Source organism: Eriocheir sinensis, chromosome 60 (assembly GCF_024679095.1).
Source record: "Eriocheir sinensis breed Jianghai 21 chromosome 60, ASM2467909v1, whole genome shotgun sequence".
Lineage (NCBI taxonomy): Eukaryota > Metazoa > Arthropoda > Malacostraca > Decapoda > Varunidae > Eriocheir > Eriocheir sinensis.
The window spans coordinates 8,518,035-8,589,214 of NC_066568.1; the positions used below are offsets into that span (position 1 = coordinate 8,518,035).

The window sequence follows — 71,180 nt, forward strand, 5'->3', positions numbered from 1 at the left end:
CTCTATCAATGCAGTCTGCTTCCAACATTGCCCTGAGAAGTGCAATCCTCTCTCTCTTTTTTATCTAAAGATGGCAAGCCCAACATTTTCAGCCTTTCTTTGTTGAGTGTCGATCAGGCTGGGAACTATCTTGGTTGCTAATCTTTGTGTTCACCTGATTTTGTTTATTTCTCTCTTTTCAGGCAAGGACCACACCACTGCCACATATTCCAGCTTGGGGGAGATCAGAATCACTATCAATTTGTACTTGCTTTTCTTTATGCACTGAATTTAATTTCCCACACCTGACTCCATTCATAAATCATGTCAAGATCTGGCACCACTTTGCAATCCCCCTCCACTTAACCTTCATGATCTTTGCATCACCTACCAACAGGCTTGCATATAATTGGTCCTTCTGTCCACCATATTGTTAACATAAATTAAGACATTAAAAACTCCAGCACAAATACCTACCTACAGGACTTCACCTCTTACTCCCAAGCTGCTTCGGATACTTTCACCATCTGAGAATTTGCCAGAGTTGGGCAAAGAGTAGTTTTCTATCTATGCATTGTAGTATTCAGTAAGTTTTGAGGAGACTTTACATTTAGGAAATCTGGAGATATAATTCTTTATGAAAAGCTGAAGCGGTCATTTGTGCCTTAATTTCTGTGTGTATTTCTCCAATACATCTTATACTAGAATGCAGATCTTGTTGAAGCACTATTAACAGCTGGTCAGTTTGATGCCTTATCATTTGCACAACACAAGCTGTCACTGCCACTGCCACATTTTTTAATGCAGTCACCAAAAAGCTTGTTTTACACAGCGAGATTTCACCCTCGTCTGCCACATTCTACAAATGCATGATGCACCTTATGAAATCCTTAAAATCTTACCATCTGTGGGTTCCCACAGAAGCTGACAGCCTTAAAGTGTATTGATATAATTGATCGATGTTGCCTCTAAATTGTTACACACACAAAGGACGGTAACTTCCAGGTGTCCTTTGCAAAATGATGCCAAGTTCTTTAAGAAACTGAAAGGTCATAAGGACAATGATTTCTCACTCTACTTGATTTGAATGAAGAGAGCGGCAAACAAATATACGTAGCAACTTTATATGAGTTGGTGATGATACTACTACTACTACTACCACTATTATTCATGTATATGTATATTAATTGTTTCTAGATGTAGTACTCACTGTAAAAAGTCTCCCCTGGTGGGCTTGATGACGAGGCAGCAGGGTGCTTGTGAGGCCCTGACGAAAGGGTACGGCACCCTGCAAAGAGGCAAGGGGGGGGGGGGGGGGTTATGGCCCTGGAAGTAGTCACAGGCTCGGACTATGTATAATTATGCATTTTGCTTAGAGTCTAATGTAAAATGAAAAGCTGGGACTTTCTAAATGCTCACTACTCCCTTAACAGCCCGCCAAGAAAGTAAGCATTACACATTTACTGTTACCATCATGTCTTCGCAGTACTTCCCGGTGTTCAGTTCTCAGTTCAATGGGGTCATTTCTAACGAAGAATACATTATTGCATTACTTATTACATATTTCTCATTAGAACTGAAAACATACATTGGGTTAACATAAATGACCCTGACTTCCACTGAGAAGCTTATCATAACATCTTACCTAGCACTGTAGTTATAGAAGCTCATCCATTCAATACCTAACACGAGTGGCATGGATCGTCCAGCACCACACCAGCCACACTCACCTGAAGGGCGGCGCGGGGAGGGGCTGCGTGGTGAGGTCCCCGCCGCAGAGGCCACAGGAGGGCCCAAGCGTGAAGGCAGGCGCCCCCCTACCAGTGCGAAGCCGGGGTCCAGGTGAGAGATGAGATGATGATGAGGGCTGAATGACACGCCTTAAGGCTGGAAAGAAAAATACCAGCTGACTAACAGAGTAGACATATAAGCACAATGTAGAGAGGACAAGAAGTAGTGGAGGGCTGTGGAGTGGGAGAAGGAAAAGGCAGGTTGGAAGGAGAGAGGAAGACAAGGATAGCTGGGTGCAGGCAGGAAGCTAACGAGGGGTATTTCAGGAGGGGGGAAAAGGGAAAGGCAGGTTGGAAGGAGAGAGGAAGACAAGGATAGCTGGGTGCAGGCAGGAAGCTAACGAGGGGTATTTCAGGAGGGGGGAAAAGGGAAAGGCAGGTTGGAAGGAGAGAGGAAGACAAGGATAGCTGGGTGCAGGCAGGAAGCTAACGAGGGGTATTTCAGGAGGGGGGAAAAGGGAAAGGCAGGTTGGAAGGAGAGAGGAAGACAAGGATAGCTGGGTGCAGGCAGGAAGCTAACGAGGGGTATTTCAGGAGGGGGGAAAAGGGAAAGGCAGGTTTGCAGATTCAAAGCTAAACACGTTGTAACCACTTCACCACCAAGCCATTAAACGGTTTATAGAAAGCTCGTTTAGGGAATGGGGCTTGGCATAGTAATGAAGACAAGGATAGCTGGGTGCAGGCAGGAAGCTAACGAGGGGTATTTCAGGAGGGGGGAAAAGGGAAAGGCAGGTTTGCAGAAGGAATGGGGCTTGGCATAGTAATGGTGTTCAAGCTGACAGGGGAATTAAAAGGGAGTAGGGAGCAGACAGGGGAGGAAAAGAGAGGAGCCTGAAGAGATAATGATGACAAGGAAGAAGAGGATGCGGAAAAGGAAGAGGAGGCTGGGAAAGAGAGGAGTGAAAGATGTTCTATATTTCAAAGCAGTTTTTATTTCTATCTGAAAAACTTTTATGTGCTTCCTGTGTGTGTGTGTGTGTGTGTGTGTGTGTGTTAACCTATTTGTGTTTAGCTGGAATAAATAAGATCGTAAAATGTCCAGTCTCGTGTGTGTGTGTGTGTGTGTGTGTGTATGTGTGTGGTGTGCCCCAGACAGTCGGGCAGGTGAGTCTGGTGTTAATAGGGCAGGTAGCGGGCAGCGGCGGGCAGGTAGCGGGCCAGACACAGGAAGGGTGAAATCTGGCCAGACATACCCCCCCCCCCCCACTGCTACCCACCTCTCTCTCTCTCTCTCTCTCTCTCTCTCTCTCTCTCTCTCTCTCTCTCTCTCTTCTATCCATTCATTCTCTTTTTCTATTTTTCATTTCTTTTTCCTTTTCTACGCGCGTGATTCTCTCTTTCCAATTTCAATCCTCTCTTTTCCCCTTCCCTTCAATCTATTTTCTTTCTCTTTAAGTTTACTACCCTTTCTTTCATTTTCGTCTCCCTCCTTTCTTCTCTACTTCCACTTCCAATTCTTTCATTCCCATTATTCTCCAATTGTCATTAAATTTACCGCCATTTTAGTCGTTTTCACTTCTCTTCCTCCTTCCTTCGTCCCTAAATCCACTTCCCTCCTTTTCTTTTCTCCCTTCCTTTCTTCCTTCACTTCCTACCTTTCTTATTTTCCCTCGTGTAACCTGCTATTCTCCCTTTTTTTCTATATCCAATCCCTTTCCTCCTCCTCTTCACAGTCTTATATTCCTCTTCTCCCTTCCTCTCTGTCTATTCATCTATCTCCCTCTTACAACTTTCTATTCCTCCCTTTGTTTCTGTAACCACTCCCTTTCCTCCCTCTCATAACCATCCTCTTCTCCCTTTCCTACCTATATTTATCTCCCTCATAATTTTTACTCCTTTTTGTATTTGTTTTGTGCTTCTATTCACTCACCTCCTTTCATCTCCCTCAATCTTATATTCCTTTTCTTCCTTCTTATTCTCTCCATCTATTCTCCTTTTTCCTCCTTTCTTTCGGTTTTCTACTTTCTTTGTTCCTCCCACAACCCTTCACTCGTTTTCTTCTTACATTATATTTCTTCTCCAATCATCCCTTTCACTTCTCCTATTCTTACATTCCTCTTCTTCCTTCTCTCCATCTCCTCCTTTTCCTCCCTCCTTCCAATCGTTTGCTCCCTTTCCTTCTTCCTCCGACAACTTTTCAATCGTTTTCTTCTTCCTTCTTCGCCTCCTAACATCCTTTTCACTTCCTCTTCCTAATCCTATATTGCTCCTTCATCTGTCCTTCTACCCTCACTATTTCCTTTCTTCACCTATTTTTTTCCTTCTCTTGCCTCCTAACATCCTTTTCACTTCCTCTTCCTAATCCTATATTGCTCCTTCATCTGTCCTTCTACCCTCCTTTCTCTGTTTTTCTTTTACATTCATTCGCCGCTGCTTTCCTTCCAACTGCTCTCTCCTTTTTACACACTCCTTTGTTTTTCTTGACCCACAATTTCTCTCCTTTCTTTTGCTTGCCTCCCTCTCCTCCCCCTCCCTTCCCTTTCCCGTACTCTTAATCTGTTGAAGTCATCGGAAGGATTGCCAAACACTGACCGCACGTAACTCTCATAAACTGACCTTTAATATAATTTCTGAGCAAGATGAAACGTTAATGATCTTCCACGAAATAAAGAGCAGCAGAGAAAACCTATGAATGCTAATAAAATAATACAACGAAAATGAAAATAAGTTGAATAAAAGGTTGATATACAATTGCACAAACACCAGACACAAGAATCAAATAAACAAAGAAAGTAGTAAGTAAACAATTCAATAAACAACCTGATGAATACCATAAATAAACAAGCTTAAGTATCGAAAAACAAACCGAAACAACGAACGAAACAATAAGACTCGAACCACTTATACGAACCACAAAACGAGACAGCGATCGAATTCCTGCAAGTATGAACAACACAACAACGTCCTTATTAACAAATATTAGTATGGGGGTATCGTATTGAGAGGGGAGGGAGAGGAGACGAGTGACGGTGGGAGTAAATAAGTGAAGGAGGGAAAGAACGTATTTGGGATGGGTCGACAAGGAGGAGGAAAGGGGGCGAGGGAAATAAATGGAGGTAAGAAAGGGCGGGTAGATAGGAAGGGAGAAGAGGAGAGTAGTGAGGAGGGAGGAAAGGGAGTGGATAAACAAAGGTAGTAGTAGAGAGTTGTGAGGAGGGAGGAGAGGGAGTGGATAGAGAAACAAAAGTAGTAGTAGAGAGTTGTAAGAGGGAGATAGATGCATAGACGAAGGCGCGGCAACTCCACCCGCGTCTTCTCATCTCCTTCCTAACCGGCTTCCTAATTGTGTGTACCAGTCGATGCACGGATGAACAAATTGACCTCTCTTTTTGGACACTCCTTTGACTTCTATTCAGGAGCAGTAAGTAGCGGGGTTTTCTTTTAATATTTTTCTTTACGCCCTTTAACTGTCTCCTTTGCTGGAAAAAAAAAAAAAAAACATTGCAGAGGGACGTGAGTAGACGCGTGGAGAGTCACCTTAGGAGGAAAAAGAGGACAAAAAAAAAGGAGGTGAAGTATGGATGTGTAAGGGCTGGAAAAAGTAGACACTGTGGGCCATATTCTTAAAACATTTCGGTGCCCCAAGAATAGTAAAAAAGCCAAATTCGGCTCATAGTCGTTAATAAATACTAATGTGACCTTTAAACAATCTGGCGCTATCAATTCTCGTATACTGTGGTTCATGTCTTCCTTTCACTGATCTTCTATATAACAGGAGCAGCGAGTAGCGGGCTATTTTTTTTATTATTGTTTTCTTTTTTTGTTGCCCTTGAGCTGCCTCCTTTGTTGTAAAAAAAAAAAAAAAAAAAAAAAAAAACTATCTATCCCCCGTGCGGCTTCCATCTCCTCTTTTTTCTTGCATCCTTTTTCCCTAGCCTTCCTTTCCCTTCGTAGAAACACGGTGCAACCTCCCTCCTCCTCCTCCTTCCTTTATTCTCTTCCTTAAAGGGCTATTATACTGGGCAAATTTTCCGTGGTTTTCTGATGAGTTCACCGAAGGACGACGGTATTACTCACCATCATCATCAGCAGCAATAACAAGAAACAAATGAGAACCACGCCAACGGAAATCGTGGTTTGACTGAAGATCCACGGAAACTTTGCCCAGTGTAATAACCCCTTAATTACTTCCCTCCTTTTCCACCAGTACCATCATCTACACTTCTTCCTTCTTCCCATTCCATCTTGTTTTATTTTTCCTTTCCCATCCTGCTCCTGCTGCTCCTCCTCCTCCTCCTCCTAGACCACTCCATCATCCATCTTCATCTTCTCGTGCTTTCCCCCTCCTCATTATCTACAGGCTTTCCTTTTCGTTCCTCTTGAAAGCATCCACTTGCTCTATTATGTTCTTCCATCCTTTTTTTTCCTCTTTTCCTCCACTTTGCTGCCTTTCTCCTCCTCCTCTCGTTCTCGTTTCCTTTCTTACTTTCTCCAAATCATACTCGCTTGCTTTCTCCCTCTGTGCCCTCCTGTCCCTCTTCCCATTCTCTTCTCCATCTGATTATCTTCTACGTTTTCTTACTTTTCTACACCGGTCTTTTATTTTTTCTCCTTCTCTTCCTGGTCTTCTTTCATTTACTCCTCCTCCTCTTCCTTTTCTTCTACCTTCTCGGCGGTCACTCCTCCTCCTCCTCCTCCTCCTCTTGGTCCTCTACCTATTTCACATTGTCTATTTTCCTCCTTGTCCTCTACTCCCTCCTTCATCTGTCCTCCTTTCACAAAAATATATTCCTTCGTTTCCTCCTCCTCATCCTTCTACCCTCCTCCTCCTCCTCTTCCTTTCCCCTCCATCCTTCCTCCTGCTTTCCTCCTTATATGTCCTCACACGAAAATATCTTCCTTCGTTTCCTCCTCCTCATTCTTATTATCCTTCTTCCCTCCTCCTCCTTTCCTCCGCTACGTTGTGTTTCCTCCTAAAGAGCTTCTGGAGGAAAGAGGAACACCGGTTAAATATGTTCCTTTTCTCTCCAATACTTCTACATTCTTTCTGTTTTCTTCTACTCCCTCTTCGTCTTCCTTTACTCCTCCCCCTCCTCCTCCTCCCTCCGCTTCCTCTCCCTTCCTGCCTTGTCCTTGTTCCTTCTTTTCTACCTCTTCTTTCGTCATCTTCCTGCTGCTCCTCTTCTCATCTCATTGATATTTATTCTCTTCCGCTGAATCTTCCTCCTTCCTCGCACCTACTTCTCCCCCCTCCTGCCTCTCCTCTCCTGATGGTCCTTCTTGTGGTTCCTCCTCCTCCTCTGTTTTGTATACCTCCTTCCCTCCTTCACCTCCTTCATGTGACCTAATTTAAAAGAAATCTTATTAATTACGCGTAAATTACCGATAAATTACAGTTATTATACTCATTATTATTTGTAGGATTAATGATAGTGGGAGTCGTATTAGTATTGCTGTTTCTCCTCCTCCTCCTCTTTCTCTTCCTCCTCTTCTTCCTCCTCCGACTACTATTACTACTACTACTACTATTACTTACTACTGTTCCACTACGCCCACCATAATCTGAAAGAGAAAAGGGAAAAAAAAGAGGAAAAATCAAAATAAAAGGAAACCAAAGACAGCAAGGAAGAAAGGGAAAGAAGACAGTATGAAGGATGGAACGAAGAGATAAATATGAACAGGAGAGAAAGAAAGAAGAAAGAAAAAGAAAGAAAAACCTACTCGACTAGTTAGGGTCAGTTTCACTTTTATACCTAAGGAGCAAAAATTCTCTCTCTCTCTCTCTCTCTCTCTCTCTCTCTCTCTCTCTCTCTCTCTCTCTCTCTCTCTCTCTCTCTCTCTCTCTCTCTCTCTCTCTCTCTCATAATAATAATAATGACAATAATGTTTCCTGTTGTTATGAATTATCTTTTTTTTTCATATTCAGAGAGAGAGAGAGAGAGAGAGAGAGAGAGAGAGAGAGAGAGAGAGAGAGAGAGAGTAACTGGTTGGCGTTGAAAACAATATAAAGAAAATATACTCGTGAAGAAAATAAAGGTGAAAGCAAGACAAAAAAAAAAAAGAGGAAGAACATATTGACGGTGAAATTAAAACTAAAAAAAAAATGTAAGAGAAAGAGAAAGAAAAAAAAAATGCAGTAATGAAAAGAAAGAGGAAGAAAACAGATAGCGTAGTCAGTGAGGCGTCCAGGGAGAGAGAGAGAGAGCGAGTGAAAGTTGTGTGTGTGTGTGTGTGTGTGTGTGTGTGTGTGTGTGAGAGAGAACAAATTAAGCAAGAATGGGTTACTGTTTTCCCTGCGATATGTTAACATTTCAGCGGAGGTGGGTTACTCCTGAACGAATAGGTTACTACTTGTTAGGCATCGTTAACAACGTAACTATAGCCTCAAATCATTGGTTTATTCACTGGGTTGCAGCTCGGTAAATAGCCTCACCCTTTTCTAACAATTCTGCCCCGGCTGATGTGAAACGGTGACAAATTAAATACGGAAGGTTACGGTGAAAATTATACAATAGAAGGTTTAATTAGATTTCTGTTAGATTTTTGTACAGCTAAGGAAGTTATCATAGTCAGTGGTTTCAATTTGCCACTACTAGAATGGAAAAATGATGGATATTTACAACATGACCTCCCTTCCTTGCATCACCATTTTTGGACAGGTTTGTTGGTCTTGGCTTAACTAAGTGGGTTCTATTAAGATTGGTTTCACTAACGCGTTGATGTCTCGTCTCCTACAAGACCAGTTGCTCTTCTGTTGTTATATATGTATTTTACTGGCCTTCTAACCTCTTTACCGAGGATGCAACGAAGAGTTCGGCATTCTCAGATGCTTCAGCCTCTAACATCAGCTATTTTCAAAGTCCAAAAAGGAACGAATCGGGTTCTGATGAGCGTTTTCTCACCTTCATGATACCGATGGGCTACCTACCACTATATAGGGTCATAAGACTAGCCCTGGAAATGCCCAAAACTGCTAAGAAAGCCTTGTCAAATGTGTGGGCCTGGGTGACGAAATGTTTAATAAGAATACGGGCTCTGGACCAGCAAGGCAATTAAACAACCATGAAACCGTAAACGAGAATTAAGGTGGAGGTTCTTATACTCGACTGCTGCTCTCAGTTTTCCGGTCCTACTAACCCAAGTTTTTATAATAGGCCAATAATTTTTTTACCTCAAGTGCGTGGCTGCATAGTGCTTGTCCACCGTCAAAAGGATCAAATTCAATACAGTTGTAATGCCACACATTTTTAGAATGGTAAAATGAAAAAAAAAAATAGAGTACGGCAATACCTTTTCAACCACAAATAATATACATACTAAAGTATATTAAAGTGCATTCCTAAAAACCTCGATGAAAAGACTGATTTATGGTAAACTATAGAAAATTGATATTTTTTAGTTCGCTGAAAAATTCATGACAAAAATCGGTCATAGGCAACGCACTTTTTTGTAGATACCGAAGGCAGAAACATTTTGCAAATTTTTCTTTCAAAATCTCAAAAAAAACAACGCATAAGTATGTGATGTAGGCCTACACTACAATGCAGCATACAGATCAAACAGTAAAGCATAATTGGGCTCAGGAGGCAGTGGTCCCACAGCCTAACGAGCCCCATAAAACAAAACACCCCAGTAAAGCATAATTTACAAATATGCACTCACATGAACCTTTGGCTAGTCCAGGGAGGTCAGTATTGCGAAGGTCAAGTTCAGGCCAACGCTGCCGCTGCCTCTTGTTATCGTACAAAAATATTAGAACCTAATATACACAAAAACAAAACAGCCAAAATAACGATCAAAATACAAGGAATGCAAGGTATATCGTGCCGAGAGTGGGCGTGGAAGGGGGAACGGGCATTTAAGTGCGGTCATTTAAATGGCAAATGATGCCTCTTACGCTTGGCAGTTGTCAGAATGTGTGGATCAGAAGACAACGAATCACCTCAAATATTTTCTAGTAATTCTTTTTTTTATTTTTATTTTACCCAAACCGAGAACCATCACCTTAAGGTTGACTCGTTATTAAGCAAAGGGAATTATCACTCAATTAAAAACTATAACTAACGTATTATCATTATTTTTCCTGCCACGTCATTTAATTCCCGCACTAAAAATACCCTCAGCCCATCAGTTAAAAGACAGCACTTGGCGCGACCAACAAACAAGAACAAGAAAAATAAGAAAAGAATAAACAAGAAAAGTGAGAAAAAATATACCGAGAAAAGAAAAAAATATACCAAAAACTGAGAAGAAAAGGATAAGAAAAGAAAATAAGAAAATAAGAAAAAATGTAGGAATAAAAAGAAAATAAGAAAATAAGAAAAAATGTAGGAATAAAAAGAAAGAAAAGAAGATAAATAAGGAAAACAAGAATAAGAAAAAAAAGACTAACAAGACAAAAATAAGTACAAGAAGAAACACTTAGGAGAACACGAATAGGCACAAACTAACGAGCTAATCTTACCTTGACCTTGCCGCGGTGTGTGAAGGCTGTGTTCTGTGCTCCCCTTCCCCTTTATCCCCGCCTCTACCTTCTCTTCGCCGTGTAATAACTTCAAACTCAACACTGGCAGGAAAACACTTGACGGGGGAAGTTTCTGTTGGGAGCGAGGAGCCGCGGAGCACTACACCTTCCCTCTCTGTGGTTGGTGGTCCTCTGAGGCTGCCAGAGTTTGCCACACCGACAATGACACCGTGAGCCAGAAAACGTACCAAATCGAATCGAATAGCGTACCAGGTGAGGGTAAACTGTACCAGAATGAACCAGAAAATGTACCAACCGCCGGTATGCTCTCTTGAGGGGTCCAGTCCGTTATTGGCGCAGGCGAATCTTGTTTATAGTGGCTGCCGTAGTGATGTATGACAAATTTATAGCTTTTGTTAGGCCCATGCTGCCCCACGGTGCTCCTCTTGAACGAAGTCGCTGAAGTTAGGGTTGATTGAAGTCTGGGCAGCATGTGGGTAATCTTCCGCCACCCAGCGATGGTTGAAAATCGTCACTTGCATCGGTGGGACTCGAACCTAGGTCCTCGGGCTCGCCACGTCCGCACTCTGGCCGCTCGGACACCGCCTCCCTAAGAAGAGAACAATCTGTACCAGAACGATCCAGAAAACATACCAGATGAGAACAAACTATATCAGGACGAATCAGAAAACGTGGCAGATGAGAACAATTAAACTGTATATACCAGTGAGAATTTCCAATCTTTTTTTGTGATCAGTCCTGTTTTCCTGGTCAGCTTCAATACATCCTTGAAATGAAACTAATGAGTGTCTTCCCTTCTTCATACGTTTCCTCTTAAACTGTAGAAAGCCTTAATACCTAGCTACCTATCTACACGTTTCTTCAGACAGTGTTTCAGATTACTCAGAGTAAACCTACATATTTTTATTCATTTATCCACTTATTTCCTTGTCAGTCAGGGTAGGCTTCAAATAGTAGTATATGTAAACCTCGTAATCCATAAGGTTATGTAGTCTAATTCTGTGGGTAAACATTTTTTTGGTATTTCGTTGGATATTCAAAAGGAAAATGTAAAGCAGAATAGTTCACACACTCCATCGATATGCAGTTATTTGATCCATTGTTTACATATATGCCCAATGATTCAATGTCACGCACCCTACACATGCATGATAATTTTATGGCTGGCAGAACATTTTTTTTTTCTTGAGTGATTTGTTCATTGACCTGTGTAGCGATAGGGTAAAGAAAAGAGAAATGAAGTAGTATCCATAAGTTTATTTTGTTCATAAAACTACTATTTTAAAACTTACTTAAAATATGCTATGAAACAAAATGAAAACACAAGATTTTCACACACACACACACACACACACACACACACACACAATAGTTTGATAGCGTGTAAGAGATTTATGTACCTGCAATAAGACTATATCAGAGATTCATGAGTAAATCTGGTCTGACTGCAGCAATCATTCTAAGACCTGAGCAATATAAAGTAACACTAACGGTAGTGATGTTCAAGCAAGTCAGGAACCACAGGTTAGTATTCTACACCTCAGAGCCACTCAAAAGACAAGTTAGTTCAGAGATTTGAGAGAAGATTATTTTACACTCATTCATACTCTAAGTTAAAAAAATAGCATCTAAGAAACATGGGAAGAGACTGGTTTTCTTCTTACTTCATTGCCATAATTTAAAGGAAGATATTTGAAGTGGATTGAATCGGTTCTAATTCTCCAATATAATGATAAAAGAAAAGTGAGGCATAAAAAAATTCCTTATTCTACAAAGAAGAAAGTAAGTGAAGTACAAGAATGAGGAAAAGAAAACTACATAAAAATATCCAATGAGGAAAAGAATCAGTTTCTGGAATGGCTACTATCTTTTAAAATATGCTATAAAACAAAATTAAAACACTTCCCTAAAGATTTTCTACTACTTTTCACAAGGAGGCCAGAAAGGAGCTTCATCAGTAGGAACAGCAGGAGTGAGGATAGTAACATTGATAGCATTAAGAAGAGAAGCAGGAAGAGTATATACAAAAAATAACAGTAGTAGTGGCAGTGGTAGGAGTAGTGGTAGATGTGGTATTTCTAGTGTTTATTGTAATGATGGTGGTTAAAATAGTGATGAGGGTAATGGTAGTGGTCAAGGTGGTAGTACAGAAAAACATAAGTAGTGGTAGCAGCAGTGGTAGTGGTAGTGAGTGTAGTAGTAGTAGTAGTAGTAGTGGTAGTAGTAGTAATATCAGTAGCTGTAGGTGTCTCCTCATTGGGTCTTGCAGTTCTCATCAATCTTCCTCCTCTCCTCTGGTGGGAGTTTGTACTTGGAGACGTCCTTGTTCTCCTTGAGCGTCTGCCACAGGGGAGCCGCTCCTGCATCCACCTCCCCACCCTTCACCCAGGGGAGCCTCTCGGTGCGTGTGAGTGTGGGTAGCGGTGCATTGTGGAGCCCCAGCAGTTTACTTTGGAGCCTCTCCTGCTGCTGTTGCTCTTTGTCTTTGTCTTCCTTCTCTACTGTTTCCTCCTTAGCCCCAATTCCTGTTGTTGTTATTCCTCTTCCTCCTGCTCTTGTGGTGACTGGTGCGGGTGTTTTGAATTCTCCTCCTCCTCCTTCAGCTACTGAGAGTGATGTTGTTGTCCTCCCTCTCCCTATTCCTGCTGTTGACACTCCTCCTACTCTTCCTGCTAATCCTCTGCTTCCTCCTGCTAGTGTGACTGCTGATTCCTGAGAAGCTGGAATATCTGTCCCTGGCTTCACCTGAGGATAAAAAGGTCGGTGATTTTCATGATTCATCTTACAAATGTACAAAGGAATAAAATTAATGCAACAAGAACCTTTCATTTGCCTGATACTTTACTCATTTATATGGTGGCCATGGACCATTCTTAAAGAAATACAAAGAGCAGCAGCCAAGTTGGTCCTTAGCCTGGGAGACCTAATGTACCAAGAAAGATTGGAAAGGTTAGGCTGCTACCCTTAAAGGTAAAAAGAGGTAACAGGATTGGAGTGTTCTGGGTGATGAAGGGAGTAGACAAAATTGAGAGGGAAGTTCTGTTTGAATGGGACAAGGAAGCAACTGGATAGAAAAAGATGGAGTGGACAAGATGTTTGAAAGATAACAAGAAATAGATTTACCAGAGTTCATGGATTTTTTCTTTTTATAAATATAAAGTAAAGGAAGCAACTTAAGGAAAAACAGAAGATACAAAGAAAGCCAACTAAATGCTATTCCTGTAAATAAAAGGCAGCTGGAGTGGCCAGAAGGGGTCAAATTTGGTTGGAGAGGTGTCTGATACTCCCCTCTTGAAAAAAGTCTAAGTTGTAGGCAGGAGGAAATACAGAGGAAGGCTATTCTAGAATTTACCAGCAAAAAGGATGAAAGAATGAAGATGCTTGTTAACTCTTGCAAGGGGTTTAGACGGCGTATGGATGAGCTAAAGGAGTCTTTTGCAGCAGGGTAGCAGGAGGGGTGGGAAAGGAAAGATTGATGTTGAAAAGCAGAGATGGAAGAGTTTTTAATGACGAGGAGGCACTCAATCGGGTCCATGAGCCTTCTGAGGATTTAGAGGGCATAGAATACAGCAGTTAAGAATTTCAATAATAGGCAAAGTGAAGCCAGAGGGAGATGAGTATAAGGAATATGCCCTGAATTATCCAGATTAGTGGAAAACCCTGGATAAAGAGGTTATCTAAGCCAAAGCTCAATGAGTTTTTAAAAATATTCACAAGATTTTTCTTGAAATAGTATTTTTGCAGTGCTAACTGTACATTGAAGCATTCAATCAGTCTATCTTGAGGCAGTGTTTCTCAATAGGACACATGTTAGGACATGATCTTTCTTTGTAAGGTTTGTTTTGCAAAGAGATCATCTTGTACAATAATGTACAGCTTCTAAAAGAGGCAGAGAGAAAAAAGGGTTCATTCTGTCCATCTCACCTCAGGAGGGAAAGGGACTGCAGGGGTGGCAGAGGAAGACGTGATAGCGGCAGCAGAGGCAGAGGAAGGGGTACAGTGCACTCCCTCCTTCCTCTCTTTCTCTAGCCTCACGATGGTCTCCCTCTGGTGGCCAAGCTCAAACTGTTGCCTCTCTATCTGGGTGTTGAGTTCGTCTGTCTTGGCCCTTTGCTGCCTCAACTCAGCTTTCAATTGGTTCAGCTCTTCCTTCACCCGGTGGCCTGCCTTCTCCCCCCTGATGGCCTTCTCCTTCCACTCTTGGGCCTTGCCACGGTAGTGCTCCATGTGCTGCTCCATCAACTTCAGCTGTTCGTCCACCTTCTTCTTGCTCTTCTCCAGGTGGTACATCTTGCCCTGCATCTCTACCACCTGCAGTTGCTGTGGGAGAGAACAAGTGGTCATGGTGATGAAGATTTGTTTGAATAAATGCATGGACAATGAGAGTATAAATGACAGCAGTGATGGTGTTCTGTAGGGATATGCTAAAACTAAAGAGGTGGTAATGGTGGTGATGATATATACCGATGTGTTTGACAGTCACACCACATCACCACACCAGACTGCAAAAACACTTCACATCATAAACACTGCAATAGCTCACATTACACCATAACCCCCAAACTCCCACCACCAATAAGTTGACAATTTTCAGAAGTTGCCAAACAGCCTAAGACTACCCACATGCTGTTCCAGACTTCTGTGAAACTCCATAAAAGAGGCTCAAGTGTAGCTTTAGGGGGCAGTATGAGCCAAGTGGGATGGCACTACAATAAAACACTTGCTTGCACCACTAATGGACTGGGGCTAACAAAAAGGCCCATCCTACCTACCAGCACTAATATTAAAGGTAATGTCAGGTGCATACAATATAGCTGTGCGTGGCTGTGGTGCTCATCTCCATCTGATTGGCCCTTTGAGCCTGTGGCGGGAAGATCCCATTACCCCAGGACACAGGCCAGAGTGATGTCCAGGTTACCACAGCTTACCTTCCCCAGGTTTCGCCAGCTACGCATTTACTAACCATCCCGAAAGGGAGAATGAACAGCTGGGTAAGTTCCACACCGACTGCCCAGACTGGGATTCAAACCCAGGCCCACGGATTCATAGCTAGGCAAGCTAACCACTGCTCCGGAGAAGTGATAAAGGCTGAATGTAAAAAAACACTCACTGCGACCACCCCGGAGCCTGTGGAGTAGTTGTATTCCTCCTTGGCATCTTGCTGGGAGGAAGAGGTGGCAGCAGAAGATTGTCCAGTCAACTCACAAATGGTTGCGTCTGGGTGGCCACTGTTCTGTAGACGACGCAGTTCATCCTTTAGATGGGTGACCTGCAGGAGAGCAACATGCCTATGGTAAGGAATGAGCAGGAAGGCGTTTGTGATAGGAGAAATTAATACATTATGCTAGGGGGCACAGTGGTCCAGCATAAGGCTTCTTAAACTGGAGGTATCTGTAGCCTTTGGGGGCATGAGTACCGATGGAGGGAGGTACAAGACATAGCTTGACACTAACCCACTAGACCACTGTGCCCTGCCCACCACTATCTATACAACCACAAAACAACAACTGACCTTTACATTGGCAATCCTCAGTTCCTCCCTCAGCGAGTCTGCTATTTTTTGGGATGGTGCATCAAGGGCACGCAGGCGGAACTTGAGCTCATTGTTCTCCCTTAGTGATGCCGCCAGTTGTTCCTTGAGGTCCTCCACCACCCCCTCCTGCACCCCAGCCATGCCCAGTGGAGTCACCATCACGCCTGCTGCAGGGGTTATGTTGACAGATGCATTATCTCTCTCCATTCTGCTGGTGCTGCTGTTCTGCTCCTCCAGCTCCTTGGCAGTCAGGCTTGTGTTGTAGAGTTCTGTGAGGTTGTTGTATTTTTCCCTTAGAGCATTGAATCTGTCCCGTGCATAGCTGTATTTCTCCTCCAGTGTTTTGTGAGTTTCCTGCAGCACTGTGTGTGTCTCTTCCAGTGAGGCATAGTTGTTCTTCAGTGCACTGTGGGTCTCCAGCAGAGTGTGGTGTGTCTCCTGAAGTGTGCTATACCTTTCCTGCAGTGAGCCAAGGTCCCTCTGCAATGTGCTCTGCTCCTCTGTTAGGGACCTGCAACTCTCTTTCAGTGTTCTGTGTTCTGCCTCCAACACATCATAGTCCTCTTGCAGCTTGTTGTGGTCCCTCTGCAGAACATCATGCTGTTCCTGAGAGATGCCACTACCCACTGTCAACTTAGCCTTGCCCTGTAGGTCACTGTGTTGCTCCTGCAGGCTGCTGTACTTACTTTCCAAAGCTCTGTATCTTTCCTGCAGTGCCTTCAGCTCAGCCTTCACCTGCAGCACAATGGTACCACCTGCCTGTGTCTTATCCTCGGTCTGCTGGTCCACCAACTCCTTTAATTCTTCATTCTCGCGCTCAAGTAGGTCATAGTTTTTGTTGAGGATCTCCAGTTTCCTCTCTGCATCCTCCATTTTTTCCCACATCCACCTGAGCTCCCTGCGCATCTCTGGGTCCTGAGAGATGACTCCATTGGTTCTGCGCAAGGTTTCCAGGGCTGCCTCCAAGTCCCTAACCTTCCTAAAGTTCCTCATCATTTTCATCTGCAGGCCCTCCTTCTCCTCCTCTAGCTTAGCCACCCTGCTCCTCCTGCTGTCCCGCATAGAGACATTGGCAAGGGAGTCATTGGCATTCAGGGTCATGTTGAGACGTGTCATCAGCTCATCTTCCTTCCTCTCATACTCCCTCTCCTTCTCTCTCACCAGATCGTTCAGTTTCCCCACCATTGCCTTGTAGTTGGTGCAGTCCCCACATGCAGGACGTGCAGCACTGTTGGAGTTGTCTGCAGTGGTGGTGGTGGTGGTGTGTTTTTGTTTGTAGACCTTCAACTCATTCTCCAGTTCATTAATTCTGTGTTGGAGATCTACCATATTGGCGGTCTCTGTTTTCTGGTTTCCTGTTTGTTGCTGTTCTTCTAATGTCTTTCTGAGAGTCTTGTTCTCTCTCTCAACCTGCTGGAGTTTGTTGACAAGTGTGTTAATGTCCCCATAACCTTCATGCTCCTCTGTATTCACTCCATATTTTCTGGAATCATGTGCCTCCTCCAGTGCAACACATCTCTCCTTCAAAAAGGAAATCTTATCCTCAGCAGCCGACAACTGCACCATTAGTTCCTCAGCCCTCCTTGCCTCTGCCTTCAAGTTCTCCACTTCCTTCATTTCTTGTTGTAGCACTTCACATGTTCTCTCTGCCATCTCCCGTTGCCTGCATTTTTCCTCCAGGCTGTCAGTGGCACTCTGCAGGATTTCCGTAAGCTTCTCCATCTCGGCCAGCCTGTTTGTTGTGCTCTCCAGTTCCTCAGTCAAGGCCAGCACCTGCTGCTCCTTCTTGGTCATCTCGCACTCATATTTCTCAATCTCCTCGATGAGTTTCTCCATCTCCTGGGACACAGTCACCTGCTGGTCCAGCAGCTCTACCTCTTTGGCCTTCTGAGCCAGATGTTCCTCTTCAAGTCTTTCCTTGTCAGCCTGAAGGTTCATGATCACTTCTTTTAGTTGTGCAATTTCATTCTGTTGCATCTCCAGCTCGTCTTTCAGCTGCAGTATGTCCTCCTCCATGATGTCCAGCTGGGCACACTGGCTGGTGAACTTGTGGCTCAGGGTCTCCTTGTCCTCCTTCAGGGCCTCATGTGTCTTATTCATGTTCCTCCTGTCAGCACACACCTCCTCATAGTCCTTCTGAAGCCTAGCCATGGCCTCCTCAAGCTCCTCGACTCTCTTGGAAGACTCTATTTGTGTAGAGGAAAAATTCTGGAGCTCCACCTCCTTGTCCTTCAGTTTTTCCAGGGCTTCATTCTTGGAAGCACACACCTCCATGTACTCTTTTTTGAGGGTGTCCAGATTCTCCTGAACTCTCATGGAAGCCTCTTTCTGTGTTGAGTATAACTTCTGAAGCTCCACCTCCTTGCCTTTCAACTCCTCCAGGGCTTGACTCACACTCCTCCTATCAGCACACACCTCATGGTACTCCTTCCTCAGGGAGGCAAAGTCCTCCTGAAGCTCCTCAACTTTCTTGGAGTCCTCCATCTGTGTATGGTACACCTTTTGAAGCTCCACCTCTTTATCCTTGAGCTTCTCCAGAGCTTCACTCATACTCTCCCTCTCTGCACACACCTCTGCATAGTCCTGCTGAAGCTTGTCCATGCTCTCTTGAAGCTCCTCAACCCTCTTTGAAGTCTCAGTTTGAGTGTGGGATAACTTTTGAAGCTCCATATTTTTGTCCTTGAGCTTCTCCAGGGTTTCGTTTATGCTCTTTCTGTCTGCACACACCTCTTCATAGTCCTGCTGAAGCCTGTCCATGCTCTCCTGTAGCTCCTCAACCCTCTGGGAAGTGTTAGTTTGAGTGTGGTGCAGGTTTTGAAGCTCCATATTTTTGTCCTTGAGTTTCTCCAGAGCTTCACTTATGCTCTCCCTCTCTGCACACACTTTTGCATAGTCCTCCTGAAGCCTGTCCATGCTCTCCTGCAGCTCCTCAACCCTCTGGGAAGTCTCAGTTTGAGTGTGGGATAACTTTTGAAGCTCCACATTTTTGTCCTTGAGCTTCTCCAGGGCTTCATTCATTCTCCTCTTGTCAGCACACACTTCCTCATAGTCCTTCCTGAGGGAGTCCAGATCCTCCTGTAGATCCTGGACTTTCTTGGAAGTCTCAGAATATGTGGCGAATAAAGCCTCGAGCTCAGCCTCCTTGTCCTTAAGGTTTTGCTCTGTGACGAGTAGGTTTTTCTCTAGTCTCTGGAGGTGCTGGTCCTTGGCACTCAGGGTGGACGTCAGACTGGCCACCTCGTCACTCCTCCTCTGCACCTCATTCTCCAGGTTCTTTAGGTTCTTGTCCTTCTCCTTCAGGCTGTCCATGTAGAAGGTCAATTCCTCCTGGTGTTCCTCTGAGACTCTTTGTGCCTCCTCCTGCCTCCTGGCCAGCACTGTCTTCAAGTTATCAACAGTATCCTTCAGCTGTGCACATTCTTTCACTCTCTCCTCTAGCTGGTCCTTCAGTGCCTCTATTTCATCAAGCCTCTGCCCCACCATGGCACCCCCAACATACAGGTCCAGTGCTTCCTTTGGCTCTGGCTCTCGAGGGGCAGAACCTTGTCTCAGCTCACATTCACACTTTTGCTTCAAGTCGTCCTTCTCCTTGTATTTCTGTATCGCATTCTCATTCTGTAGCTTCAGGCTTTCCTTCTCTTCCTCTGATTTTTGAAGATCATCTTCATATTTCAGTATAAGCTTCTCCATCTCATCCTCAGCTTTCTGCACCTCCTCCTTGTATTTAAGATTCAGGACATTCTTCTCTTCCAAATGCTTCAGCCTCAGCTCTTCCTTCTCCTCCTCAGACTTCTGGAACATGTGCCTGTTTTCCTCACACACCCTTGAGGCAGCAGCATAGTCCTGGAAACAACCTTCATACTTCTCCTCAAAGTCCTTGGCCTTTTTCTGTGCCTCCAGCACCTTGTTCTCACTCTGCACTTCAAGTTCAGCATACTCCTGCTGAAGATTCTGCAATTTCTCCTCAAGAGTTGCTAAAGCCTCGTGATTCACCAGCTGATCCATCTCTTCTTGTAGACTCGGGTGCTTATCTCTGAGTGCCTGTAGCTCTAGGTTTTTGTTGGCTAGGGTTGCTTTCATCTCCTCCAGCTCCAAGTCCTTGTTGGATAATGTTTCCTTCACCTCTTCAAGTTCAACAGTAGCTCTATGAAGCTCTTCCTGTTGTTTATCAAGACTTTGTACATCCAGGTCTTTGTTGGTTAAAGCTTCCTCCATCTCCTGAAGCTTTAAAGTAACTTTCTCAAGTTCTGAAGATTTGTTTGCCAGAGTTTCCTTCATCTCTTCCAGCTGTGCGGTGGCTCTGTCAAGCTCTTCATGCTGTTGATCCCTAAATCTTCCCAGTTCTTGGTCTTTAGTGGCTAGAGTTTCCTTTAGCTCCTCTATCTCTGTGGTGACTCTTCTCAGCTCCCTTTCTGTTTGCTCGAAGGCCTCTTCCTTGTCTGTGAAGTTAGCAATGATCATCTCTAGGTCTGTGTCCTTCTCAACCACCATGTTTGTAAGCTCCTCTTGAGTCTTCTCCATCTCCAGCTCAAGGAGTTTGATCTTCTCCATTGCCTCCTCCAACTCCTTTGTTTTCTGTTGCAGTTCCCTATTTTCATGGTTGCCTTGGTCTGCTGGAGGAGCCCTTTGGATCTTCTTAATTTCCAGCTCAAGGAATTCAATTTTCTCCTTTGCCTCCTCCAACTCCATTGTTTTCTGTTGCAGTTCCCTATTTTCATGGTTGCCTTGGTCTGCTGGAGGAGCCCTTTGGATCTTCTTAATTTCCAGCTCAAGGAATTCAATTTTCTCCTTTGCCTCCTCCAACTCCTTTGTTTTCTGTTGCAGTTCCCTGTTTTCATGGTTGCCTTGGTCTGCTGGAGGAGCCCCTTGGATCTTCTTAATTTCCAGCTCAAGGAATTCAATTTTCTCCTTTGCCTCCTCCAACTCCTTTGTTTTCTGATGTAGTTCCCCCTTGTCATCACTTCTTTCCTTATCAGAGTTGCCTGAGTCTGATGGAGAAGCCTCTCTAATCTTCTCAATTTCCAGCAATAGAAGTTCAATCTTCTTATTTGCTTCTTGTAGGTCACTTGCCCTTTGTTGTAATTCATCCTCATCTCTGCTGCTCTTATTCTCAGGGTCAGCTGAATAGGTTGTGAAGCTCTCACCTTGTTTCATGTCTGTGCAATCCATCAACTCCACCTGACCTTTGACAGGGCTCTCCATGGATGTCTTTTCTTTCTGTGTCAGTTTTTCGACTTCATCCTGCAGGAAGCGGACTTCTTCCTCCATGCTTGACTTCTCCTCCTTCAGTGTGTCCACCTGCCACCGGTAGCAATGCATTTCCTCCTCTGTGATGTTCCTGCGACTCAGTTCCTCACTGAGACGCAACACCTCTGTTTCCAAGTCTGATTTCTCCAGATTTTCAATGTTGGGGGAAATGACACTGAAGAAAGATGCCTCTTGTGTGGCATCCCGGGACCCCTCCCCAGGCCCTGCATTCATTGAGATGTCGTTGCGAGTGAAGGACAAGAACAAGGTGTCTGTCGCTGCGCTGCTGTGGCGCTTGTGAGCTCTAACTGCGACTACCTCCTTTAACTTTGCCTCATACTCATTCACAAGACGTTTGCGCTCCTCCTCCACAGCCCTCTGAACAGCCTCTTCCATGGTGGTCTGTGTGGTGGGGAGGCGGAGGAAGCTGCCAGGCGAGGATGAAGGAATGGAGAGCTGAGTGCTGGAGTGTGAGTCTGTTGATGAAGGGGGAGACTGGTGCTGCTGGGAGGGACTGGAAGGCTGAGTGCTGGTGTGTGTCTCTGGTGAAGGGGGAGAATGGTGCTGCTGGGAGAGACTGCTGTTAGAGAATAGATGATGGTCCTGGTGATTCTGTTGCTGCAGGGGGTGGTGATGGTGCTCCATTTTCCAAGGGTGAGCAGAGTGAAGGATGTAGTCTCCTATGAAGGACTCCTGAGCCCTCCATGTGCCCATCTCCTCCTCTGCCTTAGCAATGGCCTGAAACATTATCCAGAGTAGTGTGTGCTCAACAATTTGTACTCACTTCAGAAAATATCTCTACATGAATACTGAGCTGATGTATGAAAATTAACTACATTACCTACATGATTTATTTTGACAAGGGTGTGTCATGTCACCATGGTTATTCAATATTTATATGGATGGTGTCATTAGAGAAATGAAGGGCAAAGTTGGAGAAGTTGGAGTAAGACTGTTCAATGAGGGAAGGAAGTGGGTACTGAATTCGATACTGTTTGCTGATGACACGGTGCTCATTGCAGAAAATGAAAGTGACCTACAAAATTTGGTCAGTGTTTTTGATAGTGTCTGTAATAGGAGAAAGCTGAAAGTAAATGTCAACAAAAGTAAAGTGATGGTTTGTGAGCGAAGTAGAAGTGAGGTTGTAGATTTTGTATGCCCATATAGAGTGGGAATTGAATGTGAAAAAGAATGCAAAATAATTTTGAATGGTGAAGAAATGGAGGAGGTCAATGAGTTTAAGTACCTTGGATCAGTTATGTGTAAGCATGGTGGTATGGAGGGAGAGATAAGAGAAAGGGCATTGCAAGGAAGAAGGGTGGTAGGGTCTTTGGGACGAATCATGAATGGCAGAAGTGTGAGCATGGAAGCAAAGAGGGATTTGAGAAATACAGTAATAGTACCAACCCTCACATATGCAAGTGAAACATGGGTCTGGAATGAAAGTCAGAGGTCTAGAGTGCAGGCAGTGGAAATGAGTTATGTGAGGAGTGCTTGTGGTGTGAGTAGAATGGATGGAATGAGTAATGAAAGTGTGTAAGAGCATTTTGGAATGTGTCACAGGGGTGAGGGGAAGAAGTGTGGAGTGGTGGAAAAAGTGAAGCGACAGACCTTAAAGTGGTTTGGCCACATGGAGCGAATGGAGGAGAGTAAGATGACCAGAAGGGTGTATGTGAGTGAGATAGAGGGAGGGAATGCTAGAGGACGACCTCCAGTAAAATGGAGGGATAGGGTGCAAGAATACGTTGCGGAGAGGGGGGAAAGATCTTTGAGAAACTTTAAACAGGCAAGGAGGGAGTGTCTGGATAGAGAAAGTTGGAAGCTCTTCTGCCATGGCCATCCCCTGGTGGGAGCTCCTAGGAGCAGGCGTCGATGAAATGGTGATGATTTATTTTGAGAGCAGTTCATTTTAACCAGTTTTTTAGACCATAGTTTATTTTGACCAGAGTTAATTCTGACCACAGTTTATTCATATGTCTCAGCTCAGAATTTCAGGGCACCCTCTTCTTCTGATAGCACTAACTGGAAGGGTAAGAATGACATGCTACTGTAACCTTAACTAATATAAAAGTTGCTTTTCAACTTTTCACCAACACTTCAGGAATATCTTATGAATATAAATTGGTGTTGTCATGCTTGCAGTGTTGCTAATGGTGGTTTTATGATTACAATATTGGTGGTGACAGTGGTGGTGGTGGCAGTGATGGTGCGGTATTGGTATTGGTAGTGTTGGTGGTGGTGGTGATGGTTGTGGTGGGAGTATTAGTGTTGCTTACATTATTAGTGCTGGGGATGGTGGTGGCAGTAAATAGTGGTAGTGTTAGTGTTGGTAGTGGCAATGTGAGTGTTCATATGAGTAATGTTGGTAGAGTTAGTGTTGGTAGTGGTAATGTCAGTAGTAGCAGTGTTGGTAGTGGTAGTGCTGGTATTAATAATGTTGGCAGTAGTAGTGTTGGTAGTGGTAGTGTTTGAAGTAGTAGTGTTGGCAATAGTAATATTGGTAGTGGGAGTGTTGGTAGCAGCAGTGCTGGCGTGGCTGTACCTGCAGGTGGTAGTGTGTGGTCTGGGCTGCCTCCTGCTGCTGCTGCTCCATCACCTGTATGTACTCCTGCAGCGCCATCAGGCCAGACTTCAGCGTCTCCACCATCGGCTGTGTGGGTGAAAAAATAGTAAATAAACTGATAAGATAAATTTACATAAAGAAATACACAAATATGGGGATGAAATATGAAATATCATCACCCTTAACACCTAAAATCAATCAATCAATCAATCAATCAATCAATCAATATATATATATATATATATATATATATATATATATATATATATATATATATATATATATATATATATATATATATATATATATATATAAGTATATATATATATATATATATATATATATATATATATATATATATATATATATATATATATTTAACCACTATACAATTATTTCATCATGGCCTTTAACATGGCTTATCCAGTGTATTATGGCTAGGAATGGTATTAGATTAGGTAACCAAAGATTATTTTGATGTTTAGCAAATAAAACTTTGGTAACATTAAAAAAATACCATGCATCTTATATATGTGTATTGCAAATCAGGACTAGTGTCCAGAGCATGAGGTGCTTAGCTAAGGGGATGAACAAGCAGCAGTGGTACACTAAGCACACAAATTGCTACAAGCCATCCTCAGAAAATAAGGCCAATGTCATGTTGGTATTTGCCCCAAGTAGCTCAGCAAATGTCATTGTTGTGTATTTATTTACCAAGCAAATCACCTAAAATGGAAAAAATAGTAACTTAATGTTCTTCAATTAGTTATAAATATTTTTAAAGTAACATAACCCTACTTAAACCTTATGGATAGTAAGCTATATCATTTCATAAAATAATGAAGGAAGGACTAACACCAAGATCAAGCACTGCTCAGTAAATAGTAACTCCATCGTTGAACCTTGGAAACACAGCGCCAGTGCACCACAGGCTCGAGGGGTCTTGCAGCTGACATTACTTGACTTTCATTGTAACATCTTACCTTTACCAGTCAAAAGTGGAGTACGCATAGTAGACCCCACTGTGTATGGGACATTTACAATTAAACTGGAGGCAACAGACAGAAATGAATGGAAATATTTGGGAGAGGCCTATCTCCTGCAACGAATCAATAGAGGCTGATCATGATCATGTTTTCGGGTACTAGGAATGAGTTTCAAGGCATTTTTTTGGTCACATGCATTCCTAGCCACTGGGGGTAACAGGCACTGGTTACTGGTAGATTCCACTAATTTGCAGGGATCTCCTTTTTTTTTTTTTTTTTTTTTTTACAGCAAAGGAGACAGCTCAAGGGCACAAAAAAGTAAACATTAATAAAAAAAAAAAGCCCGCTACTCGCTGCTCCTTAGCCTCCACAATGTTTGGGGACAACTGTATCCAACAAACCAAAAATGAAACTTTAAACATACATTCCAAAGCCCTACACACGATCCCTCACCTTGGCCATCTCAAGGTCCTGGAAGCTGAGAGCATCGATGGATGAGGTGATGGACCGCCTGCCAGGGGTAGGAGGAATGCACACAGACTCCTCCAGGGCCTGAAGTGTCTCCGATAACACTCGTGAGAAATCCTGGGAGGTGAGGGCGTTTGTCTCCCCACTTTCTCCACTACTTTTCCTTGAGCTGGCCACATGCATAAATGAGGCTGGTAAGGTTTGTGTGTCCATTTCAATCCCTTGCACTCCATCTTCTTCCTTCTCCACCTCCTGTCTCTGTTCTGCCTCCTCCAGCCTTGCCTCCAGTTCCACAATCTATAGAAGTAGGTGACAGGTTATGCTATTTGTTATCTCGTAAAGTTGAAGTCTAATATCAATGTGGTTAATGAGAAGCAAGTCAATTTAATAAAATTACCATATTTACCACTTGTATTGTAAAGTGACCAAATAAATGTTTTAAAAGTTTGTAGCTGATGTTTACCTTAAACAGTATTATGGTGACATGGTTTTCTTTCTCATTTCTAAATCCAGAATAAAGTTTAGGAACATAAATTACAATAAATTTTAAAATGCACATAGAAAAAAAAGGAGTGCAAAAACTGGCAGACAGATGAACACAACAAAACATTTATCATGGCAGCCACTATAAATAAAATTCACCTGTGCCACTAACGGGCTCAGGTCATTTAGGAGATCCCTCAAGAAAGCCAACTGGTGCTACAGGTAGGAAAAAATGAATGAATAAATAAATAAATAAATAAATAAATAAATAAATAAATAATCATAAAAAAAAAAAATAAAAAAAATACTTCACCTCCTCTTTCAGCATCTTTATCCTGTCTTCCCCAGACTCCGACAGAACTTGGCTCAAGTGCTCCTGTAGATCTTTCACCTCCTGCTTAAGCTGCTCTTTCTCCTGGGATGCCTGTAAGATAGTGAGATCATATAAATACACAACACAACACAAAATTCACACACAATTAAACAAAATAGATGACATACGTGACCAATTGTAACTTCATTATTTTCCAATCTGTAATTCGTCACTCCTTCGAGAGAGCTCACCCGACACACACCTATCGTCTCGTCTCTCTCACCAATGCTACGCTGTATCTTAGGTTAGGAATATATTTCTTCTAAGGCAGCAAGTGTTTTCCCTTCACGCCCACAAGTCCCCGCAACCAAGCGTATCACCATTACAGTGGGAGGGTCATGATTTAAACTTGTCACCTTCAAGAGGTGGGATGGTCGACTCACTGACAGGTGGTGGTAGTGAGCAGCGCACATTGCCTATATATACAGAAGAATTAATCTGGTTTGCTCTCACTGTCCTGGGTTGTGTATATGGTTACAGGCTCTTTCTGGATTGGGTTGCAGAGAACGGTGTGGGGGCTTGGATCGCAGCCGTGGCGAGGCTAGCCAAGTGTGTGTTGCTCCAGGCACGGAGCAGCATTGAGCTCGTGTTAGGAGCAGAGAATAGGCTTTATGGTGTTTTCCCTGTCCAGTGTTGTGTATCTTCGTGGAGGTGGATGTCACGCCTTAGGCCAGAGTGAGAGGGTTTGTGTTGAGTTCCCCAAAGTGGAATGTACATGTGTGGCATTTAAAACTAACCTGCTTGCTTTGTTTACTAAATGCCTGCAACTGTTATCATCTTGTTTCCACTCACTTTATGTTGTACAAAAAGATCAGCAAAACCCAGAAGGATTAAACTTAGTTAAAGGTGTTGCAAGTGAAGTACACAGGATTTAATCAGAATGAAATAAAACAAATAAATACAAACAGCATATGACTTGGGAAGACCAAAATAAACATTCACAATTTTGCAAACACATTGGATAAATATGGATGTGAAGACAGGACAATACAAGCATGACTATAATCTTGTTTACTGAAACTAGGTAAATGCACAACACAATAAAACACACACCCTCACACACATGCACAAACAAAAAATATACTTCACCTCTTCTAGAATCTTAATCTTGTCGTCTCCGTACTCAGATTGGACATGGCTGAAGTGATCCTGTAGATCCTTCACCTCCTGGTCCAGCTGATGCTTCTCATGGGTGGCCTGTTAGGTTGTTAGGTTACGTCAAACAAGGGAAGGAGAAGTCATGACAATAATGTTTATACTCGAGACATTTTCAAATAAACCTGTCCCCCGCATTCACATGTTCACTATCGACAGATTTCTCCCCGATTGTACAAATTCTGCATAAACAGGATGAATAGCCAGGTCGATTGCAAGTCAACCACCCAGGCCAAGATGGAACCAGGACCCACAAATTTGTAGCTAGACATGATAAATACTATGCGCACTTAGAGTGTAATGAATTTAATAGTTTTTAAATTTTATGTTCTTTTGACCCGTCCGCTGCGATTGGGACGGATTTGGCTTTCACTGGTAGCCTGATAACATATAGTCCCAGGTCTTTCTCTGCCTCTGTGGTGGATAGTGGAGTGTTTCCCATGTGGTATTGGTATGCTGGATATCCCCTCCCAAGGTGCATGACTTTACATTTTTCTACAATAATTTGTAGCAGCCACTTTTTGCTCCATTAAATCAATAAATATGAAAAGTGAATCAAAGTTTGTCATTTCCTGGACCAAAGCACTCTGGTAGGCACAACTATCTTTTATTCTTCATAGTATTACCCTTATATTTATTCTTAAATAAATTTTCTAAACTTGCCCTCCTCTTCTCCCTCTCTCCACTTACTGTCACCTCAATCCCTATCAACCCATAATTTTCCCCTTTCCTTTCCTTTCCCTTTCCTTTCTTCCCCCTCTGTCTAACTCTTCACACCCATCTCACCTCCTCTTTACCAACCAGGACACCTGCCTCCCTCCTTACCTGTAGCAGCTCCTCCCTCAGTCTGCTTGCCTCCTGCTGCATCTCCTCCAGACTCTCCTGAAGGGCTGCTATTTTTTCTTCATTGTTGCTGCAACAAATAAATGGAGGAATATATTGACACTGGTTACCTCTTGCCATGTAAAGGTAAAGGTAAGGTTGGGAGTATACGCTACAGCTGTGGCGCAGTGCTTATCTCCAGACCAAGTATTTGCCTTTCCGGCTGACTTACCCTTCCTCTGCTTTGGTGGAGGTCTGCTTTGCCATCTCCTCCAGCTCAAACAAGCGCTGGCTCCTCTTCCTCACCTCCTCCACGTCCCCCTTCTCAAGTGCTGCTATTTCCTTCCAGGCATCCTACCCCAACACACACACGAGAATGAATAAGTATACTAATAAAAATGATATGTATAAACTGAGTAAAATGAAATAAAACAATAAAGATGAATAAAATAAGTAAATAAAAAAGATATGTATAAACTGAGTAAAATTACATTAAGCAATAAAAATGAATAAATCAATAAAGTAAAAATATGAATGAATAAAATGTTACCTATACAGCTCTTGCCTTACTTTTGTATAACTATCTCAATGAGTATATATACTATAGTCAGTTTCATTCCATCTGTCCACTCGTGAACATCAATGTGGCACCTGCGCACTGTTAGTTCGTGATTGCGTGAAGATCAATTTTATATTTTCAGTGATATACTTGAATGTTTGTGTATACAAAATACCCTCAAGTCCTTTTTATATGAACCACAAACGTGCCGATTTGCATCGATAATCTACCATATAAGTACATGAAAGAACAATTTGTATATCAAACGGTACACCCTGATCACACTCAAATGATTCATAGTGATATCTGGCTCTGCAAGTGTCTACACTAAAGGAATTTTGATGTGTTGCATGTAAATAACATGGGTGGCTTAATATGGGGAATAACCTAGCATCACATTCAACAATTATTAATTATTATTTCATGTTATTTTGATTATTAATCATTGTTTACATGAAATAAATTATTAAGATATCCTTTATATGCACTTGCAGAGCCAGATGTCTTTTAATATACCTGAAATGAGCTATCAATCCATTAATTTGAAAAACCATAGATCATTTGAGCATGATGTGACTATGTTATTTGATACCAGCTTGCCTTTTCGTGTGCTTGTATGTTAGATTATATTTTATCGATGCAAACGACTGAATTGTTTTTTTGTATACATAAACATTCAAACATGTTATTGAAAACTAAGATTAAATGTCTATCACAACAGTTGATTTTCACATATTCATGAACTAGAAATGCGCAGGTGCCACATCTATCAAAATTCCCGCTTTGTTGGTGGACAGATGAAACGAAACAGACAATAGTATTTTTTTTGGAATGCACAACCTCTTTGTCTTGCTTTTATTGAGAAAGGTGTATTTCTTGATATCCTTAACACGGTAGCTGCGGGGATCATGTTGCTTAAAGGCCCCTCTAAGCGAGAAAAATGATAAAAAATCATCACTCACACAAACCATTTCATAATATATATAAACGCATTTGTGATCAGTTTATGCATCATCTATTTTGGGGGGTTTATATCATGGCAAAAATTTGGTCTGTCGCCAGTACACTGTAAAGCCACAAATTTGGCCCGGCGCTGCTACCGGGTTAAAGAATTTTGTATTTTTTAACTTTCTTTCATGTGCTCTGTTTGCTGCAGAATATCACTGAAATAAAATCAAGTCAAAACTCCATCCGTCACACTTTTCCACGAGGAAACTGTATCTTTCATAACAATTCTCATTTCTCATCCTTCCAAATATTTTATTAGAACTTTGCATTTCTTAATGTTCAATTCCATTTCCAACTCTTGACTCAAACAATAAAATTTATCAATGTTTTCTTGATAGTATACAGTCCTCTTCCTCCACCACTCCTCTCATTACCTCTGCATCATCAGCAATAGACTATTTAATTATTTACCCCCTTCCACCTTGTCATTTATGTAAGTCAAAAGCATTAATGGGGCCAACACTGATTTGTGGTACTCCACCTGTTTAGCCACAACACTAGGCAATGACAATGGTTTGAAGTTCATTGGTTCTTCTTTGTTCCCACCCTTACATATTGGCACTATGTTAGCACACCTACAATAGCATAACACATTACCTTCTTTCAGTGAGCTTCCTACCAATCTCTATATCTCATCTGCTAGTGTGTCTGTATGTGTGTGCATGTGGTTTGGGTATGTGTAGTTTCCTCTAGTTGAGTTACCCACTTTTTAACTTTCAAACATGAGAGGCAAGCATAATCACTCCCCAGTTTTTGCCTCACTTGCTCCTCCTCCTATAGCTAACACACAACCCAAGGAACCCAAGGAATGCTCACATCAAGGATCCGCCGCAGGTCTTCCTCCCTCTGCTTCTGCTTCTTGAGTGCCAGCTCCATCATCATGTCAAAGTCTTGCCTTTCATACTCCAGCTCCTTGAGGCGGCACTCCCGGGCCTCCTGCAAAGTGAATGGCACACGTCAAGTCCCACTGTGTTAACTGTTAAGTGACAGCCAGCTATTAAGTGTTTGGAGATAAATGGATAAAAAGTGACAATATATAAATAATAAAGACATTATAAGAAGTATTTTTCAGAAGTACTGTCCCTTGTGTTTGGTGATGGTTTTAGACCTAGTGGCTGGAGAAACTAACTAACATAAGCCATAATAAATATATAAATAATAAAAACATACTAAAGGAAGAAAGTTAGAGGAAAATTAAATTGTCTCCCTTTTTTTGTAACTGCTAAAGGTTGAATGATAAGAGATGAATAAGTAAATAATATAATATATATTAAGTAGTAGTATATGGTAATAAATAAGTGAGAAATGCAACAAGGAATACATGTTACTACGAATTATGCCATGATAAACGGTTTATATCAATGAAATTTGGATGCCACAAAAAGCTACAATGAAGGCGAAGGAGTCTCAGCCATGGGAGCCTTGACCCTGTGACGTGTTGGCATCATGTTGTCAAAAGCTGTCAGATTCAGCAATGGCTTCACACCTGCATATTTTCACCATTAGAAGTGAAAAGATATATTTTCTTGCAATCATTGTGCAATACAACTTTAGCCATATGCTATCACAAGAATTAGCTTCACTTGTTTGCTTAAGGTTTTTAATCAAATGGAATCCTACCATATGTGTTAAAAGATGCATTGTTTCTTTGTGCTAAGTGAAATGCAGCGACTGAGTGTTGAGATAAATGATTAGACTCAATAAACAATAATTTGAGCCTTACAAAATAAATAATGTCATAATGGGATGTACACTATGAAAGAGATGCAATTAAGCAAACTTATGTTTACATGCTAACACCCAATCTGGATCTGGATCTGAAAGCACAAGTGTTTAGCTTGGACAAGAGGAGAAGTACTGGAAGACTGTACATGAGCTGCAATAGTCTCAATCACAGAGGAAAAGAAGATAACGGTTAAGGGTGTAAGGGTGGTGATTGTAATAATTTGCTAGGAAGGTGATGATGGTAATTGTTACTCCAATATATAAATTAGTACTTGAGTATAGATGGCAAAGTTTATGGTAGAATGTCAATAGGAAGGGTGCAGGAAGTTACACAGTATAAAATTAGTGAAGAGCAAGGTGGGCTTTGAAGAGGGAGGGGATGTGTGGACCAAATCTTAAATCAGAGGGTATATGAAAAGGAAAATGTTACCTTTAATAAAAGTAAATGATGCCTTCATGGATCAGGAAAAAAAAATGACAGGACTGATTGGGAGGCATTGTGGAGAATATTAAGTGACATGAGAAGAGGGCAGTAAGTTGCTAGCTGCAGTGATAGCATTTTATAGATATTCCAATGCTTGTGTGAATGAGAATATAAAATTGTGGGAAAGCTTTCAACTACATGCAGGAATTAGACAAGGACACATTACTTCATGTGGCTCATACAATTTATTCACAGATAGAGTTTAACCCGGTAGCAGCGGGGATCATGTTTCTTAGTGGTCCCTCTAAGCGAGAAAAATTAGTAAAAATCATCACTCACACAAACCATTTCATAATACATATCAAAGCATTTGTGATCAGTATATGTATCATCTATTTTGGGGGGTTTATATCATGGCACAAATTTGGCCCGTCACTGCTACCGGGTTAAAAAGACTAAAGCAAGAATTGAAATTGTTGGAGTGATGGAGAAGATGGTGATAAGGGGAAGATGAGTGCATTGGATCTATGAGTTTAATAAAGTATGTATGAGAGAAAACCTTAGGGTGAGTGCAGGCAACAGTAACATAATGGTCTACGAGGTAATGAGAGTGAGATAAATGATCTTGCAAACTATTAGCAAGTAAGAGTGTTATAAGCAGCGAGTGATCAAGTTGAAAATAAAATAAATGGAAGAAGTGAGAGAATCTAAGTATCTAAGTTTAGTCCTGAAGCATGGAGGAGTGGAAGGAGAGGTATGAGAAAGCTTTGCATGGAAGGAGAGCACTGGGATTCCTGAGACAAATGAGGCATCCGGACGAGAAGGGGCATTAGGAACAAAGCCATTTTTTTCTAGTTTGCACTGGGAAAGGCAGACTACACATCCCAGGAAGAACAAGAAACAAGATGCAGGGGTAAAGTGACCTTGTATTTGGTGTTACGAAGGTCATTTTTCCCTCACAACCTATATCTCATTTTTCCTGGGATCCAGTCTGCCTCAGGCTCTGTATCTTACTTCCACCTTACTTCCCTTCTCCTCCAGATGCCTATTATGAGAAAATAAGAAAGTCAGTATGAAGATAAGATGACATAACATGAATAGGTAAGATCAATGGGTAAGGTAGGGACAGAGACAGATGACTAAACAACCAAGAAGCTCACCGCATCCTTCCTGAGTGTGTTGTTCTCCTCCCTTTGCCTCACAATCTCCTCCTGCAGTGCTGAGAGCTGGATGTTCTCCTCGCTGAGAGCCTCCACACGCATCTGAAGTTCTGCTGAGTTCTGCACATTGTGGGACAGCTCACGGTTGGCATCCATAAGCAGTTGTTCGTAATCCCTCAGTGATCTCTTCAGGGATTCATTCTCTTCAGCGTGTGTTGTCTCCTGGTGATGATGGAGGGGTGATGGTTAAGTTTGCAAGCAATGTGATGGTGGTGATGCTAACAGTTCTCAGATATTGTAAAGGTGGTGATTGTCATAATTGCTATGAAGGTGATGATGGTAATTGTTACTCCAGTGTTGCATGGGAGGTACCTCAGTGATGGTGAGGCAACAGACTTAATTAATTTTGTAAGAAGGGTGATTGTGGTGATGCTAGCAGTCCTTGCCTGCAGGGGAGAAGATTATGATGATGGCAATAGGTCTACTTTGCAATGAATGGTGGTGGTGATAGCAATGAATTAAGTGAGGGTAAGTAATCAATGATTTGACAGTCATTCCAGCAATATCCATTGATACTACAAAGACATTATTACTAAAGATCTCAATTCACCTCTTCAAGTCACTATTTGGTCTCCATGTCTCACAACCAGAGTGAGACAGAAGATACAAGCAACATGATCTGAATCTTTGTCCTCATATCAACATCATATAATTCTGCTGAGCATGTCTGTAGCGCCATGGGCCAGGCCAATTCACCAGAAGAATTCTTGACATGACTGCTATTGTTATGCACAATGGGTACCTCAGTGATGGTGATGACAACAGACGTGATTAATTTTGTAAGGATGATTATGGTGATACCAAGGTATATGAAACTTTCCAAGATCTCAAATGCCCTTGCCTCTTTCATAAATATACTGTGCTCCTTCACCTAGCAAGCCTCCAAACACCATTATGTACCTTGGTCTCATCCCAGGAAAACTGCAGCCCCAATGGCTTTGTCTATTTTTGCAGTGCCTCAAGAGCCATTACTAGAGCCTCCAGCCATTCAGCACTAATTACTAAATCAGCAAAAAAAGCAAGTCAGTGACCCTGGTATTTCCAACACTTGCTCCACAACTCTGCCTAATACTTAGTCCACAAAAGATTTGAGAAATACTGGGGCAATGATGCATCCCTGCTTCACTTTTGTGTTCAAGAGAAAACCAAGCTGGATATAACCAAAACTCTAGCCTCAGCTCTCTCGGCTAAACACCAAGTCCTCTCGACAAGAAACCAAGCAGCTCTAACATAACTGGCAGCTCGCTAGGGTAATCGGAGTACACCACACAGCACACACACACACACATACACTACCAAGTTCCCAGTTGTGATTACAGTGAATAACATATCTTTCTCTGAGATTGTCAACTCCCTTTTTCACTACCACCCTTCCACCATCATCACCTGATACCATTCTACTCACAGAACTTCTCTTTCACTACCATTGCCCACAGAACTCCCCTCTCACCACCGCCAACATCGCACTACATCCATCATCACCTCACCACCATTCTGCCCACACAACTTACCTTTTCATCACCATCACCACCACCACTTCCAGTAGCAGCAGCAGTAGCGGCAGCGTTGGCCAGCCTCCCCTCAAAACTCTCCTCCAGGGCCCGAATCTCCTGACGTTGGAACTCTTTTTGGCTCTCCAGTTCCTGCCGCCAATTATTCAGCCACTCCTCCTTCTCCCTCAGCTTCTCCTTCATGTCCAGGTTCCTGGCCCTCAACACAGAGGCCGGGGTGCCGGGCGTGCCAGATGGACGGGTGGGAGTGGCCGTGGGGGTGCCTTGAGGTGTATCTGGGAGTACCGAGGGTGGCAGTCTGGAAAGATAAAGTTACATGTAAAGGTGTTTGCTGTGTATAGACAAGAGAGAAAACAAGAAATATAAAACAGGAATAGGAAAATACAGAAGGAAAAAGATAAAGAAAATATGAAGCAGCAAAGAAGAGGAGAAAAACAAGGATGAATAAGAAAAAAAAAAAAATTACATGAATGAAGAAAACTACAGTATCCAGTGACAATTTGCCAATAACATATTAGTAGCACACATAACACAACATCACACTTTCAAACACCCTCATACACACACATAAATGGGCAAGCGACTTCCCTAGTACACTGCACATCGTAATGCTACGGCACACAAGGATATCAGGAGGCTACAAGAAGCCAACTGTCCTTCACATGGCAGCTCCTCAGTGGGTTATTAACACCTTCAATCTGGGGCTCCATTTAAAGGCACAGTACTGGACCCAGGAGAGATAAGCCTCACTCTTTTTCTTTCTTTCTGTCTGTCTTGCATATTTCCCTCTAAACTGGAATGATTCAATTTATACTTGTTGCTGCATGTTCTTAAATCTGTTTTTAATATAGGGATTTCACCTAAATTGCCACTATTAATCCCTAACCCACTTAAATTCAGTAATTCACAACACATCCAACTTTTATAACATATATAAATTAACCTTCTTTAGTCTTTACTGAATGTGCATAAAAGTAAAAAAGAACATTATTGAATAAGGTGTCAGTAAAAGTTAAGAGGGGCTTCTTGTGCAGCTGCTCAAAGTCCTCATCCCAATGTGCCTCCTGCCCATCCATGTCTGACACATGGCAGCCAACTGATGTACAGCTAACACTCACCTGAGAGGGAAGCTTGGACCAGATCATTGGCACTAAAATGACCTCAACATCCTTTGTGACTCCTGACATACTTCCCCTTGTCTCTCTTCAGGAGAGCTCTAATCATATCTGACAGAGCCCTATACTGTTCCCCCGTCCCAGAAAGCCTGGCACTACAAATCAATATTCTCCAGTGTCTCCCCCAAGGCAAAACCACTCCTTAACTTTGAGCACTCAAATCCACTCCTTTGCAAGTTGGGAGTGTTTCAGGTTTGAAGGTATTTCTCAGTTCTGCGGGGTCCTCACCGCCCTGCTGCTCCCTTATTTCACCAATGACCATCATCACCAAACTACACCACTATCTAGCCAACACAGTGCACCATTTCATCACCTCACCCTCACCCTGTGTTAACTGTGGAAAAGACTGAAAAATGAGATTATCCATTGCAAATACTTGAATTAGTTAAAAGACAACCCTGATTGAGACTACAGGACCCCATGAACACAGCCCATTTCCAGTATATCACAATTAGTTAAAATACACACCCACCCACCTCATCTGTGGTGCTAGGCTTTCACTAGTCTGACAGCTGGCCTCCTTGGTGAGGGAGGTAGGTGATGCAATGTCAAACTTCACCCTCTTCCTTTGCCTCACGTTCAAGAAGGCAGGGGAGATCTGTAGTGAGTCTCCTTCCTTCACCTTGGTCTTCTCTGCCTGGTTCAAAATGAAACTGATGTCGTCTGTGCCAAACTCTGCCAGAGAAAAGGAGAGGTTGTCTAAGTGAGTGGATGAGGAGACTATGTATGCCTCTTTGAAGATGAAGTTAATACAGTAGACCCTTAACTTACCAAACCCAAAATTTCTATTTTGGAAAACTGAAATCTTAGCATAACTATTTGAATGTAATTATTATTATTATTTATTTATTTATTTACTTATTTATTTTTATTTATTAACTTTTTTTTTTTTTTTTACTGATCACCAACAGTATTTCACAGGACATTACTGGATACCATACAGGTGCAGCAGTAATTTTGTTGTGCCTGGCCACGAGCAAGTTTCAAGAAAACATTTACTGAATTGCCAACTTTGCAGAAAGTAACAGACAAGTCTTGAACACAATTTTCAAGAAAAGAAGGAACAGAAAATGGCCTTGGAAAAGCCCTTATGGAAAGACAGTGAATGAAACGGACTTAATTCTTTTAGGAAATCTGGACACAGAGAAGGATGTAACTACTTCTTTATTGTTTAACATCCTTATTTTCTACATCCCACTGTTCAGTGATCAAGAAGGGCATGAGGATGGTAATTTTATGCAGATGCTCTAGTGAACTTGCTAACTACATGCCTCCACCCCTTCTTACCTTCCATACTGAGCGTGGTTTCCATGTTGATGGCGGAGGTATTCAAGGACGCATTAGCGCTAGGGCTTTCCTCAGCCCAAGGAGGAAGCATGGGTTTGATAAACTGGTGGTCCTGGATGATTGTGGGCAGAAGGCCCAGGCCAATGCTGGGGCGGCGACTGCGCATGGCTGGAGCACACCAGGTCTCCCGCCTTGCCTTGCGCTTCTTGTCCTGAGTGAGAGATGGAGAAACAGAGGAATGATAGGGAGAGGGAGGCATGACAACTTACAACTCAACTACCACTACTATGACTGCTCCTGTTACTGCTAGAACTGTGATTAATTTTACCTGGAGTAAGAGGAAGGAATGGAATAGTTAGTGATATGATATAATTCACTATTCTACTACCAATACTGCTGCAAACATTACTTTTTTAGCCCAATGCCTGTGCCTGTACATGCATGTGCCAAGGTTCAAACACACAAACACAAAGGAAATAAATGCCACATGAAACAACAAGGAAGAAAATGCAACATACGGAGAGGATATAGAGGAAGTAAAAAATAATAATAATTAAAAAATTAAACAAGTCAGAGGAAGGTGGAAATACAGACAAAGGAAGACTTCCAATTTATCATCAAGAGGTAAGAAAGAGATAAGGTCATTAAAAATAAGATTCAGGATGCAGACACTCACCAAGGAGCGCCTGGGTGAGCGGCAGGGCAGGCTGGACACCACAAGCTTGGTCTTCAGCTCGTGGATCTTTGCCTCCAGCTCCTCGTTCCTGCGGGCCTGCTCTCCCAGCATCTCTCGTACCTTTAGGAGACAAAGAAATCACCGTGAGAAGATGAAAATACATGGAAATTCACCTAAAGAAATAAATACCTGCAGAAAATACACCTTTAAAATTCTCATCCACTTATAGGAGATAAAAGTACAGGTACACTTTTGTTAAAATAGTTGAACATTCAAATTACTGACATTACTGAGATGAAACTATCTGTAGTATTACCAACTACAGAAAAATAAATAAATCCATAACACCAAAGAAAAGAAATAAGAAACCAGATAAAAACACAGAAGAAACCAACTAATAACTAGAAACCTGTGAATCATTTCTACCAATGAGCACATCAACGTTACATGTAAAACAGTCCCCTTTCAACCCACTGAGCCATGTCCAAGCTGTTAATTCTTTTCATCCAGCATTTCCTTCACAATACAGCTACAGTAACTTCTCTCACGCAGTGCCCCATTCTATCTCAGTCGGTCAATCAGTTCTATTAACCCTTAGATGGCGGGGGAATTTTATATATAGTCAAAAATTCAGCCAGTCAGTTTTTTATGGTAGAAATATAACAACACTTCCAGATTGCGGTGGAATCTGTATGTAGACGATAGTTAAAACATCTGTTATGCGCCGTAACTACATTTATGCTATGGTTCTAAGGTCGGCAGTGACTATATATAGACGATTCACTTTGGGGGGGAGCTACTCTTCAAATACTGCCGCCATCTAAGCGCTAATCAATCAACAATACAAGCAGAGCAGCGTCCCCTTCATGTCACCATTTCTGCCATGTCAACCAGGCAATGCAACCAAAGTACAGATATGCCAGCACTCTAAAATCATCTGTTGTATCTCAAGTATGCTAGTCAGACACCCAGTACAATAATTTTACAGGCACAGCAACCATTATCTACCTCTTCCTTAACCTCACGTGTCTAAAATATATGTATCCAAGCACCCCAAAATCATCTCTTGTACTGTATCTCAAGTGTGCCTGTCTGCCATTCAATACATCCATGATACAGGCATAGCAATCAATCAAACATCTCTTTCTCTACCTCAAGTCCCTCAGTTAGTTCTACAAATACCTCTAGGAATTGTACATCCCGTCCTCCACCTTGTCCCTCAATTGGTCTGACGAATCATACATCTCTACAAATTATACATCCCTTTCTCAACCTCAAATCCCTCAATTAGTCCTACAAATCATACCTTTCTGGGAATCGTACGTCTTTTCCTCCACCTTGTCCCTCGATTGGTCTGACGAATCATATATCTCTACAAATTATACATCCCTTTCTCAACCTCAAATCCCTCAATTAGTCCTACAAATCATACCTCTCTGGGAATCGTACGTCTTTTCCTCCACCTTGTCCCTCGATTGGTCTGACGAATCATATATCTCTACGAATCATACATCCCTTCCTCCACCCGAAGCCCTTCAATCAGTTCTACAAATCAAGACACAGTAGAGGAATGGCAGCCTCTCATTCTTACCTGCTCCACCTCCTGCGCCTTGTCAGAGTTGCGCTCCGTGGCGAGGGTATTCTGAAGTGCCTTGATCTCCTTGGCGTAGCGCTTCAGCAGGGCAGCCTCTGACAGGATCTCGTTCACAATTGGTTTGTTCTTAATGGACTTGGCACGACATGCAAACCTTGAGGGTAAAGGAGGGTAAAGGTGAGGATGATGAATAAAGAGGAGATAATGGAGAGAGGGAGGGGTGTTGAGGGAGGGGAGGAAGCTGCACAAATTGGAGCTGCCTACATTGCAAGATAAAAGAGGTGTTGTAACCCCTAAAGGGCGGGTGACAGGTTTTTCCGGTCTGACTTTTTCAAAACGCCGTAATTTTGAAGTTTGCGTGGGTGTCACCAACACCATCACCACCATTTTTTTTTTACAGTAAAGGGAACAGCTTCAAGAACAAATCCTGCCCCACTAACCTCAGGGTGGAGTGTGTCTGGTCCACGACAGCTGGTGTTATGGTGCAGATGATGGCAGTCTTTGCGTTACCGCCCAGGGAGAGCTGAAGTATGCGAGTCAACTTGGAGTCTCGAAAGTTGACAAAGGGCCTGGGGAATGTAGGGGAGGAAGGATGATGCTTTTGTATGGGGAAAAGAGATAAAAACAAACTACCGATACAAAAAGGAAAAGGAAGAACCAAAGATAATAATGAATGAAGACTGAAGGTTTCTTATGATTCTGGCTTCCCGCAGCTGATGAATTGTCTGAAGAGTGGAGGGCAAGTAAGAAAGAAGGAAGAATTTGACACAATGATAAAACACTGTAGGATTCATGTACAGTAAAATCCCCTAAGCTGGGATTGTAGATGCCAGCACTACGATAAAATGTTAATTAATTTTTTTGTTGTTTTGTTTTTAGCAAATGCCAGAAGTCAGATAAACTACTTTTGAGTCAAGTTCTGGGAAACAGGACACTGCAAGGCCCTGATGTGCAATAGCATAACCACAGGGGTGATACAGAAAGGTAATGAAATTGAGAATGAAAATTGCACCCATGTCACCATCTCCCACCCCATCCCCTCCACCACTCCCCCCACTCACTCTCCCTCGCTGAGCTGAGAGATGACACGCCCCAACATGAAGAGAGACTTGTTGATGAAGCCGCCCTCCTTAAGCCTCTCGCCCGTTGCCCCAGACTGTGAGGCGTTTTCTGAGCCAGCCAAGTCCACCAGGTTGAGATGGGACACAGTGATGGCACCCTCCTCACCATCCTCCTGGCTGCGTTCCCGTGACTCTATGATCTGCAGGGAGGGAAAAGTGATGTATGGTAAGGGGGCAAGATGTGGTGTAGAGTGGTGAGATGATGTATAGTGGGGTGTGATACAGTGTGGAATGGTGAGGTGTGGTGGTGGGAGGTATATATAGTTTTCAAAAGAATTCAATGACATTCTACATATAAAAAAATCTATAAACAATGCACTGAAAACTAATTCACCTAACACCATTAACCCGGTAGCTGCGGGGATCATAATTCTTGAAGGCGAGGCTAAGCGAAAAAATGAGAAAAAATCATTACTCACACAAATCATGTCATAATATATATCAATGCATTGTGATCAGTTTATGCATCATCTATTTTTTGGGGGGTTATATCATGGCAAAAATTTGGTCCGTCGCTGCTACCGGGTTAAATTTTGCAACAATCATCATGTTATGAACACACGACATGTATTGAAATCAGTAAAATCACCCAAAATAATTAAAATTCCCCTGGCAAAAATTTTAAGGTCAACAAGAGGAGTTAATGGTAGAACACTTACTATTCTGAAGATGGTATGTGACCGTGAGCTGCGTTCGTTCATATTGGTACTGCCGATGCTTCTGTTCTTCTCCCCTCGCTTCATTAACATCAGCAGCTGTGTGGTGGAGGGAGGAAGTGAGTAAGGCCCCGTTCACACTGTGCCAACACTAAGCCACGACAGTCCAGTGACTTTTAGGCCCCCTTCACACTGTGCCGACTCAGCATTCGGCAATCGTTTCTAGACCTCTTTCCGACCATGTGCAACCCTTTCACATCAACATATCACACCTAAGACCTTGTGTACCCTGAGTCGCTGGGTGTCGTGGCCCAGAGTCAGCACAAAGTGAACAGGGCATAAGACAGACACGCAGGGCTAGTTTCACAATTCGATGCACCAGGTTTCACTAAGATCCAAAACCAAACACAAAATGCTACGAAAAATTATCTGCCTATTTAGTGATTGGTGTTCATATATAAAGTAAGAGAATTGAGGAAACTATACAGAAACTCTTAATTATCTGGTGTCAAATAGAAAACCTGATGACTATGGAGAGTATAATTTGGTCAGGAAGCTGAAAATGACACTGCCTTGGACTGTAAAACTTGACCACGGTGACAGAGAAAGGAATGAGATGTGGTGTGGAGGACATGTTGAGTGTGCTGAGGAGGCAAAGACTGAGGTGGTGTCAGTACGTTAAGAGGAGGGAGGAGGACCATGTACTCAGAAAGCTGCGAAGGTGGAAGCAGAAGTGAGGAAACCAGAAACCAAGGAAGACCTGAAGACAGTGTGTGTAGGAAGACAGGAGAAGGAGAAAGATCAAGGAGGAGAAAGTCTATGAAGAATCAAAAGTGGGAGACTCATAGGCCATCCAACCCCATAAGGGAAAATCAGGACATTAAACAAAGAAGAAAAAATAACAGAAAAAGGAGGAAGGAGGTAAAGAGAGAAAGAGAGGGATGATGATCAGTGGCAAGATCAGTGACAAAGACAAATGGAAAGGGACACAGAGAGAAACAGAAAGACAAAGATCGGTGCCAAAAGCTGTGTGAGCGAGGTAAGATATACAGTGACAATGGGAGAAAGGAAGAGGGAGACAGAGAAAGACAGAGCAATGCAGTGATGCAGAAATGGAAAAGGAAACAGAACGAGAAAGAGAAAGATCAAACCCTATAGCTGTGAGGGAGAGAATATGAGCAAGTGATAGACATACGGGTGGAAAATAAAAAGTAAGAGGGACAAAGAGGGAGGAAAGGAGACAGGATAAAGAGCCAGCAGTTGTATGAGACAGTTAGCAAGTGAGTAAGAGAGATACAGTGTGATAAAGTGAGTGAGACAAAGATAAGTGCAAGCAGGTGAATGTGAAGGTTAGCAAGTAAGAGAGATAACCAGTGTGACCAAGTAAGCAAGAGGGAGACTTAGAGAGACAGATCCATGCCAACGATTGTGAGGGAGTGAGGTAATGCATGAGTGTGAAAGACATACAGAACATCATTTAGAATGGGAGAAAAAGACAAAGAGGATGAGAATCAATGCCAACAGCTATGAGTGTGTGACAGAGACATACAGAACAGAAAGGGAGGAATAGGCAGAGAATAATATAAATAAGTGCCAATAGCTGTGTATGGATGAGATAGACACACACAGCGAAACAAGAGGAGAAGCGAGAAAGCCAACAAGAAAAGGACAGATGACGTAGCAAATCTTTATTAGCGATAAGTAGACGGCTCAAGAGAAAATAAAGAAGCTCCAACATATAGCACAACCATGACACCGACACTTACATTCTTTTCACAGTTGGCACATTCCTCCTTCAGGTCGGCTACGTACACTAAGCCCGACTGGTCCTCGCGGATGGTCAAAGAGCGGTTCTTCGGGTCTCGGCCAGCCAGCAGATCCGATATGTTCTCATTGTATATCTCCATGTAAGAAGCTCTGAGGGAGGGAAGAGTAAGGGTGAGTAAGCTGGTGGGTGAGTGTGTGAATGATGGGGTGTGTAATGTAAGTGTATGAGTTAGTTAATCGGTGAGTGACTGTGTGCGCCAAAGTCATGGGGTGAGTAAGTGATGGGGTGAATGCGAGCAAGTGACTGTGTGAATGACTATGAGTGATGGGTTGTGTGACTGTGATAGATCAGGTGAATGAGCGATTATGTGAGTGTGGGGTGGATATCTGCTTGAGTAAGTGAGTGTGTGTATTTACCTAGTTCTCGTCTTCATATGAGCATCAACTTACACACAAACACACACACACCTGATGAGGTACTCGCGGTCGGGGGTGTCTTCAATGGAGCGATAGATGTTCTGGATGGCCAGCGGGATGATGCCCGGGCTGTTGCGGTCCCCCATCATGGTGTAGGTCTTGCCTGCACAACACACCAACAGAACAGTAGTATTATGCAAGGGTAAGCCAGTAATACAATAATGTTTCTTTTTCTTTGTTACAACTATCAGTAACAACTATCTCCCTCTCTCTTGTCTCATATTTTTTTGTTCATCCATTCATACCTCTTAGTTATTATTTACTTTGTCCCTCCCTCCCTCCATATAACTCAAGAAAAATCATAACAATATTACAACCAACTTTCCTCTACCATAGAACTCTCTTCTACCCTGGTAAGATTTATTACAATAGGATATAATCTATGATGAAATTTGGATTGTGGAATTACAAGAACCTTTGTAATAATCTACATTAAAGTTTAGATTTTACTTTAAATCCTAATACATTGTATTTCTGATTTACCCTGAAACTCTGGGAAAGTGAGGCCTTAGCATAAAATAGGCAGCTAGCTTGTTATAAATGAAAGGAGATCGAGTTTCCATGATATTTAAATTATGCAGAGATAAGAAAACTAAAAATACAAATACTGAAGGTAAGAAAAAAAGGTCATACTGTACTACTATGATACACATGCACAAGTGGCAAAGAAAAAACATTTACATCATTATAGCACTTATGGGAAGCTAACGTCAAAAGGCAAGGAACTATACAAAACATGAGGTGATAAAGAACACAATCAATGACTAGAATGTACATTGCCAAATTCAATTGTGTATGTCAAAACTATACATAAATTTCAGCAGTCATAAGACAAAATGTAATAAAATACAAAACATACTAGCTTCATTCAATCCTGTAATATATAGATAGGTAAGTACAGACAGGTAGAGAGGTACACAGGCTCACCCGAGGCAGTCTGTCCGTAAACAAAAATAGTGCCATTGAAGCCAGACAGCGCTGATTCCACAATGGGCATGGCCACTTCCTGGTACACATCCTCTGACCGTTCCTCGGGGCCAAACACTCCATCTGTAAAGGCGAGTGCAGGGACACACAAGGGGGTTAGTAGACACAGGGACACACAAAGGGGTTAGTAGTATGCACCAACGTTACCAGAATGTTGCACTCAGCATATTACATTGTCGGCTTCAAGCAAAAAACTGTCACATCCTCACAGATAACAATATGCATTTGTAGTTATTGATATTGGTGCAAAGATTAACCCTTGTGTACATAACTAACCTTAAACACTGACTTTATAAACGTCGTATTAGTCTTCATAAACAATAATGTGGCCGATTCATACTTTTTGACCTATTTTTCAAGGTGTGGCGAGTTGGTTTTGTCGATATTTTCTTTCACTATTGATCGCTGAATTTGTGATATGTTGACTTAACTCGTTGACTCTTTGAAAATCCAAAACTTCTAGCCAACTGTCCCAAAAATAGAATTAAAAAGCCAACCTAGCTACGTAGCTCAATAAATACTAATACAATGGTTTAATAATCTGGCGTAAGGTGCCCTGTGTCCTGGGATGTTTAAACCGGCTCCAATGCACATGCCCTTACCTAGTTCAGTGCCCTGTACCCCTTGCCCTGCACCCTGGAACCTTGTAGGAGACTCACCACACATGTAAGGTGCACAGAGCGGCCTGCGTGAGATTGGGTCGACCTGTACTAAACTGCAGCTATCCTGCAGCTCCCAGTGTGAGGTGGGCGAGGAGTTGCCCCCGTCAGCCTCCTCCCTCTTGATGAACGGCCGCACACGCACGGTCACCAAAATGTTGTCCGACATGCTGCCGTTGCTGCCAGCCCTCCAACACCTGTAGGGGCAAAGGTGAAGAAAAAAGATGGGCCATGGTAGTAACAATCTTCCTTCCCACTCACTTTCTAAAGCTGTACAGTGTCAAATTTAGGCCAGTAGCAGTATATGTGACAGTTGGCAAAACTTAGTGGGATTTTGAATGATACCCTGAATGAAATGAGACGATAGGTGATGAGCAGAATGAGTTTAGGATAGGGAGGAAGTTATGGCAAATTGAAAGAGCAAGGAAGGATGGGAGAAACATCTACAGTTTTCCTGAATATTGGGTAAGCATATGACAGGGTAGATAGGAGCCTTTCCCCCTACCTCCCTGCTGGCATCACTAGTCCAACACCCTATCAGACCTCAAGTATGCTGCACATTCTGGTCAATGCAAATGTTTTAGTGGCATTAAGTTTTGAAGACGGCTAAGAAGGCAACAATAAGGGCTAAGGGGCGGGAAATATTCATGTCTTTCCTAACTTTAACGATGTAGACATTTAAATTTGCTAACTGTACAAGGTGTCAAATTATGCCCATATATACAGATGGGATGGGCAAGGTGGAGGAGGGCTCGAGGAAACACACCAACCATCTGACCAACTTCACGAAAATTCATCAGCTGCAGTTTTGGTTGGAGACATCACACAGTTTTTGGAAGGGGCGTGTCCCCATCCAGGTAAGAAATCGCCTCGCCCACTCGTGTTACAGCCGATAAGGAGTAATAACCCAACACAGGAAAGTGGAAGTAATAGTGGCCGCCGAGTGTCAGCTGGGGAGGGAAGGTTCGTGTCTTTAATAAGCTAACAAGCCCCATAAAAGAAGAACCTTAATAACGGACATTTAAATTTAACTGTACAAAGTTTGGCGGGGAATGTTCGTGTCCTTAACGATGTAGACATTTAAATTTGCTAACTGCACAAGGAGTTAGACCCACATATACGGCTGGGATGGGCAGGGTGGAGGAGGACTCTGAGGAAATACGCCAACCATCACCTCGCTCACTCGTATTACCGCCGATAATGAGTAATAACCCAACACAGGAAGGTGGAAATTATAGTGGGCCGAGTGTCAGTGGGGGAGGGAAGGTTCGTGTCTTTAACTTTAATAGTGGACTTAATACTTAAAAGTGGAAATAATGGTGGGCCGAGTGTCAGCGGGGGAGGGAAGGTTCGTGTCTTTAACCATAATAGTGGGCTTAATACTTAAAAGTGGAAATAATGGTGGGCCGAGTGTCAGCGGGGGAGGGAAGGTTCGTGTCTTTAACTTACACAACGGACATTTAAATTTAACTGTACAAGGAGTCAAGTTAGGCCAAAATACACGGCTGGGATGGGCAGGGTGGAGGAGGGCTTGAGGAAATACGCCAACCATCGCCTCGCCCACTCGTATTACCGCCCATAAGGAGTAATAGCCCAACACAGGAAGGTGGAAATAATAATAATAATAATGGTGATCCTTCGAGTGTCAACAGGGAGGCTCTCAGCGGTCTACCTTTAATCACGCAGGTCCTGGGGCGTCGCGGAGCCGGCAGCCTTCACGCCCTCTTGCTCCCCGCCGAGGCACCTATATAGTAGGAATTAGGAGGACACAACGCTCGCCGCGGCTGCCTCACGTCTCCTTGGCCTTGCTCTCGACGTCCACCATGGTACCAGGGAGCCTCGTTTTGTACCAGCCAATGGCGGGGCCGCGGCCAGCCAGCCAATCACGGCCCAGCGAGGCGCCGCTTTACATGTGGGCTCCCTACGAGTTGCCAGGCTGGAATATTGTATGCCGAATTCTTCATATTTGGTATTTTTTTTACATGGTTTGGCATGAAGTTTTGATTCAGTAAATGTGATGAGATATAGCCTATGCTCCTTCAATGTCGGTTAATGTGATAAAAGAGATAACCTGCCCCATTGTATGTCAGTGATAAATGTGATAACCTGCACCCCTTGTATGTCAGTAAAAATTAATGTGATAACCTGCACCCCTTGTATATTGATTGACTGATAGTTTATTGCTGCAAATATACATCAAAGGAGAAGGAGGAACATGCCATCCCAAACCCCCGGGCAGTACATATATGTGATACAGCTATATATATACTATAGTAAATACTCCCAGCGTTCTCCATCCACCTCTCTCGATCTTCTGCATGATGCTCCTGCCAAAGCCATGCACCTTCCTCAGTTGTCTTTTCAGGCTGCCGCGGGTTCTTCATTATACTCTCCGGCCATTATACCAATGGACCGTATTGGCTATACAGGCAGCGCCACGCGTGGCCATTCAGTGAACTGTCAAAAAGCAGTACTTTCCATAGAACTCAAGTTATGTACTAGAGTGCGTCTGAGGGGATTAAGGCCTTGGTGCCGCCACCGCTCCAAGCCAACGCCTGCACACACTTTACTCCTACCCGATTTCCTGACTCTACTTGACATGAAGAAAAACTGAAATCGGGTATGAGTGAAGTGTGTGCAATCATCGGCTTGGGGCGACAGCGGAATCATGGCCGTGTATCCCGGAGACAGCCTCATATGCACTTTAGTCTATAACTTGAGCTCTATATGGAAAATACAGCTTTTGATTTTGACCCTCTGTATATTTTTACCTCGGGACGTACCACACACCATCAGAAGCAGAAAAGCATGCAGATTTAGGATCTGTGCCTAAAAAAGTGATGCGACTAAAACCAGCTGAGTACTAAGGAGTTGAAGGGAAATATGTGCAAGAAAAGGTGTGCTCCATTGTTCACTTAACTCTGATTTTCGTATGTGTAATTTTACATTATTGTTACAATTTTATGCTAGTGTGATGCAGAATTTTCTCAGGGAGACGATGGTGGCCTCAGTTTTCTTTAAAAAAATGAATGTTGGAGTCAGGAAACATGTGCAGCTAGGGTACGTGGGGTGAGGTGTGTGAAGTTGTCGGTTTTGGATGAACTGGGCACACCCACGACCCCAGGCCGGCTACACTTGCAGGGCCTTGGCGAGCAGTCTTGTATGCAAGTCTGTGGTGCATGCCAGCAACAAGTGAAAGGGAAAAGGAAAACTTGATGAGGACCCGTTGCAAGGACTGATCCCGGAAGCTCCATTATGAATCGAGGTGTATTCAATACTATTCATGTACATTATGACGGGGAAAACTGTAGCTATAGGACAGGGGAGAAAGAAACAGTACATGGAACACCTAATAGTAGAATGAAGCAACTATGAGAGGCAGAGAGCGGAGTAGCAGTAGCTTGAATAAGTGAAAATAAGTTACTTTATTGCAGTTAAGAAAGTTATGTAATACTGAAAAGGAAATTGTATGAATAAGAAGAAAAGAGGAACGAGAGGAAGAGGACCTAAGAAGCGATACAAAGCGTTACAGGTCAAAAGAAGAAGAAAAAGAAGGATCATCGTCACCATCAGCAGGAGCGTAAACATTGCCTCACCCACCCATGTGTAATCCTCCCCTGTGACTCCCGCCCCCTGGCCACTCCCAGCAGACCCAGCAAGACCAGTAAGTCCAGCAGTGCCAAATTATATCTCTACCCCTCCAGAGATTAGGCAAGAGCACGGAAGGAGGAAAGCAACACAGATAACGACCACTGTCACGTCCGCCACTCCCTTATATGCACGCACACGATCTCCATAATCTTATCGTTTTTTGCCTTGTTTTGTGTTTTTTGTGTGTTTTTGTATTTTTTTTGTGTGTGTGTGTTTGTTGGTTTGTGTGTGATTAGATAGGACACGTGACTAATGTTTGGCCACACCCACTTCTTGTCCTATTTCCTCTCTCTCTCTCTCTCTCTCTCTCTCTCTCTCTCTCTCTCTCTCTCTCTCTCTCTCATTTTACTCACTTCCTATTTCCTTCCTGCTTTTCTCTCCTTCCATCTACTCTACCTTCACATTTTTTCTCTTTCTCTCTCTCTCTCTCTCTCTCTCTCTCTCTCTCTCTCTCTCTCTCTCTCTCTCTCTCTCTCTCTCTCTCTCTCTCTCTCTCTCTCTCTCTCTCTCATTTTACTCACCTATTTCCTTCCTGCTTTTCTCTCCTTCCATCTACTCTACCTTCACATTTTCCCTTTCTCTTCCCTTCAATCTCTCTCTCTCTCTCTCTCTCTCTCTCTCTCTCTCTCTCTCTCTCTCTCTCTCTCTCTCTCTCTCTCTCAAACAGCTGATAATCATGGCTCAGATGTTGGTATTTTTTATCTATTTTATTATTATTATTGATTTATTTTTTTTACTGTGCCTGAATACACCTTACCTCCTCACCCAATGCCTGTACCTTTGGTGGCCCTCCAACTTCACATAAACACTTCATTATTATTTTCTTATTGAGATCCATCTTACCACGAGTGTGCATCAAGGGAAAATAGAAAAATTGATATAGGCGGTGGCTGAGTGGTTAGCGTGCCGGCCCCGCATTCGGCGCGTTGTCCATGATGTGGGTTCGAAACCACTGCTAACCACCTGGGATTTTTCGGTCACCGCTTAGTGGCCTAAGACTACCCACATGCTGTCCTGAAGACCACCTATCAACCCACTGTAGAAGAAGCTGTACAGCGCAAATGAAATCAAGAATGAGCTCTGGGGGGCAGCATGTGCCAATAATGATGGTGCCACTATAAACAATTGCCTGCGCCATGACGGGCTTGGGCCAACCATCAGGCCCATATGAATTAGCCTACTGGCACTATAGGCCACATGTAATAATAATAAAAAAAAAAAAAAAAAAAAAACAGAGCTCCCTTGATGAAAAATAAAAGAAACAATGACAGTAAAGTAAGGACAATAATAATATAAAGGGTCAACAACCAATCTTAACCCTTTACATTGCAAGCTCTCTCCCTCATCCCCCCCAGTCCATTCCACAGTAAGGGTCAGGTGTAACTCAGGGAAAGACTAAAGGAAGCTCAACTTACACATTCTCAGGAAATATGTAGACTGCCAGGGGATTGTTCAGCAGACCCTTCAGTTATTTTTGTGTATAGTGTGATGCTTTTTCATGTGAACATAGTTTCCTTTTTGCTGGTAAATAGCTACAGTGGAATTGCTCTGTGTTTAGCCCTTGACTGCGGATTTCCTACAAGAAAACATCACCAAGCTACAGGAATGGAAAAAAAGTGTCTGCTATAATTCGGTGAAGAAAAATGTAAAGTCATGCACCTTGGGATGGGAAATCCAGCATACCAATACCACATAGGAAACACGCCACTATCCATTACAGATTCAGAGAAAGACCCGGGACTATATGTTATCAGGCTACTAGTGAAGGTGAAATCTGTGCCAATCATAGCGGACGGGTTAAGGCTGATAAGACACAATTAATACTGTGGCGTAGATCATTCAGCTGTCTTGATACCCTGATAGGTGGCTGCCTCAACACTGATCTAATTCTAAGGCAACAGAAACCCTCCATAATGTACTGGATGTCCAATTAATTTGTATATTAGCCACAACTTTTTTCTGATGAGTTTTTACTTTTAATTACTCTGATATTCCACTCGGGCAGCTTCTACATATGTTTATTTATGCCTCATTCCACCCCCACCCTTGTTATACAGTGGTGGGAGGTGACTTTAGTGGTGCAAAGTGTAGTTTAGTAGTGATAAGTGTCCATTTAGGTTATGTGCCGTCTCACACCATGTATCCTCAGAATATGCCATAAAATGTTATTATCAACCATTTCATATAAGAACGTAAGGAGTCTGCAAGAGGCAGGTTGGCCTATACAAGGCAGCTCCACCTTCTGGTTCATGAAAGCAGCAAGTAGCTTCCTATCCTCCTCCAAGTACTTTTCAACTATAATTTTCAATGACAAAACTTGATCCAATACTTCCCTCATGAAGAGAATAGGGTTGCAGGAAGGAGGAAATACAAACAAAGGAAGCTAGTGCAAGAGATGGAAGAATGGAGATTGGTACTGGCTAACTCTCATATTAGGAAGTTAGACAGTATAGGTATGAGCTAGGGTAGAGAAATATGCAGGAGGAATCAAGGTATGATGCAGTTAACTGGTTCAGAAGAGCATTCAGCATAAAGATGGTAATATAAGGTAACAAAGGAAGCAACTAACTACTAAGGAACACTGGAAGAAAGTTAAGGGCAGAAGACAGTCAGTGAGAAGAGGAGCTGATGAGGCTTATCTGTGCATTCTCCACTTCTGCCTCTAATAAACACTCTTTCTATAAGACTAAATATTCTTCCCCTAAATGCCAAGTTGGCCTATTTGAAAATCACTGCTCTGCTTTGTACTGACACCCTTCATTCTCTCCACCCCAGGCTGTCACCATGAACCTCCTACACAAACTACAAGACCCGCAGCTCGTCGCCGACTGCCAGCATTACTTTGGGGTGCGGCGGCTGGCAGATGAACCCTCCAGAACACCGACTAAGAAACACTACTATGAAAAACAAAATGGAGGGTCAGAGTTTGCTGATTATAAATACTGCAAACAAAGAGAATTTTCCGCTGAATCGAGTTGTGGCAGCGGAGAGTTGATGGACAGGTTTCTTGGGCATAGTGGAGGTGGTGGAGGGAAGTGTGGACGGCAGGGCACAGCAAGGTCAAGGGACAAGACACATGCCCGCCAGGGATCGTCTGCCAGTGTGAACTCCCTGGGAAGCGATGGTGAGGGAGGGAAAGGTGAGTGGCTGCCTGCGTCTCCTCTTCTGTGTCGTTATTATGCATCGTCTGTGATGTGTTTACTCTTCTCTCCTCTCTCTTTACTCTCTGTTGTCTGTATGTACTTCTTTAATCCCTTGAAGTTGTTCCTTTTACTTCAGTGTGTGCCATATGGTCAAGATGTTTTGGTGCCATAAAGGAATTAATTAATCACTTTTACTGGAGTGTTCCAATTCTTGGCTCCATTCAAGGCCATGTGTAAAGGGTGGGACTTATGGCAATGAATTTCCCCCTCCCTTGTAAAAATATTACTTTGTCTAAAATGCATTTTTACTTACGAATTTTAAGTGATTCTAATTATCTTGACTTACCAAAGTGCACTGAGGTAACCAACTCACTAAACCTTCCCCAAAATCAAGCTTCATTCATGGCACTGCCTCTTACCCTAAGGAAGCACAGAATGGAGGTGCCAAGTGTGTGTGATCTCAGGCTTCATCACAATTGAGTCCACCGATGAAGGCACCAACTTTTATTATGTTTAGGTCTTTTTGATATCAGATATTTTTTATTACTAAAGTATGGTTTAATCATATTCCTTGCTGAAGTTGTTAACTTTTGTGTGTTGAATTTTCATCCATACAAGTCAATACTCAGGTTGATTAAGCGATAAAATACTCCCCCCTTCCTCCCCGGAAAAAAAGACTGGTACCTCAGTAACCTCAGGCCAAAAAAGGGAGTCTCCAGGAACTTGTGTAAAAGTCAGTGGTCTTTGAGATGAAGCTTACCAAGTATTGCCAGTATCAGCCACTTTACAAGTAGTAACTAAAAACTAGAACTTTGATCATGATATGAATGATGTAAAACTTGAAAGTGGAAATGCAGCAGAGATCTTGGGATTACCACTGTCTTGGTTATCACTTTAATTGGGATGAATTTAATGGTGATGGCACTGCTAGCATTAATGTTTTGTGACTGTGTGTGGAGTCCTAGTGGCAGGCAAGTCATGGATGGTGCTGCTAAATATTTGTGTTTTGGGACTTATTCCCTCAGCTGTATTTTCATCATCCTGTGATTTGAACTCTTTCAAGGAGGGAGTAACAAGACACCTTTCAAAACATTTTTGATTCATCTCTTTCACTTCTCATTTTGGGGAGCTGTAGTTCTGCTAGGGGTGGGGGGGGTTCCATTGTTTTTTATTTTGCCCTTGAGTGCTTCCCCTGGTGTAAAATAAATAAAATGTGTGTACTCTCTTTGTCAGGCAAGTCATGGATGGCGGTGCTGCTGGGTGAGAACACTGGGGGCACCGAGGGCAGCATGGATGAGGACAACACCCTGTCAGAGTCCGAGGCAGAGGAGCCAAACTACACCATTACCAACAGGTGTGTGTGTATGGGAGTGGTATGTGTGTTTGTGTGTCAAGTTTTTGATAGGAGGAAGTAATTTTTCACATCTCTGGGAGTAAAATCTGAATCAGTACACATCAGAAACCTTTGAGAAAAAAATGTAGAAAGTAAAAATTAGATAAACTTATAAAAATGCATCTTTACCAACACCACACCACTACATAACCCTTTCATTACCACCACCACCCACCCTCATTATTAACCCGGTAGCAGCGGGGATCATGTTTCTTAAAGGCCCCTCTAAGCGAGAAAAATGAGAAAAAATCACCCCTCACACAAACCATTTCATAATATATATCAAAGCATTTGGGATCAGTTTATGTATCATCTATTTTGGGGGGGTTATTTCATGGCACAAATTTGGCCCGTCGCTGCTACACGGTAAAGCCACAAATTTGGCCCGTCGCTGCTACCGGGTTAAACTATCAACACTGCCACCACTACTACCATCACAACAATCACCATTACCAACACCACCACTACCACCAAGCTCCCTTACTCCTTCCCCACTACCAAACTCTCACTCTACCACCACCAACAACAACAACTTTACTGTCACTCTAAACTACCTCAGTTGACACCAAATATGAAGAAACTCTAGTAAGGTGTGGAAGCTCTGTTGAGTGTCTGCCCTCCTACACGTTTTGCCCAGCACCCATCGGATTAGCTGTAACCAATCACCAGCAACAGAGCGACTATACTCTTCCTACATCATCTATAGGGAGAGGATTCTCGTCTGATTTCAGGTCAACTGAGGTGGAATACGCTACTACCAACACACCACTCCACTGCTACTACCACTGAATTCCCTTACCACCACCACCACACTCCCTCCCACCACCACTAACCACACCTCCCCACCCTCACAGGTTCTGGTACCACCTGTTCTTCTTCTCCACGGCGCTGGGTGGGGAGCTGTTCTACTCGCTGTTCTTCTGCTTCTGGGCGTGGAACGTGGACGGTGCCGTGCTGCGGAGAGTCATCATGGTGTGGATGGTCACCATGTATATAGGTGGGGGAGGCAGCCCCATCGTCACTATCGTCATCACCATTATCATCATCACTGTTGTTTATAGGCTACCTTCATCGCAATTATCATCATCATTATCACTTCTAAGCTATCTTCATCATCATAATTATCACCATTATTATCACTGTCATCACTATTATCATCATCACTATCATTTCTAAGCTCTCTTCATCAGCATCATCACAATCATTTTTAGGCTGCCTTCATTCATTGCAATTATCACTATTTTAATCACCATATCATTACATATCACAATTATCATCATCATTATCATTTCTAAGCTATCTTCATCATCATAATTGTCATCACTATTATCACCATCACTATCATTTCTAAGCTATCTTCATCATCATAATTGTCATCACTATTATCACCATCACTATCATTTCTAAGCTATCTTCATCATCATCATCACAATCATTTTTAGGCTGCCTTCATTCATTGCAATTATCACTTTTAATCACCATATCATTACTATTATCACCATTATTGTCATCATTCTCATCACCATTGTTTGTAGGTCACTTTCATCATCAGAATTACCACCATCATCATTTTATCACCATTGTTTGTAGGGCATTTTCATCATCAGAATTATCACCATCATCATTTTATCACCATTGTTTGTAGGGCATTTTCATCATCAGAATTATCACCATCATCATTCTCATCACCATTGTTTGTAGGCTACCTTCACCATCACCATTATCACCCTCAGCACATCTCTTACGAGCCTGAAGTGTAAAGAGTTCAGTAACAACACCAAGCCACCAGCAAGACACCAAAAGGTTCAGTGAGCCTAAACATATAGGGTCGTATTTTAAAACATTTTGTCGCCCAAGTTCACTTGATTATTTGACAAGGCTTTCGTATAGTTAAGGGCATTTCCGGGAGTAGTTTTATGACCCTGACGGTAGTTTGACCCTTCCTCAGTAGCATGAGCCTAAAGAAGCACTCATTAGAACCTGACTGACGCCCTCTTTGACCTTTAGAAATAGTTGATGTGAGAAGCAAAAGTGTCTTATTATACCACCCATAGAGTTCATTAACAATACTTAAACATAAAGGGTTCAGTAATGATACTTAACCATATATATAAAATGGGTTCAATAACAATATTTAAACATATATAAAAGGTTCAATTACAATACTTAAACAGAAAGGATTCAATAACAACTACATCACCAGGAACACACCAGTCCTATATGTCCTAAACAGTGCATTTCCCCACCCTAGGCCAGGCACTGAAGGACCTGCTGAAGGTGCCACGGCCGGCCTGCCCACCCGTCATCCGGCTGGACACCAAGTGGGAGCTGGAGTACGGCTTGCCCTCCACACACGCCATGGTGGGTGCTGCCATGCCCTTCTCCATCTTCATCCTCTCCCTCAGCCGGTACCAGGTGAGTGTGCCCAGTAGGTAAGGTCAGACTGTAGGATGTTTCGAGGGTATTTTCCCACATGGGTTCGACTCCTACTCACTGCGCCATGTAGGATGTTTCAAGGGCAGAGAAACATATCGATGACAGTTGTCTTTTTTTCTTGGCGGTGATACAGCATCTGATACAAGCGCAGCGCCATATCACTATGTTAACACCAGCGCTCAATGGAAAGCTTATCATAACTAGCTAACTATCTTAACCCGGTAGCAGTGGGGATCATGTTTCTTAATGGTCCCTCTAAGTGAGAAAAATGAGAAAAAATCATCACGCACACAAACCATTTCATAATATATATTAAAGCATTTGTGATCAGTTTATGCATCATCTATTTTGGGGGGTTTATATCATGGCAAAAATTTGGCCTGTCGCTGGTACACGGTAAAGCCACAAATTTTTGCCCGTCGCTGCTACCGGGGAATACCCAATACCCAATATCCAATACAGACTGATCCTTACCTTTGCAACACAAAAAGTCTGTCACCTGTAAACCTTTCTTCAGCTCCTTGGCAACACATAAACAGTTTCAAACAGTTAGGTGAACAGTTTTAATGGATTATGTTGTAATTATAAAACTTAAGGGCGAGGCGACGCATCCCCTAACGTATGCCCCCATTGATTGGTTGATTAATGAAACTTGAAACACTTGATGGGAAAACGTGTCAAATGTATCATGTAATAGCAAGCTCTGTAATGTCAAGAAAGTGATGTAGAGTTTGAAGCAGCATCATATTGAAAGAAGACAACCTCACACAATTATCACAATCACAATTATCATCATCATTATCATTTCTAAGCTATCTTCATCATCATAATTATCACCATTATTATCACTATCATTTCTAAGCTATCTTCATCATCACAATCATTTTTAGGCTGCCTTCATTCATTGCAATTTTCACTATAATAATCACCATACCATTACTATTATCACCAATGTTTTCTGTACTAATGCATTCCTTACCCAACAGCTGGACTGGGGCTTGGGCCTGGCCATCGCCCTCACCTGGTGCTCCTGTGTCTGTGTGTCCCGCATCTACCTTGGCATGCACAGTTTCCTGGTGAGTGTGTGTATGTGTGGGTGGGTGGGTGTGGGTGTCCCTGTGTTTACCTAGTTGTAGTGGAGAGGGAGTGGGTCATGCTGATATCGTCCTGCCTCTGTATCTGTATTTATCTAGTTTCTTGTTAAACCTGTGATTGCTCCTTGCTTGAATCCCCTCTGGGTCTAGGTCTGGTGCTTGTATTTTGGGCTGTATGCCCTATGCGTGTGGTGTGATTACCTGTGTCTGTTCGTAATTTATCATACCTAATCTGATCACACGCTGGACTCTTGATCACCAGCCAGAAGCAGAGCATGAGTACAGTACAAAATTACTGTGTGGTACAATTGTATGGACAGTAAAAGTACAGTTTGATATTACAGCATGAAATTTCTTCTATAGTAAGATGCATTATAAAGGGATGAATAATTTTTTCACACCTTTTTCATACTTTACGTACCAAGCCACACCTGCTTCAGTCTGGGCAGCACCTGTTTCAGCTCCCTCACCAGACCTGAGGGGACGCCAGTAGGAGAGTAGCAACAGTAAATAACCCATCCTACCCTGTCTTGACCTGAACCCTGACCTCAGAGGCTTGGCCACTGGGAGTGTGGTTGAGAAGGTGTGGCCCCATCTCAGTCCTCTCAAGGGACTCTGAACTTTTCCTTTGGTACGAATTATAATAAATGAATCATACTGTGCTGTACTGCATGCCGTGACCCAGCAGCCTCCCTAAATGAACTTGGAGACTAAGTGATGGATATTTGGGTATGGCTGTGCTGTGTGTGTGTGTATTGTGTGTGGCCTGGAGCCAACAACTATGTGTAGGCTATGCTTCCTGTGTCCTGTGCTGTATACTATATTATTCTGTGTGTGTTGTGTGTCCAGGATGTGTTCTGCAGGCTGGTGCTGGTAATGGCTGTGTGTGGTATTTTATGTATATGTTATGGGGTGTATACTCTACCATTCTGTGTGTGGTGGTGTATGTATTTCTTTGTTACTGTATTCCTGTGTCCTGTGCTGTGCCTAGACTGTATTGCTGTGGTGTGTGTGCAGGACGTGGTGTGTGGGCTGGTGCTGGTGAGTGGGCTGCTGTGGGCCATGCTGCCGTGGGTGGACACGCTGGACCACCTGGCGCTCACCCACCCTGCCTCGCCCCTCATCACCATCATCCTCACCATCGCCATGGTCGTCTGCTACCCCGCCACGGACAGGTGGACGCCCGCCAGGTAAACTGTGAGGCCCCTCGTTAGTGTGGGTGTAATGATAATAATGTGTGTACCTATGTGTGTGTGTGTGGCTGGGTTTGGTTGTGTGTTGTTGTTGTTGGCAGTAATAATTGAAGCAGTAGTAGTAGTAGTATTGCTGTTGTTACTTTTATTATTATTATTATTATTATTGTCAGGTATTTTGTTCTTTTTATTATTGTAACTTTACTACTATGTTTTTGTTCTCATCACTACCATCGTCATCATTGTTTACTCGTCTTTATTTTTATGTTATATTTTATCCTACATTCTGCTGTCTGTGGAAAAGCTTTTGATACTAGTGAATATCTGTAGTGTTAGTTTTACGCCAGGAAAAGTCAAATATAAAAACTTTTAACGTGAAATTAGAGGAAAAATCCCATTAAATCAAGGACCAGTTATAAGCTCTATTATCCATCTTCAGCAAACTTTTCCTTCTCATCTTGGGTCAAACTAGTGTAGGCTCATTCACGTCTTTAATTAAATTGGTGTGCTTGCAGTGTTTAGGATGGTGACTATTTTGACTAAAGGAAGCAGCTCAAGGCCAAACACAAATTATGGTAATGATGAAAACAATGGTGATGTTGATAGGAATAATTATGATAGTGAGTGATAAATAGGAATAATTATGATAGTAAGTGATAAATAGGAATAGTTATGATAGTGATGATAGGAAGAAGTAGATAGTAAAGATAATGATGATAAAAATAATTGTAAAGCTGATGAAAATGATAGGAATAATTATGATAATGACATGAATAATGATGGTGAAGAACAGGAGTAGAATGATTATGACAATAAAAATGATAATGATAGGAATTTTTTGTTATTATTATTACTATTATCATGCCTTTTATCCTCTTCAATTACTGCAAAAAAAAACCCTCAAGGAAAGATGACTGTAGGAATGGTGATAACATATATATTAACTCACCTCCACCATCACCATCACCTCCACTACACCTCCACTACCACAGAGGCGACACCACTGTTATTGTGGGGGTGGGCTGCGGTTCCCTGCTGGGCTCGTGGGTCAACTACCAGCTGGGCATCATCCGTGAGCCCTCGCTGCCGCCGCCCTACACTGTGCTGTGGCCCACACTGAACATGGTGGGCCTCTCCCTCCTGCGCACCTCCCTGGGCATGGTGGTCATTGTGGCGGTGCGGGCCATCTTCAAGTCACTGTCCTTCGCCACCATCTGTGCACTGCTACAGGTACAGTTATAGTGATAATTTTAGTAAGGACTGTCTTCAAGTATAGAGTCATTCCATATTAGGTGGTCCAATTTTAGGAATCAGCTCCACCTCACCATCTTGGATTTTGATGAAATTTTGTACACAGGTTGGTACTTGACCCAAACAGACCTGTGCAAAATTTCATCTCTGTAGCTGCTATAGTTTCCAAGATACAGTACCCTTGTCTTTGACCCCAAACACTGGAACCGGGACTGGCAGTTTCATGGAGGCATTTTTAGGGGGCCTTTACTCAGTTGCTATATGCTTTGAGGTGCTGAAAATGACTAATCTGAGCTATTAGAGAGCATTAGTATAGTGACAGTGATAGTGAGGACTGTCTTCAAGTATAGTGAGAGCGGCTGTAAGGGCAATCTTCAAGTCACTATTCTTTGCCACCATCTGTGCGGTGCTCCATGTACAAATATTACTATGGCTATTATTATGTTTCTATTGTTGTTGATAGTTATGGTATCTATTGCATTGTTATTTGGGGATAGTGGTTTTATCGGCCGTTTTCAAGTCACTGTCCTTTGCAAGCATCTGTGCGCTGCTCTAGGTACAAATGTTACTATGTCTATTGTTGTTGTTCATGTTGGTGGTGGTGTAGTCTAGTATTCATTGTGGTAGTGAGGAGCATCTTTAAGTCAGTAACCTTCAATATCATCTGTTATGTAAATGCACATACTGGTAAAACCAAACATGATGTATTATCTTTTATGAACTGTTTCCCTCCCTCTCTCCATCCTTGCCTATCTCCCTTCCCCCTCCTCCTCCTCACCTCCCCTTCTCCCCCCTATAGGTGCGCACGGAGGACTACGTCAACAAGAGTGGCAGCCTTACCTCACGGCGCCGCCTGGTGGTGGAGCTCTTCTACAAGTTCATCACCTACATCGCCATCGGCTTCACCGTCGTCTACACCGGCCCAATGACCTTCCGCCTCGTCGGCATCGAGCGCCCCACCTTCTACACGGAAGTATAGATGCCACTAATCCTCCCTCATGCCCTTCAAGCTGTCTGAGGAGATGATTCTATTTTTTGTGCCGTCATACATCTTTATAGAGGAAGAAGTGAAATGATTCTATTTTGTGGCAATTCTATATCAATCAACGCTGAAATATAGACTTCACAATTCTCTCCTGTCCATGTTAACATCAAGTTGTAATGATAAGTGAAACGATTCTATTTTACATGGCATCAAACATGTTCATATTGGCATTGAGTAGTTTATAAATGTCAGTGTGATAATAAGTGAGACGATTTTATTTTATGGTGTTAAACATGTTCATATTGGCATTGAGTAGTTTATAAATGTCAGTGTGATAATAAGTGAGACGATTTTATTTTATGGTGTTAAACATCTTCATATTTGGCATTGAGTAGTTTATAAATGTCAATGTGATAATAAGTGAGACGATTTTATTTTACATGGCATCAAACATCTTCATATTGGCATTGAGTAGTTTATAAATGTCAGTGTGATAATAAGTGAAACGATTTTATTTTGTGGTGTTAAACCTCTTCATATTGGCATTGAGTAGTTTTTAGATGTCCAAAGGTGTAATAATATAACTAAAATAATTATATTTTTCCTGGCGTTCAGTCTTTTTATATTGGCATCAGATGTAGTTTATAAATGCCAGAAAGTTTAATGATAAGTGAAACGATTTTATTTTTCATGACATCAAACATCTTTATATTGGCATTGAGTACTTTATAGATGCTAGAAAGAATAATAATATATAAGTGAAATGATCATTATTTGTGTAGTCAAAGATATTTATATTGGCATTGAGTAGTTTATAGACGTCAGGAGTCACTGTCTATTAGGATCAAGCTGCCTGTGGTATAGATGTAGTGATTCTCCTCATGTTTTGGCTTTAAACAACAGATCTGCATTGGTAGTGTGTAAAGCATAAGTATCAGGTTGTCTGTGCTATGCCTGAACTCTTAACATCAAGCAACACATTATCAAACAGCTCTATCAAAAAACATTATTAACCCCTTAATGATCATGATGCCGCTGGCGTCATATAGTTCTAGCAGACGTGGGCAACGAGCATGACGCCAGCGTCGGAAAATGAGAAGCTTTCCGGAATTTGAAGGGCGCGTGTAACTAGGTCTCTGTCGATGCTAATGACTAACTGGGACCTCTTTTATTTCTGTGACGTCCCCTACCACCATTCCGTGCTAAAAATAGTCTACAGTTCCTGCCTGCGCATCATAGCGTCTATAGAGCGATTCTGTTCCCTCGGCCGTCCTTTTTCGGCGGTGTTCCTTTAGTTTCTGCTCGTAGTGTGCGTGGTAAGCGTAGTCTTGACACCTCCACTGATATACGTGATGTTCTTGATGAACCAATATCTCGTTCAGAGTAGTGGGAAACGGAAGTTGAAATTTTTGGGGAATCATGGAATTCCAGCTAAACGGTCTGTCCAAATAATAATCTAATTTCACAGTTGAGTTATACAGATAATGTTGTACCAGTAAAAAGTTGTAATTTTGGGGGGAATCATAGAATTCCAGGCAAATGCGACAACCTAGAAAGAAACAGATTTCATAGCAGGGTGGGCCAGAAAATTTTCTACTAAACATTTTTTATGACGTTTTCTCAGTTTCAAAGTTCATTTTCTGCCAACTTTTTCGTTCAAGGGGGATCTCCCGAGAAAACTTTTGCAATCAAAAGGGGTTAAACAACTCTACTAAATAACACACTACCTGTCAAGTATATGAAGGCTTTCATCGGTGCCTCGACAGCAAGCCCTCCACACCAACACAAAGCGTCATCGCTGCAAGACCAGTATGGTAGTGTGTCCTGAGGCACAAACCCCAGATACTGCTGCCTTCTCCTCTCAGTGATCTGTCTGCTGATCTGACTCCTCCCTGTGTGGCGGGGAGAACAGTTTGTACAGACATAACACTCCTCCCTGTGTGGTGAGGAGAATAGTTTGTACAGACATAACACTCCTCCCTGTGTGGTGAGGAGAATAGTTTGTACAGACATAACACTCCCCCTGTGCTGGGCTGCCTGGCATTATTCAGTCATGCCCCCACACTTGTAAACTTAGCACAATCCCTGAGCAAAGGATTCCCCTACACCTTCAGTCCACTTTGTCATGTGATGAAAACAAATGCAGTAAAAACTATTTTCTGTTGCCTGAAAACGGCATGAAGCATCACAGTCACCTGCAAAGTGCACTGCTCTGCACCGTGATGTTTATGTAGTAAGTCACTTCTGTGGGCATCCTACACCCTCCAAAGCTGCCCACGGAGGGTGTTGGTGGGCACGCCGGGGATATGTGGACCCGTGTGTGTGTTTGGGGTGACTGTCCAGACACGAGGGTTGCACCGCAGCACAAGGGTGAAAAGCAGTCAGCAGGGTGCTCTGCTGCACACACTTAGTGATCTGACTTGTTCTTTATTCTTTATACAAGATGTAGATATACATAGAGTACATACATTTACATAATGCAATTATACATAATATACAGTTATTCATAGTGTATATAGAGTAATAGAGTGAAGAATATTTTGCATTTAAATACATTTGTATGTAAGTATTTTACTATAGAAACACAAGTTCCTGGCCGGCCGGGCATCGGTCCATCGCCGCGGCTGTGAGGCGACGCAGCCTTATTTTTGTACACACGTGAGGGTGAGATGTTCACCGGCCTGTGCACCCTCACCATTGTTGCTTATGTCAGGGGAGGAAATACTCTGGGAAAATTTATCTCTAGTGCATGAGTGTTGTTTTCCTGGCGGCAGCTGTGTTATTTTCCCAGTGCTGCAACACTGTGTTCTTGGTGCACTCTGGGCTGGAGCTGCTGCCACCAAGCACAGGTTCAGGCAGCCAGGTCTGCCACGCCTTCTTGTCTGAATATTCTCTGAGGGTCAGTTTCATAAAAGTAAAGTTGGAGGCATGCACTTCAGATGCGAGCTCATCTCTGTTACATAGATACAGTTTGAGAATCTCTATTTTGAATATATTTTTAGTCTTGTTCAGTTATCCCGAGTCTTTATTCCCTGACGTGAGTACCAATTGGAAAGTGCTTACAAAACTGGTGGGGGTACAGTTGTCAAAAAAATACTGAACATCAAATTTGAGTGAAACCTATAAACGTGGTGTTGTGTTGTTTAGGTTGGTACCAGTGGTGCCAACCTAAACAACACAACTGTTTTGGGTACCAACCCATTGGTACCAAACAAACCAACACAACACAATGTCTTTAGTTTTCACTCAAATACTACTTGATACTTTTTGTAAAGACTGTACAGAACATGCATACAAAACAAGGGTGTGTGTCTGGGTGTGGGTGTGGTGGGCATGCACACTTGGCCTGACTGGGGGAGGGCGAGGCTCAGCGGCCCACACCTGGCTGTGATCAACCAACACACCCGGGGCAAGTTTTGTGCCCACTTGGCTGCTGGCACTCTGGCCTGTTTTTGTAAGGGGAATGCCAGGCCCATCATGTATTCTTTCAAAAAATGACTAAAAGTTAACTGATTATTTTTATATGGAATTTATTGGGCCCTATACATGTTAGATGAGAAACTGCTTGGTGTGATGCTCTGTTGATCTTGAAAGGATATAGTCCCTCACACTTATCCAAAGCTTCTGGTTACCCATCAAGGCTGAATTCCTCCCTTCCCTTGGGACTGCAGGGTGGAGGTGGAGGTGGTGGTTGTGGTGGTGGCAGTGGGTGACTCATCCCCTCCCCTCCTACCTCTGAAGCACCACTGGTCACAGCCAAGCCTCATGGCTGTACACCCCTGTGCTGCACCACTGTCCTGCAGCACACTTGGTGGCGCTGAGTGGGCCCGTGGCTGCACCACAGCCCAGTCAGCCGGATGACATCAGGGAGCACACCAAGTTGTTATTAATAATTGTGTATTTTACTCTGTGTGACCACACAAAGCATACAAATTGTCTGCCATTATGGTGGTCACAGAGGCCAGTACTGTACATCCCATTGTAACTAACACAGCCCAGCCTGACACCACCCTCAGAACACCTCCGCCAGGCTTCACTGCCCCAGCACACAGACCAACACTGGCTGAGAAAAATGGCACAGAAAATTAGCTCTTGCAACTTGAGCTGATGCCATCATGGCTTATCACCCCCAGTGTGTCTGTACCTTAGGCTGTCTGCACAGAAGACACATTTTATTGGCCGGCAGCTGCCACTACAAATGGATAAATGAAACACACATGTTTGTGTGGAAGGTCGCACACGAGCCACTGTTTGTGGACGCTGCCAAAAGAGTGGTTACAAAGTAGATGCTGAGTCCATTTTCTCGTCCACAGCACAGAGGCTCACCACCAGTGGCTGGCGATAGAAACCTCTGTTTCAAATCACAGCGTGCACACGACACACTTTTTGTGGCCGAGACTCCCACTTTTTGTTCATTAGGTGACTGATTGGAAGAGGAGTCAGGCATACTGTTTCTGTCATGATGGCTCATGGAAGGTGGATGATTGGAATTTTAATTGTAACCTTAAGGTCACTGATTGCCTTTTTCAGTTGGCACACATATCGTTATGTTTGCATCTGATGTGATATCTTAGGTTTAATTATTGTAATCAGATTATTTAATGTTTCTTCAGTCATCCTGAAGTAGCATAATAGTCAGGGTAAGGCTTCAGGGGTGTACCCGTTACATTACTCAGAGTCTTTGGTAACAATATTAGAAAATTGATCAGTGGCCACCAGAAAAGTGCCTCATGTGCAGGGACAAGATGATAATGTTTGCCAGTATTTTGATGCCTACTGCTTGTAGTGGCAGGCACGGGCCTCTGAAAGTGTCCCATGTGCCGGCACCCTTGCTCTGTGTGCTGCTCCCTCATGGTGTGGAGCCTTAGTGCACTAGCTCTATCTCAACAAATTCCCTCCTTCCTTACAGATCCCTGTGCAAATTCCAGATATAAAAAAATAATGCTTAGAATATATATCATGAGACTTTCCATGAACTGTAGCCACATTGACTATTCCTTCGTGTCTTAATATATTTACATAGATTTACATAGAAAATCAGACCACACAGACCCCATGGTCCAGACTTGGTGGTCTGTCCTTAAACCTAAGTGATTTTACATTAATCAGAAGACTCCAAAACTTTGCATTTCTACTCTAGTTGATATTACGTTGAAGGAAGTACACTCTGGTCTGAAGGTCAGGGTGCTGCATGGGGGATGGAGGCCACTCGGAGGTGTTCCCAGCCTGGTGTGTGTGTGTGTGTGTGTGTGTAGGTAACAAACATGCATTTTTGTTTTACTTTCTCCTTTTTGTTTGTTGCCTTCTATCCTCCTTGTCAACTCTACCCTTCTCTGTAACTCTAAATCAAGGTCAGTTTCACATAATTATCTATATAGTTGTGTGTGTGTGTGTGTGTGTGTGTGTGTGTGTGTGTGTTAAGGTATATGTGATGTACAGAATTGGACCCTTACTACTGTTGGGTTCTGTCTCTGTACCTTAATGCTCATATGGAAATTGTAAACGTCAATAATTGTGAATACTAATTTGTAAAGTAAAATTAATTAAAGGTTGGTATGTATATATATATATATAGGCTGTAATTTTTTTTGTTTGATGATTTTTGGTGTGATTTTTTCTCTCAATTTCTTTTATTTCTCTCTTATCTTATTTCCTGTTTCTCTTTTATTTTCTTCTATTCCCTGTTTTTTCCTCTTCTTTTATTCTCCACTTTTTATTTTTTCCTCACTTTGTTTCTTTTCATCTTTCCTTTTCCTCTCTTCCTTATCTTTCTCTACTATTGATTCTCTCTCTCTCTCTCTCTCTCTCTCTCTCTCTCTCTCTCTCTCTCTCTCTCTCTCTCTCTCTCTCTCTCTCTCTCTCTCTCTCTCTCTCTCTCTCTCTCTCTCTCTCTCTCTCTCTCTCTCTCTCTCTCTCTCTCTTTCACCTTCCCTCATCAGTATGTATATCTAGACTTGAACACTTCCACCCAATGCAATAGTTAGTAAGTCAGTGGTTCCCAAACTTTTCTGGTTGCGGCAGTAAATACAGTCTTGCCCTGGCCTGGCGACCCCATATGCGTAAACATGTAGTATTTATTTCTGATTATTTATGTCATACTCTCAGATATTTGTGATTTTTTCCTCCGCCTACTCGGTGTCTGCTTGGTGAACGAATATCATACGTGAATGCCATTCGTACGGAGTATTGTATGTGTATGGGTGCTTTATTACAATGCTGCTTTTGTTAGTATGTGGTTAGGGGAATCTTCATGCTGTCCTACTGCAGTAATTCAACTATATTACTGAAAAATCAAAATTTGACCTAACTGTAATTTTGATATCAGCCTTTATAGTACAATACAGTTATAATTATGGCTTTTTTCGACGACCCTCCAGCAACCTTCAAAAACACTCGCAACCCTCATGTCGGGTATGACCATGTGTTGGGAACCACTGTAGTAAATGTTAATATTTCAAAAACTGCCTTGGCAGAGGTAGTGATTCATTGCTTCCTCTGCCCTGTGTGTTAGTGTGTATGTTATGTTATGTTGATTGATTAAAATACTATTACCTGAACCATGATTTGAATATTAGGTAACCCCAAGGGCTTCTTTTTCCTTGGTGATATGAAGGCAGTGGCATATAAAGGGTTGTTGTGTTTTACTAATTTTATTTTACTGATTACCGTATTTCCCGCCATAGGAGTAGAGGGAATCCTGGGGTGAGGTGAACCCAAGGAGTAGAGGGAATCCTGGGGTGAGGTGAACCCAAGGAGTAGAGGGAATCCTGGGGTGAGGTGAACCCAAGGAGTAAAGGGAATCCTGGGGTGAGGTGAACCCAAGGAGTAAAGGGAATCCTGGGGTGAGGTGAACCCAAGGAGTAAAGGGAATCCTGGGGTGAGGTGAACCCAAGGAGTAGAGGGAATCCTGGGGTGAGGTGAACCCAAGGAGTAAAGGGAATCTGGGGTGAGGTGAACCCAAGGAGTAGAGGGAATCCTGGGGTGAGGTGAACCCAAGGAGTAAAGGGAATCTGGGGTGAGGTGAACCCAAGGAGTAAAGGGAATCTGGGGTGAGGTGAACCCATATGTTAATGACGGCTGTGATTAGAACTAGTTTAGGGGAACACATTAGGAAAAATGGCCTAGGTAATTAAAGATACACAGGCAGCTAAGATTTACTGAGGGAAGCAGGATAGAAAGCAACCCATTTATTTTGAGATATTGTGAAGAAGGAACGTATAGGATGAGAAAATGATTTGGTGAGAAGGGTGGGAGAGGAGATGATAAAGGAGAGACAAGTAGCTGTAGGTGGGTGAAAGATTTGTTGAGTGAACTGAGAGCAACAGATGGACTGAGTGTGAGAGTGAGGAATGAGACAAAGGAGAGCATAGAGCAGAGAATGAGAGAGCTGTGGTACCCGGCCTATACGGAGGAAAGAAAGAAGAGTGGGAGGCTGAAACAATTTAACCGTAATAGAAGAGGACGACATCATTGGGGAATATTTATTTGAAAATGACCATATTGAAGAAACAAAAGCAACAGTACAGAAGTTTTGGATAACAAGAAAAAAAGAACGAAAGAAAAAGAGGAAAATAACAGCCCAGACAGTAGGAGTACATGAGGGAGTGCCGTTACAAAGGCAAAACTCCCGACCGCTGAACTGAACCCTTGTTGTTGTGGCGTTGTGGTGTTGTGGCGGTGAGGGAGTGCTGAGGAAGACCACCGTGGCCACGAGGAGGGCAGCAGCAGGGCCGAGTACACCCCGTGGCGGCGGGCAGGCTATGACCCGCGCGGCCTGGAGAGTGTAGTGAGGCAACCTTCAGGCAGAGCACAGCTGGGGAGTGATGGCGCTGCTGCGGGCGCCGGCTGGGGGCTGGGGGCTGTGCCTGGGCCGCCTTGGGGCCGGCCAGCCCCTTGGATCCCTGGTGGCCGCCTTTCACGCTGAGGCGCCCCTGACGGAGTACACGGCCACGCCCGCCTACCCCGCGGTGGTGGACCTGTCCCGCGCGGCCAACCGGCGCCGGCAGAAGGAGGAGTGGCACGCCAGGGTGACGGGCCTGCCCACGGTGGAGCAGAAGGCCGTGGAGCTCAACATGCCCAAATACTACGGCCACTGGTCCTGCCACGTGCACGACACCAAGGTACATGCTGGCAACACTGAGAGGCAGTTATCGGGTAATGTTTACGAGAGGGCAGCCACTAGCCACCTCTGGCAAAGTTAATAACTTACAAAATGGATTTTTTTTACTTGTTACTTGTGTTTCTTGTTCATCTGGTCCCACATCTGCCGAAGCACTCTGCAGGACCCATATATTTTTATTCATTAAATTTTCATTATTGATCACAACTTATATGCCATATTAATTGTCAATGTTTGAGGTTCCTGAATGCAGTGCAGTAACAAGTGGCTTTCAGAAAATAGAAGGGGGTCGAGGATCATGACCATACCTAGAGCACAGTAAATACTATTATATCAGTATCAATTTGAATTTTAGTGGCTCTTTTGGTAACAACAGTGTTTTATTTTTTTATTTTTTATTTTTTTTAAGTCTTCACCTGTGGTGCCGGTAGGCCTTCGTAGTAGGGCCTGATGGTCGGCCCCAGCCTGTTGTGGTGCAGGCAAGTGTTTATAGTGGCACCATCTTGCATTGGCTCATGCTGCCCCCCCGAGCTCATCTTTAATCCTAGAATCTAGAGTCTGGGTTGATAGGTGGTCTTCAGGACAGCATGTGGGTAGTCTTAGGTCTTAGATGGTTAAAGTCTCCTGTTCTCTTTTGACAAATGCAAGTTGAGCTGTGTGTTCACCTCTGCCTCTATCCCCAGCCCATGCTGCTGGGTGCTGACTTCTGCCAATTTGCTACGAGGACCCACGTGGCTCAGGGGCTGCCGCAGGACTACTATGGGGAAGTGTGGGATGCAGCGATGGCAGCAGCGGGCAAGGTGACCGACCAAGTGGAGCAGCTGATTGACCTCAACTATAACATGCAGTTGAACAGGTGTGTGTGTGGTGGAGGAGGTGTGGTAATGATAACAGAAATAGTGATAATACATGTGCAAGGGTGGAGCTGCATGGGTGAATGTAAACACTATGTAGGGAAGGACTTGAAAGTTTGTACAATATCCATGATGATTTTAGAGTATAGAGTTGATATTTTGTTGTGTATTAGTCTTTATATTATAGTTGTGTGTGTGTGTGTGTGTAATCTTACAATAATGACTTCATGTAATTTGAAATCAAAGCATAAGGTTTCATAGTATCTTTCCTTTTTCCTTCCCTTCCCCTCCCTTTCCTCTCTCTTGTTCTTTTCCCTTTCTTTCTCTCCCATTCTCTTCCCTTCCCATAACTGCCATTTCCTCCTTTCCCTTCCCTTCCTGCATTCTTACCTCCCACTCCCTTCCCTTCCTTTTAATCTCTCCTTTCCTCACACTACTACTACCCTCCCCTCCCTTCCCTTCCCTTCAATCCCTCCCTTCCTCTCACTCCTCCTACCCCCCTTCCTTTCACTTCCCTTCAATCCCTCCCTCTCTCCCTTTCTCACACTCTTCCTTCCATTCCATTTCTTGCCATTCCCTACTTTCCCTTCCCTTCCCTCATCCTTACCTCCCACATCCTTCCCTTCCGTTCAATCCCTTCCTCTCTTCCACACCGCTATCCCCCTCTATTCCCTTCATTTCAATCCCTCCCTTCCTCATACACCCACTATCCTTTCCCTCCCTCCCTTCCTCACACACACACTATCCCTTCCCTCCTTCTCTCCCTTCCTTCCTTCCTCCTTCCCTCTCTCCCATCATCACACACCCACTATCCCTTCCCTCCTTCCCACCTCCCTTCCTCCTACCCTCCCTCCCTTCCGAATTACACACCCACTATCCTTTCCCTCCTTCCCTCCCTTCCTCCCTCCCTTTTCTTTCCCCCCTTCCCCCAGGCGTATCAAGGGCACTCCCGCCACACACAAGCGGCGCCAGACTCAGAATTTCCTTGCTGGGCTGCACCGAGTCCTGGCTGGGGCCCTGCAGGACACACCCCACATCAGGGACGCCACGGTGAGACTCGGCAGGGGGCGACAGGGTGGCTCGGAGCTCCCTGCTGCCCCCCCCTGCTATCATGCCTCTTCTGGTTGTTATTCTTTTTATTTATTTATTTATTTGCAAGCCAAAGGAAGCGTCATGCCTCTTGTTGCCATATATTTTATCTTTTTCTTTATTTTCCTTTTCTTTATTATTATTTTTTTTTTACACCAAAGGAAGTTAAGCCGTTTTGCTGCCATTTCTTTTTTCAACTTTTTTCACCAAAGGAAGTGTTAAAGTTCAGTTACCATATTTTTCTATTTCCTTATCTCTTATTTTTTTATTTTCTTAATTTTTTACATTAAAGGAAGTTGTGAAGGGTAAACAGAAAGAAAGAAACCACTACTACCACCGCTCCTCCCTGCTACTTGAGAGAGCTATCTTGATTGTGTTAGTGTTAAAGTATTAATGATGATGATAATGAAGGAATAGCAAGTAAGGAAAAGGAGGAGGAAGACGAGAAATAAAAATAGAGGAGGGAAGAGAAGAAAAAAGGAAAGTGAATGTAAAGGAGGGTTGGTTGTATAAGATAGCAGAAAAAAGTATGCAACTATCAATGCAGTTAACCTAAATATGCTTGTGAATGTGACTGTGACCTGCCCCTTCCACCTGCTAGTTTATTCTGGTCTCAACCTAACCTACCCTACCCTGCCCTACCCTGCCCTTTATCACCATTCTCACCCTTACCAATCCTCTACCCATGCCAAAACCACTTCAGTCTACTCCTCTTACCCAGTGGTTCCGCTAAACGCTAATTAGTGAAGCTAACTTTTTCGTTAGCTGATTCGCGTTTTTGTAAACTTAGGACCAATTAGCTTACGCTAAATGTAGTTCCTCCTCCGCTACGTTTAAGTCCACTAAAAAAATCATATGTTTGTTCTTGTCTGTTGTGGGCAGATACAGCAGCAGGTGAGCCACATGGCGCAATAATTCCAGGGCTTCCATTTTTGGGTGAATTACGCCTTAAAGTAGGGGAATTGGACAAGAATTCAACATTATCCACCTGACAAGAAATAAACTTAATATAATAAAAATGAAAGTGTCAGTAATGGAAAAAAGTAAAAAATGTGTAGATTTGCAGGAAATCTTGGGTAAAATATATGGATTTAGGATAAACTGGAGGCTTCTTTCCCTTCTCTTCTTGTTGTTGCTTGTTGGGCTCTTTGTTCAGTTCAGTTGCGACGTCACCTTGTAGTTGCATCCATTATTGTCGCCTTGTTTATCGTTATTGACGTCATGGAAGGTAACCCGAGTGAGGACGTTTTTGTTCCTTAATGTAAATCCATACAAAAAAAGTTAGCGGTTAGCATTTACCAT

General features: G+C 42.9%; 4 protein-coding genes and 1 long non-coding RNA gene across 5 annotated transcripts in view; 2 read left to right on the forward strand and 3 right to left on the reverse strand.

Moving 5' to 3' along the window:
• Window positions 1-1,827, reverse strand: part of LOC126985620 (MKRN2 opposite strand protein-like) — a gene marked incomplete at its 5' end in the record, with an annotated part of 4,940 nt that extends 3,113 nt beyond the window's left edge. Inside the window, 3 exon segments of the mRNA XM_050840776.1 lie at window positions 1,190-1,267; window positions 1,710-1,785; window positions 1,788-1,827. Coding sequence (XP_050696733.1) covers window positions 1,190-1,267; window positions 1,710-1,785; window positions 1,788-1,827 — 194 coding nt within the window.
• A 9,604-nt stretch (window positions 1,828-11,431) lies between these two features.
• On the reverse strand, window positions 11,432-46,616 carry LOC126985868 (centromere-associated protein E-like). Its single transcript, XM_050841353.1, has 25 exons — window positions 46,343-46,616; window positions 44,671-44,867; window positions 43,952-44,074; window positions 43,016-43,127; window positions 42,547-42,697; window positions 40,784-40,879; window positions 40,065-40,264; window positions 39,444-39,572; window positions 39,001-39,157; window positions 37,410-37,529; window positions 36,734-36,944; window positions 35,923-36,121; window positions 34,272-34,569; window positions 32,701-32,922; window positions 30,208-30,327; window positions 28,057-28,178; window positions 27,828-27,915; window positions 26,937-27,044; window positions 25,788-25,898; window positions 24,977-25,288; window positions 23,517-23,624; window positions 15,707-21,712; window positions 15,305-15,463; window positions 14,119-14,514; window positions 11,432-12,939 (listed from the first exon to the last, which is right to left on the reverse strand). The coding sequence occupies exons 2-25, from the start codon at window positions 44,837-44,839 to the stop codon at window positions 12,448-12,450; spliced, it is 10,209 nt and encodes a 3,402-aa protein (XP_050697310.1). The 5' UTR covers window positions 44,840-44,867; window positions 46,343-46,616; the 3' UTR covers window positions 11,432-12,447.
• A 1,555-nt stretch (window positions 46,617-48,171) lies between these two features.
• LOC126985871 (sphingosine-1-phosphate phosphatase 2-like) lies at window positions 48,172-65,686 on the forward strand. Its single transcript, XM_050841356.1, has 9 exons — window positions 48,172-48,334; window positions 51,097-51,460; window positions 52,698-52,818; window positions 53,712-53,854; window positions 55,109-55,272; window positions 56,280-56,369; window positions 57,405-57,577; window positions 58,573-58,810; window positions 59,631-65,686. Exons 2-9 carry the CDS (start codon window positions 51,106-51,108, stop codon window positions 59,808-59,810), a joined length of 1,464 nt encoding a protein of 487 aa, XP_050697313.1. The 5' UTR covers window positions 48,172-48,334; window positions 51,097-51,105; the 3' UTR covers window positions 59,811-65,686.
• On the reverse strand, window positions 60,020-67,297 carry LOC126985873 (uncharacterized). The gene is made up of 2 exons (XR_007739103.1): window positions 62,985-67,297; window positions 60,020-62,936 (listed from the first exon to the last, which is right to left on the reverse strand). It is a non-coding gene; the product is annotated as an uncharacterized LOC126985873 (long non-coding RNA).
• Window positions 67,298-67,483: 186 nt separating this feature from the next.
• Window positions 67,484-71,180, forward strand: part of LOC126985870 (uncharacterized) — a 15,093-nt gene continuing 11,396 nt past the window's right edge. The window contains exons 1-3 of the mRNA XM_050841355.1: window positions 67,484-67,936; window positions 68,619-68,791; window positions 69,722-69,839. Coding sequence (XP_050697312.1) covers window positions 67,640-67,936; window positions 68,619-68,791; window positions 69,722-69,839 — 588 coding nt within the window. The 5' untranslated portion in view covers window positions 67,484-67,639. The remainder of the gene's footprint in view (window positions 67,937-68,618; window positions 68,792-69,721; window positions 69,840-71,180) is intronic.

What these genes read in the sequence shown, in the direction of transcription:
- LOC126985868 (XM_050841353.1), bottom strand. Translation starts at nt 44,839, where the DNA reads ATGTCGGACAACATTTTGGTGACCGTGCGTGTGCGGCCGTTCATCAAG. An exon ending in GTGCCAACTGTGAAAAGAAT is followed by an intron (nt 40,880 to 42,546) that starts GTAAGTGTCGGT and finishes TCCACCACACAG; the next exon opens with CTGCTGATGTTAATGAAGCG. An exon ending in ACACACTCAGGAAGGATGCG is followed by an intron (nt 30,328 to 32,700) that starts GTGAGCTTCTTG and finishes TTCACTTTGCAG; the next exon opens with GAGGCCCGGGAGTGCCGCCT.
- LOC126985871 (XM_050841356.1), top strand. Translation starts at nt 51,106, where the DNA reads ATGAACCTCCTACACAAACTACAAGACCCGCAGCTCGTCGCCGACTGC. An exon ending in GATGGTCACCATGTATATAG is followed by an intron (nt 53,855 to 55,108) that starts GTGGGGGAGGCA and finishes TCCCCACCCTAG; the next exon opens with GCCAGGCACTGAAGGACCTG. An exon ending in GACAGGTGGACGCCCGCCAG is followed by an intron (nt 57,578 to 58,572) that starts GTAAACTGTGAG and finishes CCACTACCACAG; the next exon opens with AGGCGACACCACTGTTATTG.